The 72,089-nt window shown below is 43.2% G+C and overlaps 1 protein-coding gene across 1 annotated transcript; it reads left to right on the top strand.

The window, feature by feature from the left end:
- Positions 1 to 21,011: 21,011 nt before the first annotated feature.
- Positions 21,012 to 62,810, top strand: LOC147436140 (uncharacterized). The gene is made up of 13 exons (XM_086489051.1): positions 21,012 to 21,227; positions 22,140 to 23,046; positions 23,133 to 23,378; positions 23,461 to 23,690; positions 51,680 to 51,754; positions 52,064 to 52,135; positions 60,170 to 60,268; positions 60,341 to 60,412; positions 60,564 to 60,678; positions 60,768 to 60,836; positions 60,997 to 61,297; positions 61,530 to 61,650; positions 61,762 to 62,810. The coding sequence occupies exons 1-13, from the start codon at positions 21,099 to 21,101 to the stop codon at positions 62,266 to 62,268; spliced, it is 2,943 nt and encodes a 980-aa protein (XP_086345177.1). The 5' UTR covers positions 21,012 to 21,098; the 3' UTR covers positions 62,269 to 62,810.
- The last annotated feature ends 9,279 nt before the right edge of the window (positions 62,811 to 72,089 follow it).

The following is a 72,089-nucleotide window of genomic DNA, read 5'->3' as shown; positions in this document are numbered from 1 at the left end:
AGTAAGTCGATACATGTCAAACCCAGGCAAGAAACATTGGGAGGCAATGAAAGGAATATTGAGATACCTGAAAGCTACAAAGAGTATGCGTATATGCTATGGGAGTCAGAAGCTAAGTGTAAAGGGTTTTACAGACTCAGATTGTGCAGGTGACTTAGACAACCGAAGGTCTACGTCAGGGTATGTCTTTACATTGGCTGGTGGAGCAGTATCATGGCGTTCTAGATTACAAGATTGTGTTACTCAGTCTACTACAGAGGCTGAATATGTTGCAGCATCAGAGGCATGCAAAGAATCAATTTGGCTTAATCGACTAGTAACAGATTTGGGAATCAAAGAAGAGATGCCTGTGTTATATTGTGATAGTCAAAGTGCTATACAATTGGCTCGCAATCCAGTTTATCACTCAAAGACAAAGCATGTGGATGTGAAGTATCATTTCATCAAGGAAATGCTCGAGGATAAGCAACTTCAGCTTGTCAAAGTTCACACCACAGAAAATCCTGCTGATCTACTTACAAAAGGACCTCCCTCAGAGAGCTTTGCGCATTTTTGCAAGCAGTTAGGTGTAGGGTAGTACATCACTTCTATACATCTCTTGTATATTAGCTTGTATAGTAGCTTCTCTCATACTTAAAGTACCACATTGGACTTTAAGTGGGAGGTTTTTGGGGTATAAAGCCCAATGTGGTCGCCCAGGTAAGTGGGCGGGCCGCCAGGTATGTACACATATTTCTTTTGTAAAAACCTAATAAGAACTCACTATGCTCTACACATTACAGTAGAGCGAGTTCACCATATCGTCGTGCTCTTCTTCTCGCACTCTCTCTCGTGTCGCACTTCCGCTCGTACTCCTTCATTGGCATTGGGCTTGGCGCATAGGAAGCCCTTGGGTTCCACGTTGGGTACGATGTTGTGCCATGTGGCGGCCCAAAGTTCATATGTGTGGCCTAGGCATAGCAAACGTTGGATGTGACATGCTAATGCTAGCCGGTATAGTCCCATGGAAATAAGAACTTGGGTTTTGTGGTTGTGGAGCATAGGTTGTTGAAACAATGGGAGGAGTAGGGGCTACATGAGTACGAGGACCCATGGGTGTATATGATTGGTACACCCTTGTAGGTACTGTTGCAGGCATTGAGCTACCATGTAGTGGTGCTTTACTAAAAAATGAGGTCCATGGCGTGTTTCACGGCATGCCCATCATTGGGGTAGGCATGGTAGCCGTGTTGTCATCAAGGGAAAGATGAGTTAGACTTGGAAAAATAAAGCTATCACTTGTGGGCTCAGATTGCACCGAGACCCCTGGCAAAACAACATATGGGGGATCCATTGGACTTACCGAGGGAGTCTCCATTTGCGATAAGGTCAGTTGTTTAGCCTTTCCTATATCCAAGAATCTCATGAGACCCGTTGAAGGCATGTTGATCCCCTTGTTTTGTCTCTCTAACTCAATGACCCTATGGATGACCTCACAAACTCTTTGTTGTTGATCCTCCACACTTTAGCACCCATTGTGGATTGTAGGACATCTAACCAACCCACGTGATAGGTGTAACCTGTGTATAGGTCGGTTAGAGTTTCCGTTTGTAGTTCGTACTCCCAGTTCTCATTTAAGAACGTTCCATCTAGGATTGAGGTGCTAGGGGTGTCCTTTGAGCTAGATGCAATGTTGCTTTCTAGGGGTTGGCCCTTAGCGGTTGCTAAGTCAGGAGCACTCGATTGCTCTCTTAGCAACGATATTGACATAGGAGTTTTTGCTTTTAACTCTCTTCGTTGCTCCGCCTTGCGTAAGCTCGCGACTTCCTTTTCCCTAGCCACAATGATATATCGTTCAACCTCTTGCACTTCGGCAAGGCTTCTACCATCAGGTAATATGACCTCGGAGGGGAATAGCTCTGAAGAGTCATGAGGTGCAGTGAATGAAGTATTCACATGCACATTCTCTAAGGGCGTAGGCTCTACGTTGGTCATGAATGGAGAATTTACTTCCCCACCCCCCTCATTTACATCATTAGCTCCATGTTCGGAGCGAGTGGCTGTACTAAAGGTTTCCTTCAAGCGGCTAAGTACGCTCGGCCCGGATCGCGGGCCCATGGCATGCATGTCTTGGCTTGATCTATTGGGATTAGGCATTAGGAAACCCTCCATGACGTCGTAGACAGAGGAAGAGTTACTAGCCGCTATGTTTGGGTTTTGGTTTGTACTACCTTGGGTCCCCGCCGAGGGCCCGGAACCTAAGGTAGGTGGATATTGAGAACTCATGTAAGTTGAAATTCTCTCTAGTTGCTCCGTCTCTAGCACACGACCAGAGCGCAAATGCATGTGCCTTTGGCACCCTACAAGCGTCAGTGAATAACCTGGAAGGTTAATCACTTACTTTTTTAAGCGTTCGTTTTTACTCGTTTTCTTTTTTTCTCTTTTTTTCAATGTTTTTTAATGATTGATTTTTTTATTAAAGTGTGTGATAGCTCAAAACGAGCGTATCACTCAGAGGGTCGCGGTGTGCTTTACAGCACAACCTTCGGTCACCTAGAGCTCCGTTTGTCCTCAAAAAAGTTGATTTTTAGCTACGTGTGAAGCTAAAATACGTAATATTAAAGGGCGACTGAGGCCTGCTGAGCCTGAGCATGAGCTTGGGCTTGGGTCTGGGAGATATTCCTGATCCCGGTCCTACCTTTAAAATTTTTTTATTTTTTTATTTTTTTATTTTTTTATTTTTTGGATAAGGTCACCGCGGCCTGCGCGCGAGCACACACACACTCTACCTTCCTACTTACAACTAATACACCTACTGTTACACACTAAGACACTTCATTAGCTCTCACAGATCTACTTCCTACTTATTGTACTTTACATTACACAGAACTAACAACCTTAATACTAATACCTTAGCACAAAGAAAACACAGTAACCTTTCAAAACTTCATTAACAAAGAAATACACAGTAGCAACACAAAATCCTTCTTCTCAACACGCACCCCTTCCTTCCCTACTGAAATTGCACCACAAAAGAAGCATAGCGTGCCATTCAAGCTTAGTGTATGGCATTCCCCGGCAACGGCACCAAAAATGTGTGCGTCTGTCACACGTGTCAATGCAAGGAACTTGTCGATACACTGTGTGCAAGCCACGAATGGCTCCAAGCACACAACAAGCCTAAACTAGTAAGCTCAAAGATGGTGATGGTATGTCACTCACCGCTCTACGCTTGCTGTCGTGGAGGATTCCTCGCCGTGAAGAAGAGGGAGACGCCCGGCTACGCCACGCTTAACCGCCTCGCCGCCATCGTGCCGCCGCAATGCTCGATCGCACTCTCTCTCTCTCTCTCTCTCTCTCTCTCTCTCTCTCTCTCTCTCACACACACACACACACACACACACACACACACACACACGCATACACACTCACACAGAAGGATATGAAGAAGAAGAAGATGGAGATGGAGCAAGAGCACTCTTCAATTGCACAAATGAGAGAATGAGGTTTTTTAGGTTTAATTTGACTTTTATATGAGCTCACCCCATTCACACTTGGGCGCCCACACTTAGCCAATCTTACCCAAACATTATACGTTCTAGTTTTAGAGTGCGCCTCTCATCGACGATCACTCTTAACCATTTCTATTGGACCGATAAACCCAGTACCTGACTCTACCAAATAAATAATACGGCGTCTGTCGTAGGTGATAGGGTGTCCGGCTCATGATAGGGTGTCCGTGAACCGTGAGGGTTAACACATTGAAAGTTCTCTCACATATTTTCCTATCTCCATTTGTGCACTCTATTTCACCCTCAACAATTCTCTCTCTCTCTCTCTCTCTCTCTCTCTCTCTTCTTGAAAAATCGAAGTACACATATATTCACCCTCCACTTAGTCATTTTAAGAGTCCGCTTTCATTCATACACATTTAAGGGTATCACTAGTTGCTAGGTACCTTTGGGTGTAGTCTAGCTCATGGCTTTAACGTCTCCATGGTACATTGAGCGTGAGAATTCCCTCCTTACGCTTTTTCTTTTACAATCTAATGTATTGAATTGTTATGTTGAAGAATATGTTAATGATATATTTCTTGCATAGAGCCCTCGGAGGGGGATCTCTCACACAAGTGACACAACCAATGCCTCATTCAAAAAAATTATTGTATTGAGAAGGTCAAATTGACTTTCTAGGCCACCTAAATGATTTGTGTCAAGCTTAAATCACAATATCATGACAAATTGTGGTGAGCCCTCCTACTAGGATGATGTTCTGATACAAGATGATGAGTGAGCAAAAAAGGATTCTTTGCAAAAGATCAACTTGGGATTTATCACCTTTGCCACGAGGGAAGAATGACTTGCCATGTAAATGGGTCTACAAGTTGAAGATCATACCCAATGATGCAAAGCCTGAGTACAAGGCTACAATGGTTGCCAAATGCCTAGTATCATGTCATTCCTTGCTTTGGTTACCAAAGAAGACATGGAGTGTTGGGGTAAAGGTGTTGTGCCTTCGCCCGAGGCCGGACGTCCTCTGACTGCCCACTGACAATCATTTCCTTATTCACATATATACATACTGAATAAGTCACGTATATACATACTGAATAAGGAGCTCCCCACTACTATAAGGAGCATTGCGTTCTCCTCTTCCCTCTCCCTCACTGCACCATGCACACGTGCATTTTTGTACACACACTCTTTCATGGAGTTAGTCCAAATGGATGCTAAGAAATCGTTCTGTGTGGTGATCGTCAAGAGGACACTTACATGCACCATTCAAAGAAGGCAAACAGAAGTTGATGTGTAAGCTAAAGAGAGGCCTTCATGGTTTGAAGTATGCACTTGAAGGGAATGTGACCATTAGTTTGATGCATTCATGAAGGTCTCAAGGCTATAGGCATAGGAAATTTGAGAAAAACAAAATAACCCTTTTTTCAAGGCCCCATTGCCTACATACAAAGAAAGCTACAAATGGATGGTCCTTTATTTTAATCCTTTATGTGGATGATATGTTCAAGCAATTTCAAGGTAGATGCATTGAAGGTGAAGGTGCATGAGTAGTTTGGCATGAAGAATTCATGGTTTTCACATTATAAGAAAAAGTTGAAGAAGGTACATTTGCCTTGCATGAAAGCATTTGTATACGGAGGGGGGCACAAACACCTATTCCATTGTATCCATATTTAAAACTTAGCCAAAGAGGATTGTCCCAGATCTAATGAGAAAAGGGCTAAGATGGCTAAGATTCCTTATGCATCTACTACTGGTTCTTTGATGTATGCCTGATTGTGACTCGTGGAAACATTGCATTTGTACGGAGGGGGGCACAAACACCTATTCCATTGTATCCATATTTAAAACTTAGCCAAAGAGGATTGTCCCAGATCTAATGAGAAAAGGGCTAAGATGGCTAAGATTCCTTATTCATCTACTACTGGTTCTTTGATATATGCTTGATTGTGACTCGTGTAAACATTGCATTTGTAGTGGGAGTCGTTGGCATTTACATGACAAATCTTGGCAAGAAATGTTATGAGACAATGAAAGATGTTATGAGTTGTGTGAATGATTTGAAAAGGTAGTGTGTTTGCTTTAGAGGCAAATGTACATATGTAGTATTTGTATGGGTGTAAATTATGTAGGGAATGTATATGACATGCATTAATATAGAAGTTCTAGTTTTCTATTGTGGTAGTCAGAGTGCTATACCCAAGAAGCACATAATCCAATGTTTTATACAAAGTTCAAGCACATTGATGCGAATGCACTTCATGTATGAGGTGCTTTGTGGACAACTGCATCCTATTTGTCAACATTCATACAACCTTGCAAATTTTCTTACAATATCCTCTAAAATTTTTGCACAATGTTGAGTGCTTATGGGAATTGGGTAGAGACCTAGACTATATATATATATACCTTGTTCATAGCTTGCTTAAAGTCACAATGTCCTTTAAGTGAGAGGTTATTGTAGCTAAAGTTTGTGTGCCTTTAGCAAGATGGGACAATGTCTGAACACTTGAATCTAAACTCATATACTAACTTTAGCATTGTTTCATCATGTTGGAAGAAGGAGCTCTCTCCTACTAGCTGTTTCTCTACATAATTGTTGTGTGCCCTCCTTTATCTTGCACTCTTCATTCATCATTCTCTCTCTCTCTCTCTCTCTCTCTCTTCTCTCCTGAGGGGCCCACCTCAAATAATGTAAGTGTAGCGCATGATTTCACATGGAGAGGTCTTCGATATATCAAAGAGTTACATATTTACATGTACAAGAGGGGTTTAAAAATGGAATACTATGAAGGAAGAGTAGTCTTTTACTTCATAGTGAAGTGTGTGTGTGTGTGTAGAGGGGTCTTATAGTAGATACCTCTTGAACACATGTGCTATAGGTATTTTTCAAAGGTGCAACCCCTCTCTCTCTCTCTCTCTCTCTCTCTCTCTCTCTCTCTCTCTCTCTCTCTCTCTCTCTCTCTTAATGGATCATGGACGTCAATCCATCTATCTATTGTTAGAGGTCTTGCACGAGCTCAGCCTTTGTGCTCTGCCTTGCTTGGGGAGGAATGGATGCATAAAGGTAGCTTTAACTTGCTTAGAGTTGAGAGGGCACTAGAGAAGAGAGGGATAGTACCTTGGGATATGCGTTTGTAAAAAGGGATGATACTTCTCTTTTTCAAAAGTAAATCATGACAAAAAAGATGTTTTGAATTGCATCATATCATGACCAATATGTCATGCTATCTCCCCCCCCCCCCCCCAAAATAATAATTTTTTTAAAATGCAAGGCTATGAGGCCCCATGGAGGCACTTTCACCATTTACACTAGGTGAAAAATCATACAATCCCCTAGTTAACCCCCAAACACAAAAAGAAAAATATATTAGCCATCATTAACTTTGTCACTAGTGGTCTAGACTGGCCTACCATCCCCTGACGACTTGTCCCACTTTGTCGTCTTTGACGGTGGTCTGTAAGCAAAAACAAATATAGAGGGACAAAAATTAAGGAAACATATATGATCCTAAACATGCTGCAAAATAGTCCTAATTCTATGCACAAAACATTTAAGTAGTCATAAGTCTATAGCTCTCTTTATAACCCTTAGCGAGGCTTGCCAAAACCAATTCTTTTAACTAGAGAAAATAAGAACATAGTTAAAAATAGTATTGTCTTTAGATCCAAACTTGAAGAATATGCTAGTGTAAAATGTGCCTGATTTTCTTAAAGACAAGCTCAAAATCTAGCAATGATTTTGCAAATTAAGTGGGTTAAAATACACCAAAGCCCCATTTTATGTCAACACCAACCTTTAGAACCCAAAAGTGCATGAGAAAGAAACATAATGATATAGTTCATGACTAACTGAGGCAATAAACATGTATCTCTCTCTCTCTCTCTCTCTCCATCCAAAGATGGATAGCATTGCCCACCTTCAAAATGAAGTTGAAAAACTTTGCAAGGAGAACGATGATCTCAAACATACTCATTGCCATTGAGGCTCGGGTCATCATAGTGGAGAACTACAAGAAAGAGAGGATGGAACAGATGGAAGCCAAGTTCAATAAAACAAAGTCAAAAGTAGAGACTACCCTAACAAAGGAGATCAAGACTCAAGTGTAGGTGGTCATCTCCCGCAAGGTTGAAGACGGGGTGTGTCTATGCTATGCGAACGACAATGACAAGAGGATATCACCCTCAATGTTCACATTAGTGGGCTTCCAAGCGACTAAAACGGGGTGTGTCTATGCTATGCGAACGACAATGACAAGAGGATATGACCCTCAATGTTCACATTAGTGGGCTTCCAAGCAACTAAAACGGGGAGAAGGGCCTCAAGTTTCACAAGTCCTTTGCTCACATCCTGACAACAACCCACATTATACAATGGGATCTAGCAACAATCGCCTCTCTTACACATGAACATTGCACCAGTCATGCAATCCTCACTTTCAAGACCAAGGCAGACCAAATCAAACTCCTCAAGCAATTGAGGTTTATTAAGGACATTAAAATTTGGTTTGTAGAATATCTTACACCCATCCAACTCAAATAGAAGAAGGCAAAACTCCAAAAGATGCAAGAAGCACACACGTCAAGGAAATGGGCAATTTATCGAGGAGGTAAATTTTGGAAATAGGGTTGCACGGAAACACGCATAGCTTGGAGAAGACAAAGAAGTTCAAGGCACACAATAGAGATTAGCATTACTTAGTGTGCAATGGAAAGATAAGTTAGTCCTAGAGTGATGGGTGTATATACAATGCACGGGGGGGAAAAACCTCCTAGTGAGCGAAAAATGCTTCGACGGTCCTAAGTGTGTTCGCACACATCACTACCACATGTATATGGTAACAAATTTCCCCTGGGAGTGATGTAATAAGCAAGAGCTGGCACATAATGTATAGGAAAGTGCCATGCCTTGAGAGCATGATCAATCCACACAGGGGAGTAAGCCCAAAGCTTTGTGTAAGGCTTCAAACTTCTCACAAGGCAATGCCTTTGTGAACAGATCTGCAAGGTTGTCCTGCGTTGGCACACAAGCCAAGCTGATCTCTCTTTCTTAGAGTCTCTCTCCCTGACATAGTGGTAATGCGCTTTGTGTGAGCATGAAAAATTGGCTTCCTTGCAACTACCAATGCATTGTAGCTATGAATACCAATGTACTCAACCTCACAACTGGAAGTGGCCACAATAGGTTGCTTCTTGCTCAACCATGATATGCATGAACTTTCGAGCATGAAACAAAAACCACTTATGGAACTCACGTGTCAAAACAACCAGCCCAATTTGAGTCCAAAAAAGCATGTAAAACTGGCGGCAATGATCCCCCTTGGGATAAAACAAGCCAAGATGAAAAGTTCCACTCAAGTAGCAAAAAATCCTCTTGAAATCCTGCCAATGCTTAGACCCTGGGCTATGCATAAATCTGATGTCCTGTGAGACTGCAAACTGAATATCAAGCCCTTGTGTTGTATACATAAATAAGGCATCCAACATCAATTTTGTAAAGAGTGACATCGATGGGATCACCAGCATCATGAAGACTCAATTTCAGACTTGTTTCCATGAGAGTAGCAGTAGGTTTGCAGTCCTCAAGTCCAAACTTACATAGCAATGTCTCTACGTGACTTGTTCCACACAAGTCAAAACCACCATCACACTGCTTAACTATATGCCCAAGTAATGATCCAACAACCCCAAATCTTTCATCTTGAAAGTAGCATTCAAATCAACCTTAAATTTAGCATATGTGTCTCATTTGGTCCATTGATCATCAAATCATCAGCATAAAGAGCGACAGTGAGAAGTACATCACCCTCACGCTTTACATACAAAGTGCTTTCTGTTGGACGGTTACGAAAGCCTCATTTAACCAAATGAGTGTTAGCTTTCTCATATCAAGCACAAGGATATTGCTTCAACCCATACAAAGATTTATTAGATTTGCACACTTTATCTTCTTGTCCATTTATCACAAAACAGCGAGGTTGCGTTACATAGACTTCCTCAAATATGTCACCATTCAAGAAAGCTGTAACAATATTTGATTGATGTACATCGCATCCAGCCTTATAGTGATCAATCTCACCATTCGGCTTAGGTTTCAACTTGTAAACCCACTTTGTACCAATGGCCTTTTTGCCAGGAGGCAAACCACATAAAGTCCATGTGTCATTTTCTATAAGTGCATCATATTTTGATTGCATGGCAGCCATCCAATTTTTTGAATTATGTGGTTCATTAGAAGATAGAGGTTCCTCTACATCACATAAGCTAGAAACAACCAAAGCATAACAATCTGATGCATAAGATGCATGGCAAGAACTTGAACGAGTACAACTAGAAAAAGGTGCATTTAATTTATTGTCATGCAAAGTATGCACCAACCATTTTGGCATACCTCTAGCCTACTTATTCTCATCCCTTTCCATATCAAGTACATCATGTACATCTACATCAGTAATAGGCTAATCCGTAGCATTTTTTGAAACTCCCTTAGTCTATACATTTGCCTCATTGGAATTTACATTCAAGTCTCCACCACTAAAAAGAGGCAATGAACTATGTTAAATGTCACATGAGCTTACATTATTGTCTCTAGTACATGACAACAAGGGAAGAATCTTCCACAAACACAACATCTCGTGAAACTAAGATACGCTTTGTTTGCGGATGGTACAACCTGTAGCCTTTGCTTTCAATATTGTAACCAACAAAAATGCATGTAATAGCCTTATCATCCAATTTTATGCACTGAGTTTGTGGCATCAAAGCATAAGCTAAACAACCAAAAATGTGTATGTGATCAATATAAGGCTTTATATCATGCTATGCTTCATATGGAGTCCTAGACTGTAAAGCTTTCATAGAATGCACGTTAAGTACATAAGTAGCACACATGATGGCCTCAAGCCAAAACGAACGTGACAAAGCTTGACTGTTGACCATACAACGTGCCATCTCCATAAGCAGCCTGGTTTTTCTTTCAAAAACACCATTTTGTTGAGGTCTATATGGCACTGTACATTAGTGTTTATCTCATGACTAGCCAAAAGTGCATTTAACTCATGAGACATATACTCCCCCCCTTGATCTCAATGGAGGGTGCCCATAGTACATTTAGAGACATTTTCAACCATAGCCAAAATTTGCTTGAAGCACATAAACACTTTGGACTTAGCTTTAAGCGGATACACCGATGCATGCATGTGATCATCAATGAAATTTATGAAGTAAAGATAATTTCCCAAGGATGGAGTTTGCGTAGGTTCACAAATATCACTATGCACTAGTTGCAATCTGCATGTGGCCCTAACTGAACCATCCTTTGAAAACTTTGAACATTGCATGAGGAAGATGACATGGGCACTTTCCTTGTTGGTATCAAGGATATTAGTGAGCAACTCATTTCCATAGGTGAAGTCATTTCAAATAGTTCCCTTGTGCAGACTGTTCTTGATGCATTCCCAGATTCCTATCAGACTTTTGTTAGTACTGGGAGACTTATGACCCAAGGAAATCTTGATGTTGTCAAGTTTGACGCATTATGCACAAATAACACATCAATGCATGAGCTTGTGCAACTCTAACATCCCAACGAGCCTCCTCGGCTATAGGTAAAATAGCTCTAGCAGCAACAATCCTACCACCAAAACCTGCAACATCCTCAACATCGCATGTATCCACAGAACCAGGACATACATCAATGCCCTGCACAACATCCCAAACACCGTTTGACACAATAACATGATGCATCATGTAAGCCCACATTGAGTAATTGTCCCCATCCAATTTATCCTCACCAATAATCACATATGTGTTGTTGTCAGTCATGATGAGTGCCTGCACCTGATGTGAAAACTACCCAAAAAGAGGAGAAGAAAAGTGAGACCAACACGTGCTATGTAGCACAACCCAAAGAGGATTTTAAGAGACCTATTATGCAGAATATAGCAATGATAGAAATTTTGTACAAAAGGAAAAAACTGCCTATGGAGTACTGCATGTAGTGGAAACGAAGGCCAAAATGAGCCCGAATCAAAATTTTGAGTAGACCGTGCTATACAAGCTCTCCTAAAGTATTTCAACTTGTTGATTCTCACCAAAGCTCACCCAAATTGAGAAAGTGAGAAGGCATGCAAAAAACAAGTAGAACTTGAGAATGTCTAACCTTGTTGCCCCTCTGAGAGTAGTTGCCTTCGCTTGAATTTGGCACATAGCCATGTATGTTAAGGAAGTTTGAGTTGTCAGATGTACTATGCATGCCCTCATGGATTGGTTCTAATCGACCTCTAAGAAAAAATCAGGTAGATATGTTGACAAGTTTCTCCAAGTTCATATGCTAGCATATTCCAAACTTTGGAAGCTTATAGGCAATATGCCTTAAAGTGAATCCTTGCTTCACATAAGTTCATCAAAAAGATGCGACAGAATGGAGCCTGAGTGCCCGTAGCTAACATGGTGCTCCTGCTAACACATAGGTGTCAAAACAAAAGAGAATCGACCTTGTCAAGCTTTCATAGAGAAGTGGCCTTGCCAAAGCGCACATCTTATTGAGAATCCTTAGGTTGCCCAATATGGCGGTAGTAAATAGCTGAAGAATTGTAGCTATCAAACTTCTCCTGATAATTGCCAAACGTTGCTTGACCAAAGAAAAATTTGTGTGTCAAGTTGGCACTTTAAAAAATCATGCAAGATGGAATAAGTTCAAATTGAAACTCAATTTAAGGTACTTACCATTTTTTTGCAACCACCACCCTTGGCATTGCAACATTTTATATCATATTGAAAACTTAAAAACTCCTATATTTATTTTAATCAATGCGTGCTTGAGTTGTTTAGCTACTGCTTGCATGCATCCCTCGAATCTGGCTTGTCAACAATGCCCTTCACCAAGAATTCTATGTTCTCCTTCGTACTTGCTAGGAGAGAAGGTTTTAGGGGGGTGTGTCGTGTGGACATAATCCCTTAGAGATTTTTTGTAACACAAAAGGGGTGCCCCCCCCCCCCCCCCTTTCTTGAGGCCTCAGGTGTGAAAAACTCCAAAAAAAAAGAGCTATGGTGGATATGAACTGCGTCGAAAGGCAAGGGGTAAGCGGGCAACACTACGCTCTTCCTTCAAGGTGCTCCAAAAACAAAAGATGATCCTCTCACCGATACAAATTTGTAGATGAAAAAATTCTATGATCCATGCAGGTCGAGTGCATGTCACTTCTCCCCCCCAATTCATCGTTCCCGCATGTGTCCTCCTTGACCAAGAGGTTCACTACAGGCTACCACTTCTATCTTTGTTTCTTTTTGCCATCGAGGAAACCATGGAAACTTGAAAATGAGAGAGAGAGAGAGAGAGAGAGAGAGAGAGAATCCATCCTCCATGGCTGCCCCTTATCCCACCCCCACCGCCACCCCAAGCTTTGATACCAATCTGCTACCGTGGGGAACATAACATGTAACTCTCCACCCAACCTCGCTATATATAGACTCATAGCCTGCTAAAATTATAGCACCCCTTGACCGCATGTGAGTTCTAACCCTTGGCCCTAGCCCTTGGCTTGGCATTGCCCTTGGACTCACATACCTGCTACCAAGAGGCTATTGAGATGGAAGATAGTGTGAAGAGGGAGTAGGCAATGCAATCTAAATACAAATCGATTATGCCTAATGAAAATTGGGAACTAATAGAATTGTTAAAGGGCAAACAAGCCTTGCCTTGCAAACGTGTATACAAGAAGAAGTACATATGGCAGCGGATCCCGAGCCTAAGTACCAGGCTAGATTGGTTGCTAAGGGTTTCAAGGAAAGAAAGGCATGGATTTTGATGAGATTTTATCTCCAATGGTCAAGATGACTACATTGCATCTTGAGCTTGGATTAGTAGCCACTAAGGACATAGAACTTGTCCAAATGGACATGAAGACAACCTTCTTCATAAAAATCTAGAAGAAGATATCAAAATGAAACAACTAGAGGGTTTTGAAGTCAAAAATCTGAGAAGCTTACAAGGGCAAAACTAGTGATTGTGTAAGGCATTGTATGGCCTAAAACAAGGCTCAAGGCACTGGTACATGAAGTTTGACAAGTACAATTAGTCCCAAGGGTATGAATGGAGCCATGAAGATCATTTCTTGTATATCCAAAAGTTGAACGATTGGTCACTTATCATCTTGATACTTTATGTCGAAGATATGCTCATTGCCGAGAAGTCTAAAGACAAGATTTCCATCTTGAAGAAGTCACATAGCACACAAATTCTATGAAGGATTTGGGAGATGCAAGCCACTTTCTTGGTATGCTTATCAAGTGGGATAAAAACATGGAATACTAGAGTTGTCTTAGGAAACATATATCCATAAGGTCTTGCAACGTTTCAATATGAAGGACATTGAGTACCCTATAGGCAAAACTTAGCAAGAATGATGATCCTAAGCTTGATTGTGAGAAAGCAAAAATGGCCAAGGTGCCACATTCTTCAGTAGTTTTGGTAGTCTTATGTACGCCACGCCACAAGACCGGAAATTGCTTTTGTAGCGGGATGATTAGCAGATTTATGGAAAATCCTAGCAAAGAGCACTAGGAAACAACAAGGCACATCTTGAGATATCTAAAAGGTATGACAGACAAGTGTTTATGCTTTGAAAATACTGATGCATCCATTTTGGGTTACACGGATGCGGATTATGCAGGTTGTGTGGATATTAAAAGATCCACGTCAGGCTATGTTTTTCTATTTGCTAGAGCGGCAGTGTCATGGAGATCGTGACTCCAAAACTATATGTCATCTTCCAACACAAAAAGGAAAAGTATGTGGTAGTTTCTGCTGTTAGTAAGGAAACTGTGTGGTTGGCTCGCCTAGTGGGAGATCTTAGCATTACTCAGACTCTGGTGTTGCATTGTGATAGTAAAGTGCAATCGTATTAGCAAAGAACCCCGTGTCTCACTCTAAGTCAAAACACATAGGAGTCTATTATCATATGATACACAACATATTGGCTAGCAACAAGCGCATTGAGCTAGTCAAGGTTCATATGGATGACAATCCTACAGATGCTCTCACGAAGAGTCTACCCGCTGAGTGGTTTGCACATTGCATGGAATGATGGGTGTAGGGTGAAGCCACTTGATTTCTTTACAATTGTAAACTTGTAAATACATTGGCCAGTTGGGCCACGTTGGCCTACAAGTGGGAGGTTGTTGGGGTTTCGGCCAATTGGTCGGTGGATACCCACTACTAGCCTAACCCATAACCTTATTCTTTTATGTAACATATGAATAAGGGCTATTGAGATGGAAGATAATGTGAAGTGGGAGCAGGCAATGCAATCTAAATACAACTTGATTGTGGCTAATGAATTGGGAACTAAGAGGATTGCCAAAGGGCAAACAAGCCTTGCCTTGCAAATGTGTGTACAAGAAGAAGTACATGGCAGAGGATCCGAAGCGTAAGTACAAGGCTAAATTGGTTGATAAGGGTTTCAAAGAAAAGAAAGGCATGGATTTCGATGAGATTTTATCTCCAGTGGTCAAGATGACTACACATTGCATCTTGAGCTTGGATTAGTAGCCAATAAGGACATAGAACTTGCCCAGATGGACATGAAGACAATCTTCTTTACAAAAATCTAGACGAGTATGTCTAAATGAAACAACCAGAGGGTTTTGAAGTCAAATTTGAGAAGCTTACAAGGGCAAAACTAGTGTGTAGATTGTGTAAGGCATTGTATGGCCTAAAACAAGGTTGAAGGCACTGGTACATGAAGTTTGACAAGTACAAGTAGTCCCAAGGGTACCAAAGGAGCCATGAAGATCATTTCTTGTATACCCAAAAGTTGAACAATGGTTCACTTATCATCTTGATACTTTATGTTGAAGATATGCTGATTGTCGAGAAGTCTAAAGACAAGATTTCCATCTTGAATAAGTCACGTAGCACGTAGTTTGCTATGAAGGATTTGGGAGATGCAAGCCACTTTTTTGGTATGCTTATCAAGTGGGATACAAAACATGGAATACTAGAGTTGTCTTATGAAACGTATATCCATAAGGTCTTGCAACATTTTAATATAAAGGACGTTGAGTACCCCAATGCAGAAAAATGCAAAACTTAGCAAGGATAGTCAAAGATCCACGTCTGGCTATGTTTTCCTATTTGCTGGAGCGGCAGTGTCATGCTCCAAAACTATACGTCATCTTCCAACACAAAAAGGAAAAGTATGTGGTAGTTTCTAATGTTAGCAAGGAAACTATGTGGTTGGCTCTCCTAGTGGGAGATCTTAGCATTACTCAAACTCTGATGTTGCATTGTGATAATCAAAGTGCAATCGCATTAGCGAAGAACCCCATGTTTCACTCTAAGTCAAAACACATAGAAGTCTATTATCGTACGATACACAACATATTGGCTAGCAACAAGCGCATTGAGTTAGTCGAGGTTCATATGGATGAGAATCCTACAGATGCTCTCACGAAGAGTCTACCCGTTGAGTGGTTTGCACATTGCATGGAAATGATGGGTGTAGGGTGAAGCCACATGATTTCTTTCTTGTTGTATAGTTGTAAATACATTGGCCAGTTGGGTCACGTTGGCCTCCTAGGGGGAGGTTGTTGGGGTGGTCGGTGGCACCCACTACTAGCCTAACCCATAACCTTATTCTTTTATGTAGCATATGAATAAGGAGTGGTGAGTTATCTTGACTCATTCCATGCTCCGCTCATATGATTGTGTGCTCCTGCTTCTCCCCCTTCCTTGCACGCATACATTCATCCACACTCCACAAAGTATTGTGTTTAAGTGTGGTCACATGTTTTTTGCGCTCTTGGGATTGTTCCTATGAAGAAGAAGAATTTTTTTTTCTTCTTCTTCCTTTTCTCCTCCTCCTTCTCCTCCTTTTGCTTTTTCTATGTTATAACTTGTTCTTCTTGCCTCTCTCTCTCTCTCTCTCTCTCTCTCTCTCTCTCTCTCTCTCTCTCTCTCTCTCTCTCTCTCTCCTCTTTTGTCTTTGTCTGCAAAGGCCCCTATACCTTCCCTCTCTTTCTCAATTAAGAGAAACAAATGTAGCGATCTTGTCACATGCCATTATTGATTATTCTCTTCAGTCTACGAAAATGACAACATCCCACTTTTACTCCTATCTTTATTCTAAATTGACCATGATTGTCCAGTTCTCTTTAAGGAATGTTTGAGAAACATGTGTCTCGACTGTACAACTCTCTATAGGCTTTGAAATACAAAAAAAAAGCCCTTTGTGGGCAAAGGAAAAAGGAGACAATCCACCTACAATAAGTGCAACAATAGTAGAAAAGTTTTAAAAATGTATTCTAACTGATGAAAATTTCCTATGGTTATTTTCAAATTCTGTCTCTAGGTGTTTCTTAGTCTCTAGTGCTTGCCAAAAGTATTTTCCTAATTAAAGGAAAAAGGGCACATTACTTAAAAAGCTAAACCGGCTTTTAAGTTAAAATTTGAAGCATTTGTGGATATTTTCGTTAATACTTGAAGAATTTTACCAGTTTTCTTCAATGGAAGATCAAAATTTGGATATCAATTTATGATTTTTTCCAAGCACAAATACCCATAAGCAAACCAAATAAGGGAGTTGCTACAATTTTAGAGTTTTATCTTCTTTAGAGAGAGAGAGAGAGAGAGAGAGAGAGAGAGAGAGAGAGAGACCGAATTCTCCCAAAAAAGGGAAGACATCTTGAATGAAAAATAATAAGTGCCCATCATCACCATTGCCCTCCATCAACATGCAATCAACTTGTGTTACCTTGCCCTTTCTAACATGATTCTCTTCCTTGATTCTTTCAATCCTCTCGTTCATGATGCATCGGTATGGCCCAAGCAGGCATAGCCTAGGTCAAGTGATTGGTAGCATGAAGACCCAAGGTAGATCTCATAATGGGTGAGCTAGGCATTTCATCCTCCCCTGGCTACCACTCCTCTCTCATTGAAGGATGGAGGGGCCACACTTACTTTTTCATTAAGGCGAGGTAATAAAGCTAAGGGATTAAGAAGGAGATCTTTTCAATGTCGTAGGAACAATCCGAAGAGACCTTTAATATCTATAAGATGGGGGGTACGCGCACGCACGCACACACACACACACACAAAGAGAGAGAGAGAGAGAGAGAGAGAGAGAGAGAGAGAGAGAGAGAGAGAGAGAGAGAGAGAGAGGAGATGTAATGGAAATGATAAATATATATTTATTGCAGCTGACCGGAGCCAAAAGCATAAGTGAACTATGGACTATTCAAAGGATAACAAGTTTTTGGATATTTCATTATTAAGTGCTCTTTATGAGCCAGGGTCACTTCATGTTAGGGTAAGCATTCGAGAAATCTATAAGCAAATAGGTGCAAGAGGAAAATACTCACTCTTGCACAGGGGGAGATTGCACCCAGTGCTCTGTGTCCTCTTATCTCACCTCTCCTCTTTCACCTCTCTCTATATCCTTCTTCTCTTCTCCCACCTCTCTTCTCTCCGTGTCTGTGTAGCACTCCACTCTAGGAGGTGTAGTTGCATGTGCTCTCATGGTCTATCTTGTTGTCTATCTCTCTCAGATTAGTCTCACTATGGATCATGTGCGAATATGCGTTGCCAGGTATGTCAAAATGTGGATTTTATTTTCTGTAGCATGGTATTTTGTGTCTTTTCCAGGTGCCCCGTGCAATATCTGTCTATAGCAGTGGTATCAGAGCGAGGTGAAATGACCTTGGAACTGTAACTATGGATAAGGAAGGGCAGATACTGAGTGGAAAAGAACTATAATAAATAGACCATCTCGACTCTTTCTTTTATGATAGAGAGATGCATGCATATTCTATGTGGAAAATGATGATTGGATTGTGAGTCTTGAATTAGAAGTCCAATGAGAGAATACATACCAATTTTATTTTTTTTATTTTCAAGCTTGGTAGGATGATTATTTTTAATCCTTAATCTGGTAGAATATGCTTGCTCATAGAGTAGATAGAGTGAGTGGTAGTACGAGGGTAGAATCGAGTTCAAGATTTTTCTCATAAACCTCGATGACCTCTATCTTCGATAGGAAGGAAAAGGATGTATATAAAAAAATTTAATGCCATGTGATACCCTAAAATTAAGACTATGCCGATTAGGGGCTTGATTAAGATCATCTACAAAGAAGTATACTTAGTGAGATATTCTCAATAATATGATGACGAAGAAGGAAAAGTGGAAGAAATAGGTTTGATTGCAAAGAGACTCCCAAGAGACCTTTTAGTTGTGTCCAAATATGAGGAAGTATGTCCAAGTTGAAGCACAAAAACAAGAATAGGATAAGTTTTAACATAGTAGGATTACGTAAGGATAAGAAGAACGAGAAGAATTATAGAAGTTTCAAACCTTGGAGGATCATTTTAAAGAAGACCAAGAGGCCTCCCACATCTAGGGGCAAGCCTTGAGAGAAATGGGATGAGCAATACCCATGATTATTTGACATATCTTGAATTCAAATCTTGTTGCTCAAGAGGCACTAGGATAAGCGATCTCGCTAGTTGTGGGACACCACCCCATGAGACCATTCAATCAAAATAATGTAAGCTAAAAGTAGGTACTTTCAGGGTGCCAGATCGACAACAACATGCAACCTCAAGCTACATGCAACGTCAACGGTTGGCTTTCCTTCTCATCGTTTTAGAGCTCTTTGGAGTACACTACTCCGAGCCGTTTGGCTACTATTGTCTCGAGTAGACTACATCGAGGTGTTTGTAGCACCTGCATGCAACTTTCTTCAAGACCCCATGAGAGAACCTGCTCTTGCCCTCGGTCATTGCCAAATGCCTTGCCACCACCAGTCTCTTGATGGTAAAGACTAGGAGCAAGTTGTGGGAGTACTGTTTGTGATGGCAGAGGCTAGGAACAAAATTGACAGTGTAGTAGCATTCAGAGCAAGAGGTTGGGAGCAATCAATTGTGGAAACTTGGGGGGGGGGGGAGAGAGAGAGAGAGAGAGAGAGAGAGAGAGAGAGAGAGAGAGAGAGAGAGAGAGAGAGAGAGAGAGAGAGAGAGAGATGAAATGTTATATTAACGTCTTCAAGAGGTCAAAGTGACCTATGAGACCAAAAAGTTACAATTGGTGAATCTGATACAATAGAAAGTACAAAGAACAAAAAAAAGTGAAGTTGAAACGAAATAAGCAGGGAGGGGTGATGACTGATATAATGGGTTAGCTGATACAGAGCTAATACAAAGATGGATAAAGATAACTAGTGATACAAATGAGATACAAATCATCAGAGGTAGGGGGGTCAAGCTCATATGAGAGAGAGAGCCTGAACGTCGTTGGAGCCTAGAGAGAGACTCATGAGTAATACGTAGGTCCAATAGAAAGCGCAAGAAGCTGTTTGAATGTTGTAGGAAAAGAGAGGAGTGCATGCATTGTGGATTTTTGTTCCCAATGCAGTAGAGAGAGAGAGAGAGAGAGAGAGAGAGAGAGAGAGAGAGAGAGAGAGAGAGAGAGAGAGAGAGCAAATGAGGGTGCCAGAAGGAGGCATGAGTAAGGATATGTTGACACATGGATATAGAGTCAGCAGAGTTAGATGCGACATTAATAAGCAAGCTTAATCCAACTGTCTACAATTGATCCTAAGAGAAAAGTCCCTTATGTTGAGTTCATACTACCCGTGGGCACGTGCTTCGTGCTTACGTGGCCCACACGCCCAAATGAAAGCGCACGCCCTTCTTGTAGCCATTCAGACTGCACATTCTCTAGCAGCCCGCAATCCTGTCGCTTCATGCTCAACTGCGTTCAATAGCGTTTCAAGCTGGTTAGGCCACTGCAACATCAGTCTCACTCAACGCTTGAGAGGGACTATGGATAGATCAAGAAGTGGAGATTCGAGTGCAAACCAATAGCTGGGACATGATGTGCAATGTGTAGGTCCCGAGTGGAAAAGGGTCAAGCAGCTCTCTCCTCCTCTTGGGAAGTCTCAATGGGTGTGGGAATATTGTCCTTAGTCGAAAGAAGGTGAAGCACTTAAGTAGTAGGTAATACGATCTTTTAAAAAGAAAAGAAGACGTGAATCCAGGTTGATGCTCGCTACGAATTTTGGAAAAATAAAAAGCGGAGGCGAGAAGCGGCCAACGTCGAGCGGATTGGAGGGGTGGGATGAGGCTTGACAGCGCGGGGCGAGCTGTTGGGGCTGCGGGTGTTGAACGTGGCTGTGCAGGAGATGAGCTGTGTGAGGGATGTTTTTTTTAAAGTGTAAGGACTGCCCACAAGCACAACTCGATGAGATAGTTGGAGTGGTTGAGAGAGTCACCTCTAAACGGGAGGTGTAAAGATCGAATCGTATCAACATTTTTGAATGGTAGCAAGGATGGCCAAGGTACATTTGGAAGAGGAGAATGGTGGGATTCAGAGGCATCTTGTAAAGTAATGAATAAAACAAGAGTAGAGCCAGCAGCAGCAGCGTAAAACGGCTTACCAAAAATGAGCCTTTCAAGTTTCTTCTTTTATTCGTTCCTTGACAATGGATTCTCTTTTGGTAAAATACCGCTTTTTTCCTCCATGATGGATTAAGATAGCTTTCACACACGGTAGATTCACACCTCTCTCTCTCTCTCTCTCTCTCTCTCTCTGCTCGCGCATTCGCCATGTCGTCTCCCGATCTCTTCGATGTCTACTTCCAGCGTGCAGACACCGATCGCGATGGCCGCATCAGTGGCCAGGAGGCTGTCTCCTTCTTCCAAGGAACCAATCTTAATCGCGATGTTCTTGCGAGAGTAAGCTCTTCTCCTGCATTTTACGTTTTCTGTTGTGTGCGTGGAAACATGCAGACCGTCGTTTTGATCTGCCAAAAGGCATGGAGGTGTATGCGGTTATGGCACCCCTTTTTATACGAAGTGCGAGCTCTGCACAGCTCACAACTCGATTTGAACTTCCAGAGCAAAACGATGATCGAATGGCCCTTTGACTGATCCGCATCAATGCCTTGAGTTTCCAAAGCTACGCATTTTTCTCTTAGAATTTTCGTTCATTTGTCTTGAAGAGTACCTCTTGGTATCTGGCTGAGCAGTTCTGTGGGGGTGTGGTTGGATCACGGTGTTAATGAGCCAACAATAGAACATGCAGCCTCTTATCATACATCATGTTGCTGCGCTTTGAAAGTGGATTAGGCTTCTTGCGTTCCCATTATATTGAGCAGATGCAACCTTTTCTGTCATTTTTAAGTAAAGTGAACGATAGTTAGACGTACACGACCTTGTCTGTTTCATGGAACCTCTATACTTGAAGAACGTACTATCGATAGCTATGTATTCTCTGTGTGACATCATGTCCATGTTAGGGGTAGAGTGGACAAGGTGAATGAAAGTAGAAAGAACTATGAATGCCCCCAATAAAAGTATGGTATTAATGAAATAACACAAAGATGTAATAAAGCAAGTTGCGGTTGTCACAATATACTCCCTAGTGCGGTAGCTTCATTAAGTGTGGTCAACTTTCTCCTCCCCTTGGCACAAGGAGGTCTAAGACAAGGGTTGGTTCAGCTATCACTGAGATTTGTGAAAAGAAATAAAGCCTCTTACGTAACAAGGTTTATGCTTAAATCTGGCAGAAACGCTGGAATTGTGATGAGTAATGAATATTTGTTTGATATCTACTTCTTCTGAGCCTCAGCTTTGGATGGTTGGCAGATCTGGCAATATGCTGATCAAGGTCAGACGGGTTATTTATCTAGAGCACAATTTTACAATGCACTTAAGCTTGTTACAGTGGCCCAAACGGGCAGGGAGCTCACACCAGCCATTGTCAGCAGAGCTTTGAATGGACCAGCAGCATCTCAGATTCCTGCACCTCAGATCCAATTTACTCAAGGGCCCGTCCCTTTTGCACCACTTGTGCAAGCCCCAGGGGGAGGAAGACCTGTTCAGCCTATGGGATCTCCTACACAAGCGTATCAGCAGTATCCGGCTGCTAATTCTTCTGCTGGTTCTGGACCAGTGTTACCAACAGTGCTTAATAAGCAAGGAAACCCAGCAGCAGCACCAAGGCCTGCAGGTACTCCAGCAGATTGGCCAACTAACAAGTCATCATCTTGGCCTGGCCCATCTTCAAATACTAGTCTCAATGGAGCACCAGCTCCTCCTTCCATTACGCAGGGAGGGTCACTGTCCGGGTCCTCTTCTGCTATCAAGTCTGATTTTGATTTCTTTGGAGGGGATGTCTTTACAGCTGTTCCTGGGAAGGCTTCAGTGGTTGGTTCACAATCTCTCCTAAGTTCAGCAGCACCACAGACATCTCAGCCAACGGGAACAGCAAGTCAGATGTCACAACCAAGAGGAATGCAAGAGATGAATCATGCATCAACTCCCTCTTCCACACCAGCGAGAGTGCTTCAACCTGTATCCACATCAGTTGGTCAACCAGGTCGAGGAATAGGACCATCACCTGGAATTGATGCCTCAAAGACTTGGCCGAAAATGACTGACGCAATTGTGCGTCGCTACACAAAGATTTTCTTTGATGTGGACTCAGACAAAGATGGCAAAATCAGTGGTACTCAAGCACGTGACCTATTCCTTAGCTGGCAGCTTCCTCGAGGTATTATTAGCTGCTTTTACTAATTTCTAAAAATGTTATCCCAGCACACTTACGAATGCTAAAGATTAATTGTATCTTTCTTGCAGAGGTTCTGAAGCAGATATGGGATTTATCAGATCAAGACCATGACAGCATGCTTTCTTTGCGTGAATTTTGTGTTGCACTCTATCTCATGGAACGGCATCGGGAGAGGCGAGTCTTGCCTGCTGCTATCAATGCGGCCGTTTACTTTGATGAATCAGGTATTCAAGCGCTGCGTATATCAGAAGCTCAAGTTGCAGTTGTTCAGAATTCTGCGGGCTACAATGTGCCAGCTTGGCGACAGAATCCAGGTTCGTGCCTGCTTCCAGTATGTTCCTGTGAATGTACCTTATATCTGCACCATGATTTTCTCTCACTTGCTTGCTTTTACAGGCACGCTTCAAGCTCCAGGGCCTGGTTTACCACCACGGCCAGTCTCTCTTGGTCAATCACCTGTTCGAACTCCCATACCAGCATCTAGTCGAGGTGGTTTTGTTCCTGTACAAATGCCACAGGCAAACTGGACAGGGCCAGGAGTGGATATGAAACAGGGTCCTCAATTGGTTTCTAATGATTCAACGGTTCGGAGCAAGCATCAGGAAGCTGCAGGTGGTGAGAGAAAGGTACATTGCCCTATGCCATTACTAGCTACTATCTATGCAAGATGGACATTCATGGTTGTGTAAGATGCAATGTATACATATACACTCATTATATATGTACGCATGCATGTGTATACACCCGTATATTGCAAAACGTAAGGCAAGGTGACAATGGAACGCAAAGGGAGGGGGGGGGGGGGGGGGGGGGGGGGGGGGGGGGGGGGGGGGGGGGGGGGGGGGGGGGGGGGGGGGGGGGGGGGGGGGGGGGGGGGGGGGGGAGTAGAGAGAGAAAAACGCTAGATAGAAGATGAGTGAGAATGTGTGTAGTGTGCTCAAGCACTGTAGGGGCAAACTATCACGAGAGAGACTACAAGGTACAGAAACAAAGCCTAGGGATCAACATTGTCACGTGAGTCAGTTTTAGTTAGGGATCTAGTCTGACACCCTTGTGAGTCTCTCAGAGGACGTGCGTGCCCAGACAGGTCACTAGGTGCATACCCTCACTTGCACATTACAATCATAAAGCCATCTCAGCATGCGAACAATCTCTAAGTCACTTGGTCCATTTATCACAATAAGAACCCATTAATAAGTGGATTCATCGGGTGCATCAAACTGCTCGACCTACCTGTCTTTCCATATATAAGTAAGCTTGGGGGCTCTCCCTTGGCATCAGAAGATCAGATCCAGTACAAGCACCCGAGCATTTTTCCTTCTTGCATTTTGCATCAGATAAGCATCAACGTTTTTGCAGATCATCAAGCTTAGCGTTTAGCAACGTTGTATCATAATTGTGCAAGTAGTCTAAAGCAAGTACTTGCTCTTGCACTTGAGGGTGGTTGGGACCCGACATGCGGTGTCTCCCCCCCCCCCCCCCCCCCCCCCCCCCCCCTCTCTCTGCCTCTCTCTTGCATTTTGTTCAGTTCTCTCAAGTGAAGTAAAGTAACCTTGTGTTTGTGCAAAGTAGTAGATCCGAACTAAATCCTTAAACCCTTTCGTTGCACGTGACATTGGCCAGAGCTTTGGACGTGCTTTGGCTTTGTGAACCCAAGAAGAATCAAGAACCCAAGGAACCTCTCGGATTCTCTCTCTCTCTCTCTCTCTCTCTATTAAAGGAATTTCTCGTGTCCCTGCCTCGAACTAATACTTGTTGCCTATAGATATTAACCACTCCCACCCCTAGTCCATCGCGCATTGGGCGTGCTCCCATCTTCATCGCTATGTCTTGGATACCCTGAAGGCATAACCTCATCATCATGAACGAAGATTGACATCGGATATGGAAGGAGTTGGAGAAAATATCCCTAACACTCATTTGAATTCGCATTCGCATGTAGCGTGCATCCACTTCGGTCGACATGGAACCATTGGAAATACCTCTGACCACCCTTACATTTCATCTTCACCCACAATTTTTTCATGATAGCACTATTCGGGTGGTAGTACTTGCTCGCAAGGTAGAGTCAGCATCAACATTGATATTCTACGATGATAGGAAGGCTACCTAGTAACTCGGCTAGCCCGTGTTTGTATTGTAGCAATATTTATATCCATAGTACCGACCCGTTTGGAGTTTTCATTGGTTGGCCGAGAGGACAAGGGGTAGAAGATTTTGAAACCTAAAGATGTGGCCGATGGGGCCTAATCAAAGGCATAAACTAGCAGGGTTTGCTCACTGCTTTTTTGAACGCTCTTGGTGAACCCCTTGGTTTTGAACCCTTTAAATGTTAGCATTTTGAGATGTTGCAGAAATCGGAGAGCACTTTAGGGAAGCCTCCAACAAGCAACTTGAAACGACCTACATTTTGGCCTTTTTGGGAGGTGTTTTTGTTAGCCTTTTGAGATGTTGTTGGAATTGGAGATCATTTTGGGACACGTGTGCTAATTTTTCCGATTTAATGCTTCTTTTAGTGCTAGGCTTCATTATGGCTGAGTCGGCCCTTGATCTCCGGAGTCGTATGCTGACCTCTGGTTTTTGGAGAGCAATTTAGGGAAGTCTCCAACAAGCAAATTGAAACGCCCTACATTTTGGCCTTTTTTGGGAGGTATTTTTGTTAGCCTCTTGAGATGTTGGAATTGGAGATCATTTTGGGACACAAGTTTGTGCTAATTTTTCCGATTTAATGCTTCTTTTAGTGCTAGGCTTCACTATGGCTGAGTGTGCCCTTGATCTCCGGAGTCATGACACAAACTCAGTATGCTTACCTTTGTGTTGATGTATGCTCATGTGTGTGCGCATCACAAATTGATGACGTGGCAGTTCTCCCCGGACACACATGTAGGCAAATTGTACGGACGCTGACGTGGCAGGCTGTACGGACGCCCCTTATTTTGCGTTGGCAGTGCTGACGTGGCAATCTGTACGGATTTTCGAGATTTGTGTTGACAATGCTGACATGGCAGCCTGTACGGATTTTCGTAAATTGCATTGGATGCTTTTACTGGCAGATTTGGGAACATTTGCTTTTGGGACCAATTGCTTTTGAGTTTCATGCTTTTGGGGCTCTGCTTTTAGCATCCCTTGTAATGTTTATAAGTGACCCAAGGGGGCTCACTTCTGACAGCGTCCAGACGCAGAGTCTGAGAGCGAGCACCCGCGGGAGTTGTACTTTGCTCAAAGATTAATATAAAAAGAAATACCAAGGGGGACGCCAGTCTTTGGGGCCAATACCTCTGGACACGGAACTCCCCCTGCCCATGTTGACTCTCTCTCTCTCTCTCTCTCTATTCAAGTTCAGTGATTATGAAGTTTCTGTTCGTGTGTTGCTATTGATTTCTCGCTTGGAGTGTCCAAGCCAATTACAGTGGTACCAGAGCACAAAAAGATTCTTCTACTACGGAGGATCCGATCCTTTTTGCAGCACACACAAACTTTTGTGAAACAATCTTCGTGTGTCACGTGACACATCCAACCCTATGTGTCCGTGGACAAGCTACAGCATGATCAGGGTTCAATCAGTCCAGTCAGTCTAGAATAGGAAGTGATCTGGCACTTTTGTGAGTCTATTCGTAGACCGTGCATGCCCAGTCACTTAGTGTAGATGCATATCCTCTGGTTGCACACAACATGATGATCAGTATTTCCATCAGAATCCATTAGAATCAGTTAGGGGAACTTTCCAGTGCATTTAGCCTATTTTCCTTATTTTTGGTATTTTTCACTTATTATTTTTAAGTGACTTCCCAACAAAAGTAGGTAGGGCAATTTTGCTAAGTTTGTATTTAAGCAAACCCAAGTTAGCACTAAATCGCAGAAGAGGCAGCAGGAGCACATGCTCAACAGGCATTCTTCTCAGCAAGAACCCTCAAGCGCCAAGCTTCCCATAGCCTAGCGTTTTTGGACACCCTCAACACCTCCCTAGATCTGGCGTTTTCCAGCTTTGCAGACATCGCCAGCCTTCCAGTTTGCCTACCGTTTTTGGTAGTACTACCAGATCTGCTAGCGTTCCCAATTTCAGCCCATTAGCGTTTTTGGATTTCATCAGCAGTTCCAGACAGCCTAGCGTTTTTGCTAACGATACAAGGCAGCCCAACATTTTTGGTTTTCAGCCATAAATGCATTAGATGGTCTGCGTTTTCAGCCCTATTGGACAGTAGCAGATTCAGCCCTAGTTGGTTGCAGAAGACTCCCATTTTCAGCCCTCAAAAACGCAGCCAAAACAGTCATTTTCAGCCACCAAAACAGCCCAAAGATTAGCAGATTTTCAGCAGATAGAAGACCACAGATTTCAGCTTAAAATCATCGTCGTCGTCATCGGCATAGTTCCAAGTTGCATCAGTCCATTGCATCCGCACTGTACCACTTTGTGCAATCATAAGTAGACCACTCTCGTCGACGAGAGTGGGGCCTTCGGAGGAGGGTTTTACAATGTCTATGGTGTCGTATCTCTCTTCTCTCTCTATCTCTCAGTCTCATACACTTGCACGCACAGTGTCCATTCACTTTGTTTGTGATCATAGCACTTTCCATTAAGAACAGAAGGCTCTACCTTCCATAAGAACAAAAGGAACCTTGAGCACAGTTCGGAGCACTCATCTTGAGCAAAGCGCAAACAATCATTCCGCCGCACCTAACATTGGTATAAGAGCTTTGGCAGTGTTTTGTATTACTCAAGGAAAGAACCACAAGAACCGCAATAATTTTTTTTGCTTGTTGCGATCGCACGAACCCAAGTTCGCTTGGGCATGTCGATTCCTAATCGTGTTTTGTCGAAGAGTGTCAGGAATCCCAAGAAAGAAGGGCTTGTCCAGCCTCCCCTTGTGTCTCTTTTCACTCATTGAGAGCGGACCGTGCACTTAGTGGCCGGCCAATTGACTTGAGGTGGGAAAAAGCAACCTTGGTGTGAGCGCAAGGCCGCCAAGGGGTGCGCCCGTGGAAAAGAGTAGAACTTGGGTGAAGAGAAGATCTGTAACAGACTTGGACACTCCAAGTCAAGAATCAACCGGGACAGCACCAAATAACCACTTCAAAACAATTCACAGATCACAATAGATTTGCACTGGCCCGACGGAGTTCCGTGCCTAGAGATATTGGCCCCAAAGACTGGCGCCCCTTTCGGTATTTCTTTTTATATTAATCAGATCAAAGTACAAGAGAGTGGCTAGGGTTTCACTCTCAGACTCTGCGTCCAGATGCTCTGAGAAGTGAAGCCCTCACCACTTATTTAAAGGTTACAAGGGATGCCCAAAAGCAGAGCCCCAAAAGCTTCAAAATCAAAAGCCCTGAAAGCCAAAAGCATATGCTCTTTCTCTCTCTCTTTGAGAGTCCCAAAAAAAAGCAAAAGACTCTCTCTCTCTCTCTCTCTCTCTCTCTCTCTCTCTCTCTCTCTCTCTCTCTCTCTTTCTCTTGCTATTTGTGTAGAAAAAGCAAGAAAAGTTGCCAACGCAAATTCCGCCGCAAATCACGGAATTCCGTACTGTTGCTGCCACGTGGCACCCCCGGCAGAATTAGGGTTTCAGCCTGAAATTAGGGTTTCCTGTAAATTAGGGTTTTTGGCAGATTTTAGGGTTTGCAGGAATTTTAGGGTTACAGCCAGAAATTAGGGTTTCTGTTGTCCGCCACGTCATCACTTTGTGACATACCCCCTCTTGAAAGCATTGTAATCGACCGCGATTACGCCTGCAAAACCGACAAAAGCCATAAACCGTCTTAGCAGACACTGACTGTTAGTACCTACGTACTAGGAACACACATCTAGCACATGTACCAAATGGATAGTCACATCACACGCGATCACAGGACATCACATGACATTCAACATTCATTCGGATCTTAGACCATGATTTATCGGCAATGTAGCTAGCAATCACATCTAGGTCTAATCGGGACCTCATCGATGTCCGATTGACTAACTGCTATTGCAAGGATGTCTATTCGAGATCAAGTAGACCAAAATGCTGCAGTCATTTCGTCTATCAGTTCCTGCACTCAAAAGAAGTGAAGAAACAAATCAGTATCATTATCAGGAATTCCATTTCATAAAGTCATACAACAGAATACTGTCGGCTCTCAGTATCCCTGAAGCTCAAAGAGACATCAGTGACTCTAGTATTTAAATCAAGATATCTGTTGACAAAGGAGTGGAGTGACTCCCCTCTTGTGCATCCCACTGCACCAGATCTTCGGCCAAGCTGAATTCTGGGTTCCATTTGGAGTAGACTATGCTAAACCAAAAACATCGAGGTGAAGTTTGACAATCTGAGGAGTATCTGCTAGGTCCTCCTCCTCCATCTACTTCGCATCTAGTGTAGGATAATTCTTGAACTTAACCAAGAACCGCCTTCGGACTTTACCCTTATTCTTCGTATCCTTATGTGCCAAAATCTGTTTAGGAACAAGGATCTCCTCGTTTTCTTCCACTTCGGGTTGCTCATCGGGCTCCCCATCATCAGGCACATCACCTTTAAAAGGTTTCAAGAGACTCACATGAAATGCATTGTGAATGAATCCTCCAAGTATTTGGAAGTTTCAATCGGAAGGAGACATCATTAATCTTTTCAGTAATCTGGAAAGGGCCGTAGTATCGCATACTAAGCTTTGGGAAAAGCCTCTCCTTTCCCATTTTCTTTCGTAGGTGCACCCAATCATCCTCCTTCAATTTCATGTCGCGACGATGGCGATCCGCTGCCTTTTTCTGTCGTTCTTGACACTTATGCAAAGTCTCGCGAACCTTGGCAAAAGCCGTATGCAGATCTCGCGTATATTCATCCGCTTCAAAGATCTTATCTTTCGTGCTCAGGAAGGGTGGAACCTTCGTAGCACCTTCAACAATCTCAAATGGCGCCTTCCCCGTCGAGAGTGAATCGTGTTATTGTAGGCAAATTTCACCAAAGGTAAATATCTTTCCCATTGAGTCTTCTGATCTGAGATATAAGACTTCAATAAATCTAGAACCACTGAATTGGCAATCTCGGATTGCCCGTCAGTCTGCGGGTGGAACGATGACGAGAACTGCAACCACATGCCAATGTTCTCCCAAATTGCCTTCCAAAACAAACTCGTAAATCTGGGGTCTCTGTCGGAGACAATCGTCTCAGGCATGCCATGTAATCTGAAAATCTAGGCCACAAACAGTCTTGCTAAGTGATCCGGCTTGACTGTTTTCTTCATTGGAATGAAATGAGCCTGTTTGCTAAATCTATCAATAACAGTCCAGATACCGTCGTGGCCACTCTGTGTTCTCGGGAGATCAAAAATGAAATCTATCGCTATACTTTCCCAGGGGCGGGTGGGTATGGGTAAAGGCTGTAACAATCCCTGTGCCTTATGCCTGTCAAACTTGACCTTCTGGCATACCAAGCAACTGCGCACAAACTCTTCCACATCCTTCTTGAGTCTCGGCCAAAAGAAGTATCTCTCTACCCCTTTCTTGGTGGTAGCATTGCCGCAGTGACCCGTAAAAGGTGGACAGTGGCATTCAGTCATAACCTTTTCCCTCAACGGTTGTGTAACGCACAACATAGTCTTTTTCATCAAGTAGCCTTCCCGAAGGGAATATCCCACTACTGTCTCCCCATCCCGTATCCGTGTGAAAATATCTGCAAAATCTGTATCTGTGGCATACTGATCGACCATATCCTCGAAGCTCCTATGATGTATCGCGGAAATAGCCAGAACCAACGGTTTTCGAGACAAAGCATCTGCCACCACATTCTTTTGTCCCTGCACGTGGATAATCTGGAAGTGGAACTGTGACAAGATGTTCGCCCACCGCATCTGCTTTTCCGAAAGCTGCTTCTGTGACAAGAAGTAGCGCAAACTCTGATGGTCTGCAAAGACAGTATAATCCGCTCCGAGTAGGTAATGCCGCCACTGAGTAAGAGCATGGATAACCGCCAAAAGCTCTTTCTCATAGATTTGTGTTGTCATCTCCGGCCTAGAAAACAAATGGCTCTCGTAAGCTATGACATGGCCTTCTTGCATTAAGACCGCACCCAGACTACGACCACAAGCATCACAATATACTTCAAATGACTTCTGCAAGTCCGGCAAAGTCAAAATTGGTCCCGTAGTCAATTTCTCTTTCAATGTCTGAAAGGCAGTCACCTCTGTGGGTCCCCACGAGAAAGGTACTCCTTTCTGTGTCAAGATATGCAAAGGGGAAGCAACCTCTGCAAACTTTCGTATGAACCGCCTGTAGTACGAACACAGTCCCAAGAAGCTTCTAACTTCATGGACATTTCTCAAGTCGGGCCAATCACGGATAGTCTCTATCTTGGCCGGATAGAGACTATCTCCATTTGCACTCTTGCTGCTGACACAATGTGTCCAAAAAAGTGTATCTTTGGTAGGAAAAACTCACTTTTCTTTGCATTAATCACCAACTTGTGATCTCGTAATGCCTGAAAGACCTGAAGCAGATGATCTCTATGTTCTGCCTCATTCTTGGAGAAAACAATGATGTCGTCAAAGAAAGTGCCAACAAATAGCATGTACTCTCGAAAAAATCCTGTCCATCATCCGGTTAAATGTCGCAGGAGCATTGGTTAAGCCAAAAGGCATCACCAAAAACTCAAATAACCCAAAAGTCGTCCGAAAAGCTGTCTTGTAGACGTCTCCCAGCGCTATCCTGATCCGAAGATATCCACTCTTCAAGTCAATCCTGCTAAAGCACGAGGCTCCTTGTAACCTGTCGAGTATATCATCGATCCTAGGGATCGGAAATCTGTTCTTGATGGTGATTTTGTTGAGAGCTCTATAATCGATGCACATTCTCCAAGATCCGTCTTTCTTCAAAACCAACAACACTGGAGAGCAATGCGGTGAAGTACTAGGCTGGACAAGGCCCTTTTCCAAGAGGTCTTTCACTTGGTTCATAATCTCTTCATTCTGTGCTCGGCTCACACGGTAGGGTGGTTGGTTCGGTTCTAGGTATCATATCAATGGTATGATCTTCAGGACGAGCAGGTGGTAACTCACCTTGCAGGCCTTCTTAGAAGCAATCGGCGTGAGAGTGTAGAAAATCTTGGCGTTCTTTATCAAGTTTAGACAGATTTGTCCTATCATCATCACGCAACTCTTTCATAAAGACCGAGTAAACAATCAGACTAGATTTCATTAATTTTGAAATGGCCGAAGCTGATACAATAGGGACAAACTCGCCTTTCAGTTTAATATCAAGTACAATTGTTCTACCCTTTTCTGTAGTCAAAGTCGCTTTTCTCGCCCGATAATCGACCATGGCGTTGTTCTTGTGGTACCAGAGAATCCCTAAGAGAACATCACAACCCTCCAAAGGCATTATGAAGAAGTCCTCATGGCCCAAATACCCTTGACAATGCAACCGAAGTTTGCCAATGACAGGTGTAATGGCTACGTCCCTGTCGAGTGCCGCTAGAACTGCCTGTGCAAGTGGTCCCATCCGATCGGGAGTAATCTCGAGCCGCGCCGCCAATTCCGGTGAAATGAAGTTGGCCTTGGCTCCTCCATCAAAGAAAATCAGGGCCTCTTGATCTTTCACTTTGCCCCAAGCTCGGCAAAGTTCTGTACTCTCATCCATGGTGTCGGGATCAGTACCCACACAATCTGGAACCAATCCTGTCTTCATCTTGCCTTTTCGTACACGGTCCTCAGCTGCTCTCGAACTCTTAGGCCTTTCGTTGTCTTTGTCATTTCGTTCTTTCTGTGCCTTTTTAGGGCACTTCGCGGAGATATGTCCAAGTTCCCCGCATCCAAAGCACTTCCCCTCCCTGATGAAGCGAGCTCTCTCCTGAGGAGTAAGCTTGGGTCGTGCATCCTTTCTCTCTGGGTTGCTCTCTCTTTCTACTTTCATTCCCAGAAGTCTGTCCGGGTCGTTGTGTCGTGACCTCATCTGTGGGGTAGGTCAGACTGCTAGAGTGAATTGCAAAGCCCCGCTTCGCATGACTCATCAACTCCTGAATAGAAGCTGACTTCTGTTCCAAGTAGTGATCTCTGATCTCTGTAGGTAGACCCAAGGTAAACTGCTCAATCTGTTCTCTGAAGGAGATCTTCTTGAATGAAGAGGCGGGTAGAAAAGAGCTCCAGAATCTTTCACAGTAAGAATTCATTGTATCGCTCTTGGTCATCCGGAGATGGTTTCAAGCAGCTCGTATATCTCGTTCAAACTCTTGAGCCAACCAAGAAGAAATAAAAGCCTCTTGAATTTCAGCCATGTAACTGGCATAATCTTGCTTAATAGAAGCATGGACCACCAAGTGCGAGCATTCCCCTTAAAATAAGAGGCAGCTCTCCGAATCTTGGAGTGCTCTGAATAGCGTCCTCCCGCGAAAGCGATGTCAAACTGCTGTACAAAAGACAAAGCCTTCGAAGCTTCGGAGTATCCCGAAAAAGTATCAAACTTGAGTGCTTGGCCACCTTCCTTAAACTCTCGGACTTTCTTGCTTTTATCTTTGAGAAAGTCATACTGGTTGGCTTTGTGAAAATTCTTCTTGTTCGCATAAAAGTTTCCGTTGTCAGAGTCTGAACTGTCCGTAGACGAGTCCTTTGTAGAAGTGTCACTCACTGGGCGAGACTTAGACTTCTTTGCCTTTTTCTTGCCCTTTCCGAAGCGTTGTTTCTTGCTTCGCTTTTTGCTTTTTCTGTCTTCTTCACTCGAGTCTGAAGAGCTAGAAGAACTGTCAGAAGAAGAAGAAGAAGAACTGGGTAAGCCTTCAAACTTGACATGCTTCTTCAGTTTCTTTGCCTTGTCGAATGGCGACCGACGACCCAAATATCCCGGGAAGTCAGTGTCTTACTTTTGCTTTTTGCCGTGCTTTTTGTCTTTCTTTTGCACGTCGAAAAGCTGAGCAATCCGTGCATCAACCACGTTCTCCAGTTCCTTCTTCGTATATTTCTTGGAGGGAGAAGGTTTCTTTAGAGCGGGTTTTGGGAGTGGTGTTGTGGTTCTCTGCCACTCCGTCTGTACCTCTTCCAAAGAGGTCTGGTTCATATATTTTTCCATCTTCGGGTCCTTGGCAAAATTTAGCCTCACCTTTGTTGCATCGCCAATTAATTGACGACGCTCCATCTCTCGCTGCTCCGCCTGAGTAGGCCTAGGTGGGCCATACTCCGCGCCGGAATCTTCGTTGTGATCCCTGTCCGCATCTCTAGATGCAAAGGGAGTCGATCGATCATTGCCTGAAGCCATAGGTGCCGCAAGAAAAAGTTGGGGATCGGATTTCCCATAGAAGAGAAATTGACCGTGCTCTGATACCATTGTAACAGACTTGGACACTCCAAGTCAAGAATCAACCGCGACAGCACCAAATAACCACTTCAAAACAATTCACAGATCACAATAGATTTGCACTGGCGCGGTGGAGTTCCGTGCCTAGAGATATTGGCCCCAAAGACTGACCCCCCTTTCGGTATTTCTTTTTATATTAATCAGATCAAAGTACAAGAGAGTTGCTAGGGTTTCACTCTCAGACTCTGCGTCCAGATGCTCTGAGAAGTGAAGCCCTCACCACTTATTTAAAGGTTACAAGGGATGCCCAAAAGCAGAGCCCCAAAAGCTTCAAAATCAAAAGCCCTGAAAGCCAAAAGCATCTGCTCTTTCTCTCTCTCTCTTTGAGAGTCCCAAAAGAAAGCAAAAGACTCTCTCTCTCTCTCTCTCTCTCTCTCTCTCTCTCTCTCTCTCTCTCTCTCGCTATTTGCGTAGAAAAAGCAAGAAAAGCTGCCAGCGCAAATTCCGCCGTAAATCACAGAATTCCGTACTATTGTTGCCACGTGGCACCCCTGGCAGAATTAGGGTTTCAGCCTGAAATTAGGGTTTCCTGCAAATTAGGGTTTTTGACAGATTTTAGGGTTTGCAGGAATTTTAGGGTTACAGCCAGAAATTAGGGTTTCTGTTGTCCGCCACGTCATCACTTTGTGACAAGATCCTTCTCAAACGCGATTTGCAAGCGAAAGAAAACCTCAAGATCCTTAAGAACCCAAGAACCCAAGAACCCAAGTTCCTCGTGAACTTAAGGACCAAAGATCATAGTGTATGGTTGTCACCCGAAGGAGAATGGATACTTCGCATACAGGTGATGAGCATGAGAGAGGTGGCGATGATTTTTCCCCACCAAGAGGTTTTTCCGACCCTCCCCCTTTCCCATCTACGACAACGATTGCACTAACTCCAATGGAGGAGTTGGAGCTGTTGTTTATGGAACAGAATTTACAACACGAAGCAAGAAATGCCGCAAGAATAGCAGCCATAGAGCGTACATACCAAGAAAGAATGGCAGCCATAGCGCGTGAGAGCGAGCAAGCACGCTTGGAAGCCCAAGAACGACAAGCCAAATTTGATCGTGAATACAAAGAAAGAAAAGCAGAAATGAAACGCAGACACGCAGAAGACGAAGCAGAAAGACAAACAACGAACAAAGCAAGACAAGCAGAATTTGATCGCGAGATCAAAGCAAGAAGGGAAGAGTTCTTGCGACTTTTTTCTCAAGCTCAGGCACCGATGCAAGAGATTCGGGAAAAGGAGACTCTCACAGTCTCTTCTTCTCCAAAGCATGATACACTGGATTTGCATGATTGTGTGAAGCATGATGATGATTTGATTGACAATGACAAGCATGATGATTTGATTGACAATGCTAAGCATGATGATTTGGATGATAATGATGAGCATGATGATTTGCATGATGAAGATGTGATTTCTCACAAGCATGATGAGTTGCATGAAGAAGATGTGATTGTTCACAAGGATGATGTGTTAGTGGATGCTTTTTCTAGCGAAGCTAACCTCGTAGATTCGATCAATCACGCAGAACCGATCTTGGCTTTCGAGTCAAGGTCTGAAGAACCCCCACAAGTCGATTCGATCATTCAGGAAGAACCGATCTTGGCTCTTGACCCTAGGTCCAAAGAACCATCACAGGAAGTATTATGTGTTTGCATGATTGATATCCACGCATTGTTCTAGTGTTTCATTCGTGATCGTTTCATGTATTTTAGTCAGCGTCTTTATGCGATCCCTTTTCCTAGGCATGACATATTGTACGTTGAGCACGTTTCACTATGGATGAGCACGAATGTATGCGGAAAAGCTGAAAAGTATGTATGTAAGGAAGTCACATTCCATGTCTCTTCCTTGGCATGACACAGATCTGAACCAGCACATGAAAGTATGAGCACCAAGCATGTGTGTAAGGTGCAGCGGAATGAATGTTGTTTTTCTCAAGATTAGTGATCTTTATTGCTCAAGGTTCCTTTTAGTTCTTTAGGGAAAGAGAGAGCTTTCCGTCTTGTAGAGTGCTGTGGTCACGAACAAAGTGAGTGGATATCGTGCGTGCAAGTGAATAAGACTGAGAGAAGGAGAGAGAAGAGATACGACACCCGAGAGGTTGTAAAACCCTCCTCCGAAGGCCCCACTCTCGTCGGCAAGAGTGGTCTACTTTGATTGCACAAAGGTGTACAATGCGTATGCAATAGACTGATGCAACTTGTACTATGCCGATGACGACGACAGTGACGACGACGACGAAGGCTGAAATCTGTGATCTTCTAGGGCTGAATTCGGGGTTGTCTTCGTGGCTGAAAATGACTGTTTTGGCTGCGTTTTTATGGCTGAAAATGGGGGGAACATCTGCAACCGTCTAGGGGCTGATCTGCTACTGTGTCATAGGCTGAAAACTGCGAGAATCCAACTGCTGAATTCTGCGTTTTTGCTACTGCTGAGCTGGCATTTTTGACAAGGCTGAAAAAACGCTGAATTTGCAAGTGATGTTGGCGTTTTTGTCAAGGCTGAAAAACGCTGGTTGGGATGTATCTGTTGAGATTGGAAAACGCGAGGCAAGAGGACTTGTAGGCGATGGCTTGATGGGAGGAAACGCCAAAGGGAAGGAGTGGATGGCGAGGGTCTATTGCTGAGGGGGGTACTACTGAGAAGTTACCTGTTGAGCGGGAAGCTCATGCTGCCTCTTCTGCCAGAAAGTGCTAACTTGTGTTTGCTTATATATTAACTTAGCAAAATTGCCCTACCTACTTTTGTTGGAAAGTCACTTAAAAATAATAAGTGAAAATAACCAAAAATAGGAAAATAGGCTAAATGCATTGAAAAATTCCCCTGATTGAATCTGATGATCCTGAAGGGAATACTGATGATCATGCTGTGTGCAACCGGAGGATATGCATCTATGCTAAGTGACTGGGCATGCACGGTCTACGAATAGACTCACAAAAGTGCCAGATCACTGCTAATCTATACTGATTGAACCCTGTTGTGGTGTAGCTTGTCCACGGACACATAGGGTTAGGATGTGTCACGTGACATCCCCTCCTTTTCAAAGTGAGGTACTGTTACCGAACTGTATGGCGTCGAGGGAGATCGCCAACAGCATCCGGAATCCTCGAAGGGACTCTTTGCCGGCCCACTCTAATGTGTGGGTCGTGTGGTACTTGAACTTCATAAAGGTCTGCAACGCTTGCTTCTTGGGGCCGCGTCGAAAGCGACTCAAAGTCTTCTGTGGCTCCTTCGATGCTTCAACTTCGTTGAGAGTCCTGCTTCCTTTATCTTCAAGAATCTCCATGGCTGAAAATTCCTGAAACCACTTCCAACAGAAAACCATGAACATACCCATTCCATGTGAAGTGATGGAAAAAAATCTCGTCTTCTCTAAAGACTGTGTATGCAATGTAGATGAACTTAGGGACGGAGTGACAACCCGTTCATCAAACACATGCAAACAATGAGGTCGAATCTTTTCTGTTTGATCGAAATCAATTAACTGTGGCAAATCACAATGGAAATGCCCATGCTTGGTGCTCATACTATCATGTGCTCTTTCAGAAACTGTGTCATGCCAAGGAAGAGACATGGAATGTGACTTCCTTACATACAAACTTTTCAGCTTGTCATGAACAATCCGCATACATTCGTGCTCATTCATGAGAGAAATGTGCTCAACATACAATATGTCATGCCTAGTAAAAGGGATCACATAACGATGCTGACTAAAATACAGGAAACCGTCACGAATGAAACACTCGAACAATGCGTGCGTATCAATCATGCGAACATATAATATTTCCTGTGATGGTTCTTTGGACCAAGGCTCGAGAGCCAATATCACTTCTTCTTGAATGATCGAATCGTCTTGTGGGGGTTCTTTGGACCTCGACTCGAAAGCCAAGATCGGTTCTTCGTGATTGATCGAATCTACAACGAGGTTAGCTTCGCTAGCAAAAGCATCCACTAACTCATCATGCTTGTAAACAATCACATCTTCAACATGCAAATCATCATGCTTGTAATTGTCATCCAAATCATTATGCAAATCATTGGCATCCAAATCATCATGCTTACCATTGTCATTCAAATCATCATGCTCATCATTGTCATTCAAATCATCATGCTTATCATGGTCAATCAAATCATCATCATGCTTCACACAATCATGCAAATCATGTGTGTCTTGCTTTGGAGAAGAAGAGACTGAGAGAGTCTCCGTCTCCTGAATCTCTTGCATCTGTGTCGGCATGGGATACAAGAGTTGCGCATGTGTCGGTCGCGCCGTTCTTGTCTTGCCTTTCTTTCGGCTTCTCTTTCTGCTTTTTCTTCTGCGTGTCTGCGTTTCATTTCTGCCATTCTTTCCATAAACATCTGCTTTAACTCCTCCGTAGGAGTTAGTGCAATCTTTGTCGTAGATGGGGAAGGGTCGAAAAAACCTCCTGGTGGGGAAAATTCTTCTTCGCCTCTCTCATGCTCATCACCTCCAAGCGAAGTATCCATTCCGCTTCGGGTGACGACCCTGCACTATGATCTTGGGGTCTTAAGCTCGGCAGGAACTTGGGTTCTTGAGGGTCTTGAGGTTCTTGAGGTCCTTGATTCATGAGAATCTTGAGTTCCTGAGGTTCTTGAGTCTTGAGGGTTTTGGGTTCTTGGGGTTCTTGAGGTTTTCTTTCGCTTGCAAATCGCGTTGGAGAAGGATCTTCTCTTCACCCGAGTTCTACTCCTTTCTGCGGGCGCACCCCTTGGCGGCCTTGCACTCACACCAAGGTTGCTTTTTCCCACCTCACGTCGATTGGCCGGCCGTTAAGTGCACGGTCCACTCTCAATGAGTGAAAAGAGACACAAGGGGAGGCTGGACAAGCCCTTCTTTCTTGGGATTCCTGTCACTCTTCAACAAAACACGATTAGGAATCGCCACGCCCAAGTAAACTTGGGGTCGTGTGATTGCAACAAGCAAAAAAATTCTTGTGGTTCTTCCCTTGAGTAATGCAGAACACTTCCAAAGCTCTGATACCAATATAAGGTGCAGCGGAATGAATGTTGTTTTTCTCAAGATTAGTGATCTTTATTGCTCAAGGTTCCTTTTAGTTCTTTAGGGAAAGAGAGAGCTTTCCGTCTTGTAGAGTGCTGTGGTCACGAACAAAGTGAGTGGATATTGTGCGTGCAAGTGAATGAGACTGAGAGAAGAGGAGAGAAGAGATACGACACCCGAGAGGTTGTAAAACCCTCCTCCGAAGGCCCCACTCTCGTCAGCGAGAGTGGTCTACGTTGATTGCACAAAGGTGTACAATGCGTATGCAATGGACGGATGCAACTTGTACTATGCCGATGACGACGACGAAGGCTGAAATCTGTGATCTTCTAGGGCTGAATTCGGGGTTGTCTTCGTGGCTGAAAATGACTGTTTTGGCTGCGTTTTTATGGCTGAAAATGGGGGGAACGTCTGTAACCGTCTAGGGGCTGATCTGCTACTGTGTCATAGGCTGAAAACTGCGAGAATCCAACTGTTGAATTCTGCGTTTTTGCTACTGCCGAGCTGGCGTTTTTGACAAGGCTGAAAAAACGCTGAATTTGCAAGTGATGTTGGCGTTTTTGTCAAGGCTGAAAAACGCTGGCCGGGATATATCTGCTGAGGTTGGAAAATGCCAGGCAAGAGTACTTGTAGGCGATGGCTTGATGGGAGGAAACGCCAAAGGGAAGGAGTGGATGGCGAGGGTCTACTGTTGAGGGGGGGTACTGCCGAGAAGTTGCCTGTTGAGCGGGAAGCTCCTGCTGCCTCTTCTACCAGAAAGTGCTAACTTGGGTTTGCTTATATATTAACTTAGCAAAATTGCCCTACCTACTTTTGTTGGAAAGTCACTTAAAAATAATAAGTGAAAATAACCAAAAATAGGAAAATAGGCTAAATGCATTGAAAAATTCCCCTGACTGAATCGGATGATCCTGAAGGGAATACTGATGATCATGTTGTGTGCAAGTGGAGGATATGCATCTATGCTAAGTGACTGGGCATGCACGGTCTACGAATAGACTCACAAAAGTGCCAGATCATTGCTAATCTAGACTGATTGAACCCTGTTGTGGTGTAGCTTGTCCACGGACACATAGGGTTGGGATGTGTCACTTGACAATGTGCATTTCCGTTATGAATTGCCACAGTTGATTGATTTAGATCAAAAGAATGATAAAATTCGATCTCATTGTTTGCGTGTGTGTGATGAACGGTTTAGCACTCCGTCTATTGGTTCATCTACATGGCATGCACAGTCTTTGAGGAACACAAGATTTTTTCTCTTCACTTTGCATGGAATGGGTATGTTCATGGTTTTGTGTTGGAAATGGTTTCAGGAATTTTCAGCCATGGAGATTCTTGAAGAAGAAAGAAGCATGACTCTTGACGAAGTTGAAGCATCGAAGGAGCCACAGAAGACCTTGTGTCGCTTTCGGCGCGGCCTAAAGAAGCAAGCATTGCAGACTTTTATGAAGTTCAAGTACCGCACGATCCACACATCTGAGTGGGCCGGCGAAGAGTCCCTTCCAGGATTCCGGATGCTATTGGCGATCTCCCTCGACGCCATACAGTTCGGTACGAGTACCTCACTTTGAAAAGGAGGGGATGTCACGTGACACATCCAACCCTATGTGTCCGTGGACAAGCTACAACATGATCAAGGTTCAGTCAGTCCAGTCAATCTAGAATAGGAAGTGATCTGGAGTCTATTCGTAGACCGTGCATGCCCAATCACTTAGTGTAGATGCATATCCTCTGGTTGCACACAGCATGATCATCAGTATTCCCATCAGAATCCATTAGAATCAGTTAGGAAAATTTTCCAGTGCATTTAGCCTATTTTCCCTATTTTTGGTATTTTTCACTTATTATTTTTAAGTGACTTCCCAACAAAAGTAGGTAGGGCAATTTTGCTAAGTTTGTATATAAGCAAACCCAAGTTAGCACTAAATGGCAGAAGAGGCAGCAAGAGCACATGCTCAACAGACATTCTTCTCAGCAAGAACCCTCAAGCGCCAAGTTTCCCATAGCCTAGCGTTTTTGGACACCCTCAACACCTCCCTAGATCTGGCGTTTTTCAGCTTTGCAGACATCGCCAGCCTTCCAGTTTGCCTACCGTTTTTGGTAGTACTACCAGATCTGCTAGCGTTCCCAATTTCAGCCCATTAGCGTTTTTGGATTTCATCAGCAGTTTCAGACAGCCTAGCGTTTTTGCTAACGATACAAGGCAGCCCAGCATTTTTGGTTTTCAGCCATAAATGCATCAGATGGTTAGCGTTTTCAGCCCTATTGGACAGTAGCAGATTCAGCCCTAGTTGGTTGCAGAAGACTCCCATTTTCAGCCCTCGAAAATGCAGCCAAAACAGTCATTTTCAGCCACCAAGACAGCCCAAAGATTAGCAGATTTTCAGTAGATAGAAGACCACAGATTTCAGCCCTAAAGTCGTCGTCGTCATCGGCATAGTCCCAAGTTGTATCAATCCATTGCATCCGCATTGTACCACTTTGTGCAATTATAAGTAGACCACTCTCGCCGACGAGAGTGGGGCCTTCGGAGGAGGGTTTTACAACGTCTTTGGTGTCGTATCTCTCTTCTCTCTCTATCTCTCAGTCTCATACACTTGCACGCACAGTGTCCATTCACTTTGTTTGTGATCATAGCACTTTCCATTAAGAATGGAAGGCTCTACCTTCCATAAGAACAAAAGGAACCTTGAGCACAGTTCGGAGCACTCATCTTGAGCAAAGCGCAAACAATCATTCCGCTGCACCTAACATCGTGCCCCGACCTCAGACTTATTAGCCACTCCCACCCTTCATACATCACGCATCGGGTGCGCTCCCGTCTTCATTGCTTTGTCTTACAGGGCATAAAGCCATAAAGAATCCCAGATTACACATGGGTTCTCGTGGGGAATCTGACAAAGATAACATCTCTCAGTGGGCAGACAAAGAAAAGTTGAAATCCGGCGGGGGAAGTGAAGAAAAGAATGAAGATTTGGATAGATTCTTTGTGGAAAATTTTGCTAGAACGGAGTACAAACGTCAACTGTAGGTTGATACATCTGTGAAAAGATTGATCAAGTACTCCATAGACCCGAGACTTGTGAAACACCTGAAGAATTACCCGATTGATAAGATTTACTCAAGATGGCGTGTGACCATTGCTTCTCCTCTCAGGCCGGGAGGAAAGCCGAAAGGACAAACAATTGCAGAAAAGCGGAACTTGTACTTGCAGAATGGACAAGAACTCTTGAAAAGAAGATGAACCAAAGGACCACCAGGAGATAATTTTGAGAGTTACAGAGTAGCAGCCGAGTGCGGAAGAAAAGGAAAGATGAAAGCAGAACTGGTACCACATTGCATGGGGCCCGATCCGAATGAGATGAACGAAAGTACAAAACTTTGCCGCACATGGGGCAAAGTGAAAGATCAAGAAGCCCTCATTCTCTTTGATGGAGGAGCTGAGCCCAACTTCTTCTCACTTGAATTGGCGGCTCGACTTGGAATTCCGCCCGATAGGTTGAGGCCACAGGCGGAGGCAGTTCTAGCGGCACCCGAACGGGATGTTGCCATAACATCGATCATTGGCAAACTTGATTTGCAATGTCAGGGGTGTTTAGGGTACGAGGACTTTTATATCATGCCTTTGGAAGGGTGTGATGTCCTGCGAGGAATCCCTTGGTACCACACGAACAACGCCATGGTTGACTATCGGGCTAAGAAAGCGACTTTGATAAATGAAGGGCAAAGAGATTGTACTTGATGAAATTCAGTTTCTTTACTCGATTTTCTTGAGAAAATTGAATGATGATCGAAGGTCGAATATGTTGGACCTTGAAAAAGAACGAGAAGATTTTCCGCAATAGGGGCTGACTGTTTCTCTGAAGGCATACAAAGCAAGTTGCGTCCTTTGCGTCGTGAAGATCACATGATTGATTCGTGGTAGTACACCATCGAACCGGCCACCTTACAGAGTTAGCCGAGGCCAAAACAAAGAAACAATGAACCAAAACAGTTTACCACATTACGAGGATCGATGATATACTCGACAGACTTCATAATTCTACTCGTCGAATTAATGTGAAGAGTGATTATCATCAAATGTGTATTGCTCCTGGGGACGTCTACAAGTCAGCTTTCAGGACGATTTTTTGGATTCTCAGAGAGTATCGATCATTTTTGGGTTTTCCAGACACTAAGGAAGCATAAATTGCTCATAAATGTGAAAAAGAGCGAGTTTTTCTTGCCTGAGATACATTTCTCGGGACACATCGTCTCAGCAGAAGGATACAGATGGATCCAGCCAAAAGTGACACTATCCGCAATTGCCCTGACTTGAAGAATGTTCATGAAGTTAGAAGCTCTTTGGGCTTGTGTTCTTACTACCGGCGGTTCGTTCGGAAATTTGCGGAGATAGCTTCACCTTTGCACTTATTGACTTAGAAAGGAGTCCCTTTCTCGTGAGGACTACAAAGGTGACTGCCTTTCAGGTACTTGAGGAAAAAAATTGACTACTGGACCAGTGTTGGCTTTGCAAGACGTGCAAAAGCCATTCGAAGTATATTGTGATGCTTATGGTCGTGGATTGGGAGCGGTCTTGATGCAAGAAGGCCATGTGATTGCTTATGAAAGCAGAATGTTTTCAAGGCCAGAATTGGTAGCACAGATTATGAGAAAGAGCTATTGGCAGTAATCCATACTCTTACTGAGTGGCAACATTATCTACTCGGAGCCGATTTCACGGTCTTTACAGATCATTAGAGTCTACGCTACTTCTTGTCACAGAAGCAGCTTTTGGAAAAGCAGACTGGTGAGCTAATATCTCGTCACAGTTTCACTTCCAGATTGTCCATGTTCAGGGACAGAAAATGTCACGTGACACATCCAACTCTATGTGTCCGTAGACAAGCTACAGCATGATTAGGGTTCAGTCAGTCCAGTCTAGTTTAGAAGTGATCTGGCACTTTTGTGAGTCTATTCGTAGACCCTGCATGCCTAGTCACTTAGTGTAGATGCATATTCTCTGGTTGCACACAACATGATCATAAGCATTCCCATCAGAATCCTTCAGGGGAATTTTCCAGTGCATTTAGCCTATTTTACCTATTTTTGACATTTTTCACTTATTATTTTTAAGTGACTTTTGTTGGAAAGTAGGTAGGGCAAATTGAGTAAGTTTGTATATAAGCAAACCTAGACTAGCACTAATTGGCAGAAGAGGCAGCAAGAGCACAAATGCTCAACAGGCAACTTCTCAGCAAGACCTTGGTGGCGATATCTCCTCCAAGCAAAAGACATCTTCCCTAGCGTTTTTGCATCAAATGGTCATCGCCCTCATCAGCATCAGCATAGTGTTTTCCAGATTGTAGCCCTGGCGTTTTTCATAAGGCTAGCGTTTTCAGCAGATGGAACCTCAGCATGCAGCGTTTTTCAGCCATAAAGAACTTGCAAATTCAGCCCTAAACGAGTAGCAGATTCAGTCGGAAAGGACTTTCAGTAAGTAGACCACTCTCGCCGACGAGAGTGGGGCCTTCGGAGGAGGGTTTTACAACGTCTTTGGTGTCGTATTTCTCTTCTCTCTCTATATCTCAGTCTCATATACTTGCACGCATAGTATCCATTCACTTTGTTTGTGACCACAGCATTCTCTCATTTAAGAACGGAAGGCTTTACCTTCCATAAGAACAAAAGGAACCTTGAGCACAGTTCGGAGCACTCATCTTGAGCAAAGCGCAAACATTCATTCCGTTGCACCTAACAGAAAAACTTAGTGGAAGATGCTTTGTCTCGGAAGCCCATTGTGTTGGCTATTTTTGCAATCAACCATAGAAGCTTCGAGGATATGGTCGACCAGTACGCCACCAATCTAAATTTTCCCAATGTGTTTACTCATAAGCTTCGAGGATACGGTCGACCAATACGCCACCAATTCGAATTTTTCCAATGTGTTTCCTCGTATACAGAACGAGGAGATAGTGCGAGGATATTCCATACGGGATGGCTACTTGATGAAGAAAACAATGTTGTGTGTTACACAACTAAGTTTTGACTGAGTGCCATTGCCCACCTTTTATGGGTCACCGTGGCATTGATACCACCTTGAAAAGTGTGGAGCGTTATTTTCCTAGATCGAGATTCAAGAAGGATGTGGACGACTTTGTTTGCAGTTGTTTCGCATGCTAGGTAGTCAAGTTTGACTGGCATAAGGCACAAGGATTACTACAGTCTTTACCCATTACACCCGCCCTTGGGAAAGTATTGCAATGGATTTCATCTTTGATCTCTCGAAGACACAGAATGGGCATGATGGCCTTTGGACGGTCATCAACAGATTCAATAAGCAGGCTCACTGCTTTGCAGTAAAGAAGACAGTTAAGCCCGATCCTTTGACGAAAGTGTTTGAATATATGGCATGTCTGAGTCTATTGTTTAGGACAAAGATCCCCGGTCTACTAGTTGTTTTGGACGGCAATCTGGGAGAACATTGACACGTGGTTGCAATTCGCGTCCTCGTTCCACCCGCAAACAGATTGGCAATTGAAATAGTCAATTCAATGGTTTTGAATTTGTTGAAGTCTTCTTCTTCATATCAGAATATTAAATGGGAAAAGTATTTGCCCTTGGTGGAGTTTGCCTACAATGACACACGGGGAAGGTGCCATTTGAAGTGTGCGAGGGTGCTAAGAAGCTTCTTTAATCTCTAAGCACCTAAGGCAAGATTCTTTTGAAGAAGATTTTTGAAACAAAGTCTAGAAGGCATGGAAGGCCACCTAGCCGTTTAAAGGAGGAGAGCTCGTCCTTTTTTGACAATGACTAGATCAACAAGAAAACCAAGGAGTTGAAGGAAGGGAGTCGGGCCACGACACCCATCGAGCCCTTGAGTTTGTACAACAGACGTCGCCTTCTCTGAAGAGCCGTTCTCAGAACATTCCAGGGAGCAAAAAGCGGCATCTTACTTTGTTGTTACGCAGAGAAACACATGCGACGTGGTTAAAATTCTTTTTTTTTTTCACGTCAACTTGGATATTAGATGAATATGCAAGAGATGTCATCATGCCTTGGCATCACTTGAAAATGACTGAGAAAGATACATTGGATGACTACTGCCAAAGGTTTTGGGATACTTGTGGAAGATTCTGTTGAAAGACCAGATTGATCGGTTTTGCTATGATTGGCTAAAGAGATTCAAGTATATGCTTTGAACGAGAAGTCTGACTTCATTCAAAGACTTATGGGACATGACTAAGCAACGCTTTGGAATGCATGCCGGCTCATTGACTTATGCGATGGGCAAGATAGTATCTACCTCAAAAAGGCAAGAGTCTGCTAGTGAAGAGAATGCATGAAGGGAACCAGATGACAGCTCATCACAGGATTCTTGGGAATCAAAGGGTTCCGACAAACTAAGAGAACTAGATGCAAGTTCATCAAAGGATTCCAGAGAATGTCACGTGACACATCCAACCCTATGTGTCCGTGGACAAGCTACAACACGATAAGGGTTCCATCAGTCCAGTCAGTCTAGAATAGGAAGTGATCTGGCACTTTTGTGAGTCTGTTCGCAGACCGTGCATGTCCAGACACTTAGATTAGATGCATATCCTCTGGTTACACACAACATGACCATCAGATTCCAGTCAAATCCCATCAGTAGCATTTTTTCAGTGCATAGGCCTATTTTCCCTATTTTTGACATTTTTCACTTATTATTTTTAAGTGACTTTTGTTGGAAAGTAGGTAGGGCAATTTTGCTAAGTTTGTATATAAGCAAACCTAGCGCTAGTACTTTCTGGCAGAAGAGGCAGCAGGAGCATCTTGCTCAACAGGCAACTTCTCAGCAAGACCAACCCCCGCGACAACTCTAGCGTTTCCTCTTACCAGAAGGCATAGCGTTTTTGCACCAGATCAGCCAGCGTTTTTACACTTGCAGATTCCCGGCAACAGTAGACAGCAGATCAGCCCTAGCGTTAGCAGATTTTCCCCGAAACAACAGATCAGCCCTAGCGTTAGTAGAATTCAGCCGTAGCGTTTTTGGAGCAGCAGGCGACCTAGCATTTTGCAATTCCTTTGCGACGGAATCCACAGTAGCACCAGCATTTTCAGTTTTCAGTAGTCAGACATCGCAGATCAAGCCCCAAACCTCGCAGGTCTCACCTTCCCGCACCAGATCCTCGCCGCATGGTCAGATCCAGCGAAGTTTACAATTTCAGCCCAGAAAATGCAGATTTCAGCATCTGTGTTTTCAGTGCGTCGTCGTCGTACCGTCGTCATTGACATCGTCACCGACATAGAGTTAGAATTCAGCAGATAAAGATTTGCAGATTTCAGCCATTAGCATTTTCAGCCCGTCTCGTCATCGTCCTCATCATCGTCGACATCGTCGGCAAGTCCAAGCATTATAGAGATTTGTGCAATCATAAGTAGACCATTCTCGCCATAGAGAGTGGGGCCTTCGGAGGAGGGTTTTACAACATCTCTGGTGTCGTATTCTCTTCTCTATCTCTCAGTCTCATGCACTTCCATTCACAGTGTCCATTCACTTTGTTTGTGTCCATTGCACTCTCTCACTAAAGGAACGAAAGGCTCTCCCTTCCGTAAGTAAAAGGAACCCTTGAGCACAGTTTGGAGCACTCATCTTGAGCAAAGTTCAAACATTCATTTCCGCTGCACCTTACATTGGTATCAGAGCTTTCGCAGTGTTCTGTATCACTCAAGGAAAGAACCACATAATTTTTTTGCTTGTTGCGGTCGCACGAACCCAAGTTCACTTGGGCGTGTCGATTCCTAATCGTGTGTTTGAAGAGTGACAGGAATCCCAGGAAAGAAGGGCTTGTCCAGCCTTCCCTTGTGCCTCTTTTCACTCATTGAGAGCGGACCGTGCACTTAGCGGCCGGCCAATCGACGTGAGGGTGGGAAAAAGCAACCTTGGTGTGAGCGCAAGGCCGCCAAGGGGTGCGCCCGCGGAAAAGAGCAGAACTCGGGTGAAGAGAAGATTCTTCTCTTACTCAGATTGCAAGCAAAAGAAGAACCTCAAGACCCGCAAGAACCTCAAGAACTCAAGAACCCCAAGAACCAAGACCCCCAAGAACCCAAGTTCCTTGTGAACTTAAGAACCCAAGACCACTATGATTGCCTTCTTCTAATCCTTTTGTTCTTCCATAGGAAACAACTAATCGTACACGTTGGGGTGTAGAAGCGAGTTTCCTTTGTGCCACAAGTCATACCGAAAGTAAAAGGCATACCTTCTCCGTACACGTCATTAATCCCACCTAGGTGGAATGCGTAAGGGTATCCCTACATGCTAGGTATCGTGCCGTAAGTCCCTTTATATATCTTGACATCTTTGCTCCATTCTATGCCATAACATCCAAAAGTACCTGCATCACAAGGACGAAATCCCCTTGGAGGCATACCAAACTGACTTTGGGCATGCCCATATGTGAGAACGTTGGATTTCTGCATGGAAATTAGGTAGGGTGGCGTTTGCTTCATTGGCTGCATTTGATTGACCACTGGATTGGATCCCTTTTTGTTGCTTGGTTACTTCTATCTTTGCTTTTGCTGATCATCCCTTTCACTGTCTAATCACTATGTTCATTGGCTTGATCTTTATATACTTTGCATAAAGTGCATCTATGGAGTAGGCAAGAGATGCTCCATAAGAAAGCTGACTTAGTTTTCTCTAGCTTTGTCCCCATAAATTGGATTAGGATGTACCCTAAATTGGCTTGCTTGGCTGTCATTATCACCAGCCGCAAACAACAAAATTGAACTTGAAACTACACTGTAGACAAGAGACATTGAGCGGTGAAGTTCCACTCTCAAAAGCGCTAGGTCAACTAGGCGCCCCTAGTTGTATTTCTTGATGAAATGTCGAGGTTACAACTGTTTGGAGTGTACACACACTCGATGTTTGAATACAATTTGATACAATTAGAGACGCAATTTGGAACTAACGGAATCCTGGCCCCTCTTTAATAGGCACTTGGCCCCAAAAGCCCAAAAGCAACTTCAAAAAGCAGTGGTTATTTTCACATGTTCTTAAAAGCATATAAATTATTGATATCATTAACCGATGGCCAAAGCATAAACAGTCATTTGTTTTCAATAAGTGGCATCCAAAAGCTGTCTCCCAGGGCAAACTCAACCACAACATCCTTTCCGTAGATCATGCCACATCAACATGCGATTTGCAGGTGGCAGCTCTGAGATATGCGTGTCGAGTTCTGATCTGGTTCGGCGGCAGCTCTGAGATCTGCGTGTCGAGTTCTGGTCTGGTTCGGCTTCTACTTTGTCCATCCGGTCTCGTCACCACTCCGCTACCTGTATACAAAGTTGTAGCCATAGAGCTCTTATATACCTCCCAAATGATTCAATGAAATTGCATAACCCAGCGAAACATTTTGGTAGATAAAATCATTGTTTAATAAAGGGGCCTTCACGCGAGATGATCTTTTTGTCCCTGACGTTCCTTCTTTTCAAGATTTTATGTACTTGAATTCGAGTTCTGTAGGCGGAGGAATTTATCCCAAGGAGTTTTGTGAGCTTAACTGTACCACAAATAGTGATTGTTGTGCCTTTTTAGACCTTAAGATTTTTCAGACTCCCTTGGGATTAGAAGTAGATATCTATGATAAGCGCGTTGAACCAGAATATGCCAATCTAAAAATCATCCGTATGCCTCACATTTCTTCGAACATTTCTCTTTTAGCTAAGTACGGTGTCATTTGCTCTCAACTATTTAGAATTTCTCGTCTTTGTTCTAGCAAATCTACTTTTGTTGTTCAATCTTGCCATCTTATTTCTTTACTAGTTGAAAAAAGATACTCATGCAAAAGAATCATGAGAAAAGTTCGTTCATTTTTGCATCGTAGTAAGTTTATTTTTAGTGTTTCTTCCTTTGGAATGTTCAAGATAATCAGTAGTAAATTCAATAGAAGTGGGGAGCTAAAAAGCCCACTTATTGTTTGACTTAATAACACCTTATGTTGTTGTTTTGATCTTTAGCGCTTCTAGTATTTTCACTATAGGTTGACAATTGCTAGCCTTTATCATGGCTGGGTATGCCCATCACCTCCGGAGGGTGATAGAAACTCAGCTCGTTGGTTTTGTAGAGTACGTTCAAAGCATGAATGACCTCTATATAAACCTGCACCTACTCTTGGGCACTGACGACGTGAGTAGGGATGTCATAGCTGTTGTCCAAGCTATGCCTGATAAGGGTGATAATCTTATTCTTCCTGTTTGGACAAGCAGTGAAGTTGAGATCACATATTGTCAAGTTTGGTTCTTTGCTCTTCGTAGGTTTGTAGTAGTATTCATTTTTCGATTTCATATTTAGCTTACCTGAGGACTTAAGAATGTGTTCTGTTAGAAGTTGTTGTGTGAAGTTTGATTTCTAGGATTAAGTTTTTAAGATGTCTTATCCTTTTTTTTTTTTTGGCTTAAAGTTGAGTACTTGTTTTAAGCCAAGTAAGTTGCGTCAACTTATTTTACATATGCCTTTTCTAAAAACATTTTTAAGTTAATAATGCTTTGTTTTATCTAGTTTTGTTTCGTAGCAAACAAAGTGATTTAGTTTGTTTGTTTGTTTGTTTTTGTTTTTCTTTTCTTTTCTTGTGTCCCTTGCTTTTATAGTTTTAGGAGTGCTTTATTCCCTCTTATAATTCGTGAGTTCAGACTATTCTGAACTTATGAAGGTATATATCTTACCCCTCTTCTTTTCTTTTTCTATGTTTGAACTTTGAGTCCAATGCCAAGTGGTAAAACACCTTATAATTCCCTTACGTGGCCTAGAGCCTTGTGCTCTGTGTGACCCCAGGTATGCCTTGTACAATCATTCATGCAAAGAGAATTATGCCTGAACTAAAACTAATCTAATGGACTACTACAGACATGCAGGTAAAGCAAATCAACATAACTCATAGCTAGGCATGATTTATCCTTTTCGACTCGTGCTATTTTACTCAGCCCTTAACTTTGTAGTTTACAAGCATGTTTTATGTATGTTTGGCTTCTCATGAGCATCACATTTCGTCGAGCAAAAGCTCTTGTGATGTCCCATATCAACATTCGAAAATGTGTCATGGCATGTGCAAAAGGTGCAAAGGGGGCGATGATGAGGGGGCTCAGGTGATGGTGAGGATGGGGGAGTTGAATTCTAATAGGTTGGCAAGGAGCGGGTCTCTGCAGTGAGGTGATGGTATGATGGAAAATGTTTTGCAGCTGAGAGAACAACATTTAGGTTTTAAAGCTCACACCGAGCTTCAACACCCTTGTTGATATGTAGTTTGCATCTTTTTTGGCAGGTGCAGGAATTCGAAAAGCAGTTTATGGACTCCAAGGAAAAGATGGAATTTTATCGAACAAAACTACAAGATGTTGTATGTTCTGGTCAACTTGTCTGTGGGTGTGTGAGTGTGTGCACGTGTGTGTGTGCGCAGGCGCATGCACGGGTGTTTGTGTGTGTGTGTAGAAATATCTGTCAACTTTCTAAGCGATGGAATGATCTTATTATCTGTTCATGACTGATAGCCATAGATTTAGGGGCAAGTTGTATCATTTTGCCTTTCACTAGAACAGGAAAATTACATGTACATTTGACAGTTGAAGTGGAAAAGCCTGCTTCTTGGAAGCAATCATAAACTTGTGTAACAATTTCCACGGTTAAAGAATTTCCCTTCTGGGTGTAGGTGCTTTTCAAAACCAGATGCGATAATCGTCTTGCAGAGATCACTGATAAAGCAGCTGCTGATAAGCGTGAGGTCTATTTTTCTTTGCATTTTCATTTTTTTTGTTGCTTATTGCTTGTATCTTTTTTGTCTTGGAAACTTGAACTGAGGATAATGCTGAAAAAAGTGAGCCATCCCCCCCCCCCCCCCCCCCCCCCCCCCCCCCCACAAAAGAAAATTAAAAACTAACTATATCCACGTCTTTTAGAAGCTGAAGAGAATTGGTCTTATGGGGTGAAGAGGATACAGCTGTCTGTATCCTCCAGGTGTCACAGAGGACAAGCCAAATGAGTCAAGGGTAAGCAAGTGATATGTCATCGATACTGTAAGATGTCCGGGGACTGAGGAGAGAATGTACCTCTTTATGATGGCATGAGTAGAACTTGGTCAGTGAAATTCTAATCAATTCCATCCTGTGGTAATGGGTGGGTGTAGAATATCGTACATTTGGGAGCATGCTGTGAAGATTCATATACTGGTCTCAACATAGCGGGCCACTTCCATCTCAAAGTTATCCTTCATCCCTGTCTTGTGAAGGGTCCTTCTTGTTTCATCTCTCTACTCACAATTCATGGAGGGTGTATTTTGCAAAATGGTTTTATTTTCAGCTCCTAGGCTACTAATAGTATGGCTGTTGGATGTACCCGTGTCGCAATACATATGGCAGTTGGATGTACCCGTCTCGCAAGTGCATAGGCAGAATGCAGGTGACTAGGAGAAATGGAGGGCTAGGAGAGGCTGGCACAAAAGATGATGACTCCCCTGAAGGTGGCAACCTGCCTGAACTTGGGGATGATGGCAGCTCTATACGACGATGATGTGGTGGTCTGTATGGTTATGGTGTGGAAGTGCACACAGTCGATGCTGATGTGGCAGCTTGCGTCGGCAGCAAAAATGGTAGATGCTTTTACTGGCTCTATGTGGGCCTTTTGGGCAATTGAGATTTTTTTTTGTAGGTGCTTTTAGCAGTTCAAGAGCTACAAAGTAAGAGCCAGCGTGCATGTTGTATCCAGATTCAATGAGTGGGCTCACAAGGAGTTTTAAACGGTTCTGCCCAATTACCGTAAACAGAATTGCCACAAGGGGCGCCTTTTAGGTTCTTGTGCAGGTGTTGGTTTTCTGTTGGTTGAGTTTTTCTGTGGATTTCGTCTTTTCTGTTCACTGCTTTTGTTTCCAGTAGCAATCAGTTCATAGGTACCAGAGCTCAATTAATTGCTCTTCTGTGGCCAATCTGATCCAGTTATCCATGGCTTCAGTTCCCCTTTTTGGGAGGTCATCTCCTGTGTCTCCCATCTAGATCTAGTGAGAGGGCTTTTTTGTGGCTGTGCCCGGCCTTGTCAGGTTCTACTAGCTCCTAGGCATGAGGGGGAATTTTTCTGGCTTGGTCACTTGTGGGCTTTTTCTGTGGAAGCCCTTATTTTTTTTCTGCATGTGACTCTTTGTTTTCCAATATTTATGGGTCATGGGTATGTGGAGGAGAGCCGGACAGATATGGAGCACCTTTGTATAGAGTGCTTGTACTTCCGTTCAAAATACTTTGCCTGGCAGGGCTTGAGCCGCCTGCCCCCCCCCCCCCCCCCCCCCCCCCCCCCTCTTCCGTGGCACCATGCCTTCTACTGCACTTTGACAGAAGAGTATGAAGAGGTTGAGCTTACTGTTGAAGAGGAAGAGAGAGAAGATGGTGAGCAACAAACTGGAGGCGAGCATTATCCGGAATTATGGCTCTATCAACCCAAACAGTGGACTACTTTCAGGAAAGATTATAGATATGCAAAGAACATTAAGAATCAAGTCTTGAAGACATGATTAAGGAAGGAAATGAGCAGAGGGTGCCAAATGATTTTCAGATCAAGGCATTTAATTCCATGGATGTCAATTCCTTTTTGCGAGAACACATGCGGTAGTAGCGTTTTCAAGAGCAGATGGCTGGGGGATTACCAACCACCCCTCGACACATTGGAGAGTGCATGGCTGGTCAGCCAAATCCTTGGAGTAGCAGGAAGCTATCAGGCTTTAGGGTCTCTATGCCAAGATATATGCCCACAATGTGGGGTAAACAAGGTATGACGCTTAGTTTGTAGGGATATCTTTTGGGCCGCTATCTTAAGGCATGTATGGTATTGGGATGCACACTTTTTAAAACAACTTTTGTTGGCAACGGTAATATTTTACTTAGGACCACACCTTATGATTAGTTGACTCCGTCAGAGAAGTAGAAGGACTACAAGGAAGGAGGACAACGTGTGAAGTTTGAGACCTTCCATGCACAGGTTGTGGGTTGCCTCTTTAGTTGAAGAGGCAGTGCCTTAAGGAGAAGGCATTTAGCATACAAGGATGATGACACACGGTCAGGATGGATATGCTTTACTCACTGGAAGGCTGATATCCGAGAAAGAGAAGGCTACATCTAAGGAGAAGCCTCAAACAAAGGATCAACAAAAGTCAAAAGGATCAGAAGCAAGAATCTAAGAAGAAATTTTTTTCTGAAGAGGAAGTTTGGGCAGCCAACAAAGTTTGCCGAGTAGAAGTAAACAAGAAAAGTGTTTTAAATGTGGAGAGCTGGGACACAAATTGTAGAGTCTCCAACCAAGGAGGAAGACAAAGGAGAAACTTCTAAAGCTACAAGAGAGAGAGAGAGAAAGAAACCAAAGACCAATGCTGGGCTTGTTTCAAATATTTTTGGGGTTCATTAGGAATGCGAGTCTTTAGAGCGTTGTAGAGCTTGGGAAAAGCTAGAGACTAGGAGACTCTTTGTCTATCAAGAATGGAGCCAAGGCTCAACTTCATTTCACAAGAGGTTGCAACACATCTTGGAGTGAGGCTTGAAGAGACTGGACCATAGATGGATGCGGCTTTGGCAAGGCAAAGCCATGAGGTGGCAGCGAACCCTTTGATAGGAAAACTTTGTTTGTATGTACAAGGGTATGGTGGACAAGAGGGCTCACATAATCATGTCACATATTAGTGACGTTGCACACAAGGGATAATGGGGGTTAGGGTGTCAAGTGCACATGGCTCTGTGTGCCACTTGGACATGCTTCATCGGCTTTCAGAGCCAGTTTTCCCCTTCTTCCTAGATATGGGATGTATAGAATCCTAGGAGGATTAGTACTGCAATTTTGTGAGCCTGTTCGCAAGACCTACATGTCCTGACAAGTCCATTAGATTAGGTTTTCCAGTTTTGGAACCCTCTTGGGTAAATGGTTTGTATACGCGTTTTGACAAATGTTATCACACTACGGTGGGCATCTTGCATGACAAGTATATAGTTTTAGGTTAGAGGAATCCAACGAGCCATTCTCCTCGTCGATTGGATTCCTAGGTGAGCGGATGTGGGACAGTTGCACCCAAATCTAGACCCCTGGACTTATTTTAAAAATAAATCATTTTATGATTTATTTGTTGGGAAATTTGGTGGACACCTGCCCTACACAGGCCTAAGTAAATTCTTAAGGCCTCATTATTCACCTATAAAGGGAGGCATGCAGCCCAGCGTTTGCAACAGAAGGGAAAAGGAGAAGTGCTACAGAGCAACTTCGGCCAGCATTTTCAGCAGGACCAGCCAGCGTTTGCTCCATTGTTGTCCATCGTCGGCCTCGTCGAGATCTGCGTTTTCAGCCCTTCATCCCTCTCACATCAGGAGTGCAAATCAGCCCATGGTGGTCATCCGTCATTCCCACATCGAAGAAGATACAAGGCGCATCAAATCAGCCCCGGAGGTGCCTCTTTCGGAGGAGTTACCGCGACGACAGTCATCCCTTGAGTTAGTAGAGTCTGCATTGAGGTATTGCATTGTGTATACATTCCATTTACACAATCTAAAGCAAATACCACATCGGTAACGGTGTGGGGGGCCCTTGAGAGGGTTGGTTGGGACCCCATCGGGTGTCGCTCTTCTGTTCTCTCTCTTTCTTTCTCCCTCTACACATCTCTATTGCATTCTCTCAGCCCCTCTCTTCAGCGGAAAGTAAAAAGAACCATCTTAATTGCATTCTTTCGGCCCCTCTCTTTAGGGAAAGTAAAAAGAACCGTCATTCAAGCACAAAGCATTCGCTAACGCAAGGCACCTTTGTGAGTCTGTTCGCAGACCGTGCATGTCCAGACACTTAGATTAGATGCATATCCTTTGGTTGCACACATCATGATCATCAGATTACAGTCAGAACCCATCCGGAGCATTTTTACAGTGCATAGACCTATTTTCCCTATTTTTGACCAACCAGCGTTTTGCAGATCCTTTGCAACAAAGCATCAAGAAGGACCAGCATTTTCAGTTTTCAGCAGTCAAACTCCGCAGTAGAAGTCCCAAACCTCGCAGATCTCACCTTCCCGCAACAGATCCTCGCCAGACGGTCAGATCTAGCGCAATTTGCAGATTCAGCCCGGAAAACGCAGATTTCAGCATCTGCGTTTTCAGCGCGTCGTCGTCATACCGTCGTCATCGACATCGTCACCGACATAGAGTCAGAATTCAACAGATAAAGATTTTCAGATTTCAGCCCTTAGCATTTTCAAATTTCAGCCCGTCTCGTCGTCGTCCTCATCGTTGTCGACATCGTCGGCAAGTCCAAGCATTGTAGAGATTTGAGCAATCAATAGTAGACCGCTCCTGCCATAGAGGGTTGGGCCTTCGAAGGAGGGTTTGACGACATTCTGGTGTCGTATTCTTCTCTCTCTATCTCTCAGTCTCAGCACCTTCATTCACAGTGTTTATCCACTTTGTTTGTGTCCACTGCACTCTCTCTCTAAGGAACGGAAGGCTCTCCCTTCCGTAAGTAAAAGGAACCTTGAGCATAGTTCGGAGCACTCATCTTGAGCAAAGTTCAACATTCACTTCCGTTGCACCTTACATTGGTATCAGAGCTTTGACAGTGTTCTATATCACTCAAGGAAAGAACCACAAGAACCACATAATTTTTTTTTGCTTGTTGTGGTCGCACGTAACCCAAGTCCTCTCGGGCATGTCGATTCCTAATCGTGTTTTTGAAGAGTGACAGGAAACCCAGGAAAGAAGGGCTTGTCCAGCCTCCCCTTGTGCCTCTTTTCACTCGTTGAGAGCGGACCGTGTACTTAGCGGCCGGCCAATCAACGTGAGGTGGCAAAAAGCAACCTTGGTGTGAACGTAAGGCCGCAGAGGGGTGCGCCTGCGGAAAAGAGCAGAACTCGGGTGAAGAGAAGATCCTTCTCTAACACAGATTGCAAGCAAAAGAAGAACCTCAAGACCCCCAAGAACCCAAGAACCCAAGATCCACAAGAACCCAAATCCCTCGTGAACTTAAGAACCCAAGACTTCAGTGTATGGTCATTACCCGAAGCGGAATAGATACTTCGCATGAAGGTGATGAGCATGATAGTGGCGAAGAAGAATTTTCCCCACCAGGAGGTTTTTCTGACCCTCCCCCTTCCCCATCTACGCCAAGTATTGCACCTGATCCTATGTAGGCTTGGTGCAAGACGATGATGGACATGATGACAACGTGGCACGAAGCAAGAATGGCAGCCATGGAGCGTGAGCGCAAGTAATTACGTTTGGAGGCCAAAAAATTTGATCGCAAGTACGCAGAAAGAAAAACAAAATTGGATTGCAAGAACGTTGTTCATTCTTTCTCTCTCATTTCTACTGTGCAAGCGAAGATTGAAGAGATTCGGGCAAAGGAGACTCTCAGTCTCTTCTTCTACAAAGCATGACACACATGAAGAATTGCATGATGATTTGAATGATAATGAATAAGCATAATGATTTGCATGATGATTTGAATGACAAGCATGATGATTTGCATGATGATCAAGATGTGATTACTCACAAGCATGATGATTTGCAGGAAAAAGATGTGATTGTTCGCAAGGATGATGGTTTAGTTGATGCTTTTTCTAGCGTAGCTAACCTCGTTGCAGATTTGATAAATCACGAAGAACCGATCTTGGCTTTCAAGTCGAGGTCCACAAAACCCCCACAAGAAGATCGGATCGATCACGAAGAACCGATCTTGACTCTCGAGTCAAGGTCCAAAGGACCCCCACAGGAAGTGTTATGTGTACGAATGATTAGTCAGCACGCATTGTTCGAGTGTTTCATTCGTGATTCTTTCCTATATTTTAGTCACCGTCCTTATGTGATCCCTTTTCATAGGCATTACATATTGTACGTTGAACACGATTCACTCATGAATGAGCACGGATGTACGCGGATGATTCATGAAAAGACGACATGGTTGCATTCAAGGAATTCACATTCCATGTCTCTTCCTTGGCATGACACAGTATCCGAATGAGCACAAGAAGAATTGAGCATCAAGCATGGGCATGTCCATTGTGATTTACCACAGTTGATTGATTTAGATCAGAAACACAAGATTTAATCTCATTGTTTGCGTTTGTGTGGTAAACGGGTTGGCACTCCGTCTATTTGTTCATCTACATTGCATGCAGAGTCTTTAGAGAAGCCAAGATTTTTTCCAGTCACTTTACATGGAATGAGTATGTTCATGTTTTTGTGTTGGAAGTGATTTCAGGAATTTTCAGCCTCGGAGATTCTTGCAGAAGGTAGACACGCATGACTATAGACGAAATGGAAGCATTGAAGAAGACTTTGTCGCTTACGACGCGGCCCAAAGAAGCAAGCGTTGCAGACCTTCATGAAGTTCCAAGTATCGCATGACCCACGTATTAGAGTGGGCCGGCAAAGATTTCTTTTCAGGATTCCATACGCTGTTGGCGATCTCCCTCGACGCCACACAGTTCGGTACGAGTATCTCCCTTTGAAAAGGAGGGGATGTCACGTGACACATCCAACCCTATGTGTCCGTGGACAAGCTACTTCATGACATGGGTTCAGTTCAGTTCAGTCAGTCTAGAATAGAAAGTGATCTGGCACCTTTGTGAGTCTGTTCGGAGACCGTGCATCTCCAGACACTTAGATTAGATGCATATCCTCTGGTTGCACACCATCGTGATCATCAGATCACAGTCAGAACCCATCAAGAGTATTTTTACAGTGCATAGACCTATTTTTCCTATTTTTGACATTTTTCACTTATTATTTTTAAGTGACTTTGTGGGAACTAGGTAGGGCAATTTTGCTAAGTTTGTATATATAAAAACGTAGTTCTACCACTTTCTAGCAGAAGAGGCAGCAAGAACTCATTTCAATAGGCACCTTCTCAGCAGGACCCCCAACAGGCCTAGCGTTTTTCTGCATCAGCAAGAGATCCTAGCGTTTTTGCATCCACAGACCAGCCTTGGCGTTTTTGCATTTGCAGATTCCCGGCGACATTAGAACAGCAGATGAGCCTAGCGTTTTGCATTGCAAGACAACCGGCAGCAGCAGAAGACAAAATTCAGCCTAGCGTTTTTGGATCAACAAGACCAACCAGCATTTTACAGATTCTTCGCGACAAGGCATCAAGGAGAACCAGCGTTTTCATTTTTCAGGAGTCAAACTCCACAGTAGAAGTCCCAAACCTCGCAGATCTCACCTTCCTGCAGCAGATCCTCGCCGCATGGTCAGAACCAACATAGTTTGCAGGTTCAGCCCGGAAAACACAGATTTCAGCATCTGCGTTTTCAGCGCGTCGTCGTACCATCGTCATCGACATAGAGTCAGAATTCAGCAGATAAAGATTTGCAGATTTCAGCCCTTAGCATTTTCAGATTTCAGCCCGTCTCGTCGTTGTCCTCATCGTCGGCAAGTCCAAGCATTGTAGAGATTTGTGCAATCAATAGTAGACCACTCTCGCCATAGAGAGTGGGGCCTTCGGAGGAGGGTTTGACAACATTCTGGTGTCGTATTCTTCTCTCTCTATCTCTCAGTCTCAGCACCTTCATTCACAGTGTTTATCCACTTGGGGGGAGAGCTCATTTTTTAGGGGATTTTTGGAGGTTCATAAGACATCTTTGCATTTCAGGCGAAGTTCCTCACTCCAGAAATAGGTCCAGGTAGAGGTTATTGTGTGGAAATAATTGTATATGTAGTAAGGGATCCATGCGTGCGGTGCAGATATTTTAGCACTAAAGTGGGAGGTTGTAAGAATTTCTCAACCGTTTTCTCTTTTCGGGAATTTTTTTCAGGTGGAGTCTTTGGCAAAACGGTATGATGAGAAGTATAAGCAGGCTGGAGAAAGTCAATCACGTTTGCATGCTGATGAAGCAGCATTTCGAGACATTCAGGTTTGTTTGTTAACATTTGTGGGACAAAAAGGAACCGAATTTTTGAGGTTATTAATTCTCTTCTTTTGTCAGGAGCGTAGGCTCGAACTTCACAATGCCTTAGTAAGAATGGAACAAGGTGGTGATCTCAATGCTTTCTTACAGGTAATGGCTGCCAGCCAATCTAAGATAGTTTCTTTATATTTCATTAATCACATAAATCTTCTTTAGATGAAATTATTCTTTCGTTCAATTTTGGGTTCCTAAAGCAAGCACTGTTTACCAATTTTGATCTTTTTTTGAGCCCTATTTGCAGGTTCGTGCAGACAGGTTACAGAATGACCTTGATGAGCTAAAGAAAGCACTCAACACAAAATGCAAGCAATTCGGGTTGCGAATGAAGCCCATTTCTGTTCTTGAGATACCTTTTGGTAGGGCATGGATCTGGTCAATATCTGTATTGTCTGGGTGCTTAGTCGAGAGTATATCATTAGTTTTGATAGAACAATGTGCCTTACAGGATGGCAACCAGGGATTCAAGAGAGTGCTGCCCAGTGGGATGAAGAATGGGACAAGTTTGAAGAGGAAGGTATGCTCGAGTAGAAGAATCAGCTGTCTTATGCATGGTTGCTATAGAAATTGCATGCATTATTGATTTTTTGCAAGACGTAGTAAATGGGATTGTGCAAAGAAATTGATCACTAACATTTTACTTCAAAACGATAAATTAACTCAGCAAGTACTTGCAGGTTTTGAATGTGTGCAGGAGTTTATGGAGGAGGGAACTGCTGGAAGTGATGCATCTAAACCCAAGACTGTCGCCAGTTGGGATGAGAGTGGGCAACAAGAGGATGATTATGAACCGTCATCTCCAAAGTCGGATGTCCATGAGGAAGGGGCCTCTATACCTGATAAAAATCACACCGTCTCTGCGGAAGACCAGCAGGATAAGAAAGCAGAAAATGGGGACCAGAAGGATGTCTCTTTATCAGATCCTAAACAATCTTTATCAGGCATCTCTAGCATAAAGAATACATGGGATCCTCATAAGTATGTATCTTTTCAATTCTTACCTTGTGGTCGCATTATCATCAATTTTTAACCGCAGGGGATGCATTGATGTAAAAGATTAAGCTTTAATCAAATGATGTTTCTCTAAGTAGTCTTATTGCAGGGTCATTGTCGATACTTTATGTTGTCTTAATCTCAGTTTAATTTCTGTATTTTAACTGCATCATGTTTCAACTTTGTGCTGAGCATGCGTTTTTTTTTCCGTTTGTAGATTCAACCACATGCCTCCATCTCCGAAGTCAAAGTTTGATGATTCTTTCTCTAATGGTGGAGAATGGGATTCTGTCTTCAACCACACGAAGGATGGCACACAGTCCAGTGCATCTCGGGGAGTAAGTGATGTGCTGTGCACCCAAATAAGTTTTTAAAAGCCTTCTTAATGTTTTTCATATATATGGTAATGACATAGAGCCCTCACAAGCGAACCCATTGTTGCTATTCAGGCATCCCACAATTCTGATGTTCAAGCAGGAAAACCTAGTTCTGGTTCCATATTTGGATCAGATGACCCTTTTGACAAACTTTCAATCTCGAGTCATGAGAAAGATGACCTCCCATCTTTTGGACCCATCCGAACAAAAGAGCGACCTTCTGTCTTTTTTGATGCCTCTGTTCCCAGCACCCCGCTTCATAGCAGTTATTCACCTGGTCCAATATCAGGTGGAAGCTTTTTTGATGATTCAGTTCCAAGCACTCCTGCATACAGCAACAATGCATCGGGATTTGGGTCTTCTCGTGAATCACTTACTCGATTTGATTCATTCAGTAGTATGAGTAGTGATTTTCCTCATCCATCTGACAGTTTTGCGAGATTTGATTCCTTCAACTATGCTAGCAGTGGGCCGACACGAGGTTTTACTTCATTCGATGAGCCAGATACTCTGGGGAACGGCGCTTTTGGAGGTCAGCATGCAAAACATAGTACGGATACATGGAGTGCATTTGGCTAAGGCGTGGTTTAAGACATCTGTTTTATTCCTTTGAAAGTTGTATAGAAGAGTGGTTGAGGCAATGGGCGGTGGCAGGGAATGCTCAATGTTGATCACAATAGTGATACAGGTATGGTGGTGGTGTTGTAATATAAATACAGGCAAAGCCAGCGCTACTCGGGACTCAGATCGAATGTTTTTTGGCAACAAAAAGTGAGAGGTGCCTGGGATTTTTAGGACTTAGGACTCTGGCTTATTGCGGCTTGTTGATTGCGAGTTTTGACACTGACTCATTCATATTCTTTTGTGGCATAGCACTGTATTGCTTCCATAACATCCTTGACATGGCTATTAGCATTTGCACTTCACCACTATACTAAATTTTATTGTATAAAGTGTACAACCAAAGAAGATGTAACCAAGGGAGCAAAGTCGCCATTCTAATGCTTCTTGTACTACAAAGGCCTGCATTTGTGGACTTATGTTGATAGAGAAGTCGTCTTCTAAGATTGTACTCTTTGTCCAGCTAAACTTATATAAGGGGCTAGAAATTGAAGTTTCTAGAGCATGTCTTGTATGGCGACTACTGTTAATTTTGGATACAACTGTGAAGATACTGATGTGCATGATGATGTATGGTAATGTCGCTCCCTCATTGTAGTTGCAATAGTTTTGGCATTGCCTTATCTACTGCCCATGTGTCCAAGACCCAAGGTTGGAAGCAAAAGCATCATTCTTGGAGACCTTTCTTGTAGAGTTTTAACCCATAGGGGCACTGACAAGTGTGCTATTGCCCTTTCAACAACTTACCATAAAATAGTGTTATATTACAATGGAAGAGACACAATGGCATCCTACTGTGTACTAAAAGCCATGATAAAAAGCATTGCCGAGACAGAAAGATGCTCTTGGTAATGTGACCCAGAGAAGGGTGAGTTAGTGAGGTGCTTCCAAGGAGAGACTCGGTAATGAAAGGATGTCATGCAAGTTTGGAAGTGTTCTTAGCAAAGCCCATTGGAGTTGAACTCACAACAAAGTCATGATCACAGCCTCATCTTTTGGTGAATTCAACAAGGGGTAAATCAGTAAGCTTGCCTCAAAACAATTCAGAATAATGTATACTTATATTGGGCTGAAATGGCGCTCTCAATAGTTTCAAAATTTTTGCTATGAAGCTACTAGGTAGAGCTCATACGGATGTGAGAAATTCTATTTTTGTGTAGCTATCCAGAAACCTTGTAGGATGTCACTTTGGTTGCCCCTTTGACATAAAAACACAAAAGGTGCTATACAATAGCTGATTTGTTTTGTTTAGAACTATGCTTGGGAAGCATGCCATGTCTTCATGAGTAGCATTAGTATGCACATGGACATCTCCATCAATTTCATTTATCTCATCATTCACACACATTGAAAAAAACATTACCTTTGGCATGTGTAGCAACACCAAATCGCTTAAACAAGGATGACACAAGGTAAGCTCTTTTCGTGACCTCTTTGTCCATAATGCATGATTTGTGCACCTCTTTAAAAGAAAAAACATCAGTAACATTTCTCATTGTGGGCATACTTGAAATCCACTTAACATCGTCGAGGAACCTTTGGCTTTACAATCTACAGCAATCCAAGCTCTTTGTCTCTCTAGCTTCTGGTCTTTATGCTTTTCAACCTTTATTACATCATCAAAAGTCTTCTTTTAAGTTAAACCTTCAAATTCAAATTAACCCTCAAACTTTGCATACATCGTTGTCCAAAGGAACACACCACCTATTCCACGAATCATTAAACTACTTCACAAAGGCATATACTCTATGATTATCACCTTGCATAAGTCCTTAATGAAGTGTTATATATCATCATCCTGGAGTCTCTACCTTCTTAAATCTCTCCAGGAAATCTTGACCCTAGATTGAGTGGCGCTAGCTTGTTCAGTAGTTCAATGTTATGTAGGTTATAAAGTGCTTGCCAAATGTGACCCCATTGTAAAATTTATGGCCTTTCAAGAAACTAGCCATCCGAGTGGGTAAAGCCTCACTCGGTGTTTGTGCCACATCCCAATTTTCACCTTGCATAATAGTGGCCACATTAGACAATCGGTTTTCAAGGCCAAAAAGGATCCCATGTGCTTCTACTCCTTTAGGGCACTACACGGTACATCTTGAGTTGTTTTCTTCCTAGCTGCCACCTATTCCTCTATTTCTCCCAAGAAATTATGAACTTGGTCCTTTGACTACGTAGCTCCTGTGTTCTTGTGAGGCGGGGATAGGAAACATATCATTTTTCTTTGTTGGTGCAATGACTTCTGTTCCTTTGATGGTTGTGGCATGCTCTACAGGGACGTATTGTGCAACACCTCGTGTCCAATTTTGGCATCGACTAGTTGCTGCTTTTTTTTATATATGCTGATCATCTTTCTGCAGGGCTATGATACGAACCACAAAGGACCCCATATGCTTCCATTGCTTTAGGGCGCTAATCGATACATCCCGAGTTGATATCTTCCTAGTTGCCACTTGTTCCTCTATTTCTCCCAAGAAACCCTGGATTTCATCCTTTGACCATGTAGCTCCTATGTTCTTGTGAGGTAGGGACAAAAAACGTACCATATTTTCTTTGTTGGGGATGACTCATATTCCTTTGATGCTTGTGGCATGCCTCGTAGGGATGCAATCGTGCAACGCCTCTTGTACGATTTTTGCATCGATTAGTTGTTGTAGTGCCTCATAGAACTTATGAATTCTAGCAATTTGAAACTCCTCCTCCACTTCTGTAATAAGCGATGTTATGGAAACCGGGCAAGGTGTGACCTTTCTAAGGATGGTGGAGATTTAGTGGTTTCTTTCTTAGCTGCCATAATGTTACGTAGAGAGAAGAGTGCTTATGGTGTGCACGATGTTTAAGTGAGGTCACGGAAGGTGTGTGAAAGGCCTAAAGAATGGTAACACAAATAGGTAAATTATAGAGACTAGGGTAATGTTACTATTGCAATGTCATAAAATCTAATATCTAACCAACTCAAATGATTTTCTCATATTAAATTGATCATTTAATGTGGGAGAATAAACGAGAACATGGGTTAGAATATAGACATGTGCTTACAAATCTATCTCAATACAGGGCCAATGGTAAAGGGGTCCAAATGAGAGATGGTCTGTCAAAGAACAAGGCTAACTAATGGAGCTTAAAAGACCTTATTGTTAGCTTCATTAAAAGACCTCCAATAGTTAGTGTTAAAAGTCCTTAGACCTTAGGTAAGCTAGGGTTGTGCTTGAGGTGGGAACCTAGCCCAAGCTTGAGCTGATGATTGAGATGCTTGAGATGCTTGAAGTGCTTGATAATTGAGATGCTTGAGGTGCTTGATGATTGAGATGCTTGAGGTGCTTTTCATGCTTGAGATGCTAGGGTTGTACTTGAGGTGGGAACCAAGTCCAAGCTTGAGGGGCTTAAGGACTGTGCTTATGGTGAGAATTGGGCCAAAGGTTGAGGGGCTTGAGGTGGCACAAAAGTCAAAGAAAATCCCTACAAGGAGGGGGTGAGCCATGCAAGAGGGGGGGGTGGTTGCTTGACCACTCTCTCTCCCAAAGGGCACCCCTTGCCCAAGAGGCAAATAGGACACATGTCAAGCCCCTAGCTAGGTTACCCTCATGGTGTGCCTAAAGCCTATTGGTTGGCCTTCCAAGGGGTCCAATGATAATTTAGTGGATTTAATAAATTGTTTTAGAATTTATGAAGTCCTCTCTCTCAAAGGGGAAAGGGGGACACTTGTCCCAAGGCTACCCTTGTTGCTTGGTATGACTCTTGCTTGTGATTAGCTAGGCATGGAGGGGTCCAATGAGCTTCAAGCATGAGCTGCAAGGGGGGGTCGACCAAAGCAAGTAGGGGGCCTGCTTGAGGGTATACTCTCCCACACACACTCTCATGGTGTGAAGTGCAAAGTGCAAGAGCTTCCTCTCCTTCTCCAAGCAAGTAGAGAGGTTGAGAGCCTACATCAACACTCTTGGCTATGGAATGCAAATCCAACTAAGAGCCATGCTTCAATGCTTAAGCTTGCCATCTTCATTACTATGCTATTATGCTTAAGCTTGTCATCTTCATTACTATGCTATTATGCATGCTAGCAAAAAAGAGTGATGATAAGTGAGGAACTAGTTCTTTCTCCTATGAAATGTTTCTTCTTCCTCTTCTCTACCCTCATTCCCTGCTAGCTCTCTCCATGTTCGAAGGTGTTTGAGGTTTTGGGACTGAGGCTTGGGATAGTTAATGCTTTCCACAAAGTTTATGTTATGCTCATGATGCATGAAGCTTTCCATCTTCATTGCATCACCTAGGTCACAAGGAACACAAAGATTGTATTGTAACAAGTCTCTCTTGATGGGAGATACTATGCTTAAGCTTGTCATCTTCATTACTATGCTATTATGCATGCTAGCAAAAAAGAGTGATGATAAGTGAGGAACTAGTTCTTTCTCCTATGAAATGTTTCTTCTTCCTCTTCTCTACCCTCATTCCCTGCTAGCTCTCTCCACGTTCGAAGGTGTTTGAGGTTTTGGGACTGAGGCTTGGGATAGTTAATGCTTTCCACAAAGTTTATGTTATGCTCATGATGCATGAAGCTTTCCATCTTCATTGCATCACCTAGGTCACAAGGAACACAAAGATTGTATTGTAACAAGTCTCTCTTGATGGGAGATACTATGCTTAAGCTTGTCATCTTCATTACTATGCTATTATGCATGCTAGCAAAAAAGAGTGATGATAAGTGAGGAACTAGTTCTTTCTCCTATGAAATGTTTCTTCTTCCTCTTCCCTACCCTCATTCCCTGCTAGCTCTCTCCACGTTTGAAGGTGTTTGAGGTTTTGGGACTGAGGCTTGGGATAGTTAATGCTTTCCACAAAGTTTATGTTATGCTCATGATGCATGAAGCTTTCCATCTTCATTGCATCACCTAGGTCACAAGGAACACAAAGATTGTATTGTAACAAGTCTCTCTTGATGAGAGATACTATAATACAAATGCCTATTGGAGGGGAGGACTGGCTCCACATAAATCCGGTCCTCAAGTGTTGTCATGTTCCCTAAATTCTCTCTCTTGCAAAAGTATTGTTCATGCCAAGTTAACTAAATGCTATGCTTATATTGATACCATCAATTATGTTCACCTGCTATGCTAACAAAGTAATTTTACAAAAGTACTCTCTAATTTCGGCTACTCTCAAGTTAATAGGCTAATTCCATTACATTGGTATTAGAGCATTTGGTTTCTCTTTTCTTGCTTAATAAGAGAGGTCCTTAAGTAGCCTATAAATGATTAATTTTGTTAATTATATTAGGGTAAGTGGGACTGGGATCTATTATTGGTCTTGTTGAGTCCACTATGTGGGATACGATGCACACTTCAGGAGCTTTGGACTTAATAATGGGGTCTTTTTAAGCTTGCCTGCGGCTTTACCATTATTGAGCCATAAGAAGTCCGAAAGGAGCTAGCCCTCGGCAATTCTGCAATATTAGACCCACTCTACTACTCTCTATAATTAACCACTTCGAGTCTGGGTATAGATACTTAAGAGCCAATTTTCAAAGGCTAACAGGAGTGGCAACTAAGGTTTTGAATTGCCAAAGCATACACTAAGTATGTACACAAATTTTGTTAACATGGATGACAATAACCAAGAGAGTAGAATGAACATTGATAGCTTTGATTTTGCACATGAAGGTGCTAATGATGATGCCCCCATGTTTGTCAATTATCTCGATACTAGGTTGCAGCAAGCTATGGGCAACTCTGTTTTGCAAGCAGTTACTCAACAACTTTGTGGTTATGGGATTTCCCTTCCTCTCCAAGAGGAGAGAGAGCTTAGGAGGCCTCTTGAAGAGACCCCCAAAAGAAAACTCTCCCATACAAGAGGAGGAATCCAAAGAGCAAGAAAGCAATGAAACTTTAAGTTCCTCTGAAGATGTGGATACACGAAGATAGCGGTCTAGACGATCGTCAACTCCTCCCAAGAGGAAAATATCAACACACAGTCCTTCTCCTCGTCACTCTGAAAGGGAAGAGAGGAAACAAAGGAAGATAAGGGAAAAAAGAGCAAGAAAGCAATGAAACTTTAAGTTCCTCTGAAGATGTGGCTCCACGAAGATAGCGGCCTAGACGATCGTCAACTCCTCCCAAGAGGAAAATATCAACACACAGTCCTTCTCCTCGTCACTCCAAAAGGGAAGAGAGGAAACAAAGGTCACCCTCTTCTCCTTCTTCTTCACCTTACTCCTCTTCCGACGAAAGTTATGGCTATTCTCCTAGAGAATACAAGAGGGGAGGACATCGCAAATCATACCCTGCATGGCGAAGGTCACAAAAGCTAAAGAAGTTCAAAGAGGAGGAAAGAGTATCTCTTTCCTCACCTATGATGGAACCTTTGGTGCTATCTACAAAGTGTTGGCCTTCATCCAGTAATTTGATACAGCCTTTGGAGATGAGGGCTTCATAGAGTCCTCCAAGCTACACCATGTAGCTATGCACTTCCAAAAATCGGCTCATCAATGGTGGGCTAGACTTCGTGGCAATGGTGAAGCCCCAAAGACATGGAAAACTCTACGAGTTTCCATCATGAAATAATTCCTTGCAAGCGATGCAAAGGACAAAGTGCTTACCGAATGGCACATCTTGAAGCTTCTTTCTCATGAGTCTATCCACAAGTATGTAGACAAGTTTTGGGATTTACATCTCAAGGCTATTGTCTTTCAAAAGATAGACTTTGTCGAGCAAAAGCAAGAGTCTTCTGCGGGATTACGTGAAGATAGGGCTACTGTCTTTCAAAAGATAGACTTTGCCGAGCAAAAGAAACGGTCTTGTGTGGGAGGTGCTTCATTTTGAATCATTACCACGGCAACATTCCCCATTTGAGTCAATAGAGTCTACATTGAGGTATTGCATGTGTGTACATTCCTTTTACGCAATCAATGGAGGTTCCCACTTGAGGATCTTTCTGAAGAGATGGTCGAATATGTCAACTCTCAACAGCCTGGTTCTATCACCAAAGTAATCCGCCACATCATGGTTGCTTCGTGCATCAACTTCCAACAAGGGGCTAGACGGAATGTCAAGCCCATGGAAAATAAAGACAAAGGTGATGCCAAGGGGAAAACCAATGCGCAAAATTCTTCCCAAGGCACTTCCAACAACAACAAGAACAACAACAACAATCAGTCCAAGGAGAAGGGAGTTTACAAAGGCAAAAAAAAACTCTCTTTGAACAGCTTGAAGCTTTTCGCAAGGACCATAAGTGTTTTAAATGTGGGGAGCAAGGACATGGTTATCGTTCTTGCCCTAAGAAGAATGTTCGCAATGAGACTCCTAGAGCTTCCACCATCGAAGCTCCAAAAGAGGATGCTCATTGCAAAGGTGCACCTCTCTCCTATGCTTGGGGAAAGGTATGAGAGCATGATGCCTTCATCTTGTTTGGACCTGGCTCTACTCACAACTTTATATCAACCGAGTTGGCCACCAAGTTAGGCATTCAAGCTCTCGAGATGGGAGATGTTGTAACGGCCGACACTGCTTTTAAGAGACAGCGAGCCTCTGTTACTCCCTTGATTGGGAAGTTGAGGCTCCATGTCCAAATCTATGTTGACAAAGAAGACTTTTTTATCTCTCCTCTCCAACATGAGGTTGCTATCCTAGGGGCGCTATGGTTTGATCGCATGGCTGCCAATTTGAAGTTCCCTGAAAGGAGAATCTACTTCACCTACAGGGGAAAGAACGTGTATATAGATGCTAGTGAGTGTGGTTGTACTATACCACTTGTAAATCCTCCTCCTCTTGATAAATCAATGAAGAGCTCTGTTTCTGCGTACATGATTTTTATCAAAGAGTCTCTAAAAGATCCTAATGTTTCAACAAATGTAAATGGTAGGAATCAATAAGAGTTAGACTTGACTAATTTTCTAAAAGGATCCCAAGATGTGCTCATCGATAATGTCCCTATGAACTTACCTCCAAAACGAGGGGATGCTGACCATCGCATTGAGCTCCTTTTAGGAAGCTCACCGCCTAACAAGCCTCCTTATCAAGTTTCTCAAGCTCAACAAGAGAAGATCATGAGGCAAGTACAAGAATTGGTTGACAAAGGGATGGTGAGACCTAGATCCTCTCCCTTTTGTTCTCCAGTCCTTTTAGTGTAAAATAATTATGGTACATACCGTATGGGTGTGGACTATCGAGCACTAAATCATATCACTATCAAAAACAGATTTCCCATACCTCGAGTAGAAGATATGTTTGATAACCTAGGTCATATTATCTCTCAAGATGGTATCCGTATGGATCCATCAAAATTCTCTCAAATAGCAGGACCATTACATGACTTAACTAAGAAGAACTTAAGTATGTATAGACTACTAAGGAGCAAAATGCTTTTGATAAGCTCAAAGAAAAGCTTACTTCCCAACCAATCCTCATGATTTCGGATCTCTCAAAGCCATTTGAGGTCCAATGTGATACTTGTGGTGATTGCCTTGGAGCAGTTTTGCTTCAAGAAGGGCATGCCATAGCATATGAGAGCTGAAGGCTCAATACGGATGAACAAGTCTTGAGCATTTATGAGAAAGAGCTTTTAGTTGTTGTTACCATATACATATGGTAGTGATGTGTGTGAACACACAAGGACCGCCATGGCATTTTTTCCCTCTTTAGGCACCCTCCGTTCCGATCGAGGGGGGAGTATACGTCTCATGAATTCAATGCATTTCTGGCTAGTCGTGGGATAAAACACCAATGTATAGTGCCTGATACACCTCAACAAAATGGTGTTGCTGAGAGGAAAAACAGGTCACTTACGAAATATGGCACGATGTGTGCCACTTATGTACTAAACAGGTGTCCTATGAAAGCTTTGCAGTCTATTACTCCATATGAAGCATGGCATGATAGAAAGCCTTCTATCGAGCACATGCGTGTTTTTGGCTGTTTGGCATATGCTTTGGTGCCACAAACACAACGCAGAAAATTGGACGATAAGGCTGTCAAATGTATTTTTGTTGGTTATAGTGCTGAAAGCAAAGGTTACAGGTTGTATCATCCACAAACAAAACATATTCTGGTTTCACGGGACATTTATGACACTTTGTTGCCTCCTTTAAGTGGTGGAAGTTCAAATGTAAATTTCAATGAGGCAAATGTACAGCCTATGGGGGTTTTTGAAAATGTTACAGATCATCCTATTACAGGTGCAAATGTACATGATGTACTTGATGAGGAAAGGGCTGAAAATGAGCAGGCTAGAGGTATGCCAAAATGGCTGGTGCACACTTTGCGTGACAGTAAATTGGATGTACCTTTGTCTAGTCGTACTCGTTCAGGCTCTCACCATGCATCTTATGCATCAGATTGTTATGCTTTGGCTGTGTCTAGCTTACATGATATTGAGGAGCCTCTGTCTTTTGATGAAGCACAGAATTCAAAAAATTGGATGGCTATCATGCAATCAGAATATGATGCACTTATGACGCAAGCTTTGCGTGACAGTAAATTGGATGTACCTTTGTCTAGTCGTACTCGTTCAGGCTCTCACCATGCATCTTATGCATCAGATTGTTATGCTTTGGCTGTGTCTAGCTTACATGATATTGAGGAGCCTCTGTCTTTTGATGAAGCACAAAATTCAAAAAATTGGATGGCTGTCATGCAATCAGAATATGATGCACTTATGACGCAAGCCGGATGGTGAGATCGATCGCCATAAGGCTTGACTTGTTGCAAAGGGTTATGCACAGCAAAAAGGCATAGATTATGAAGAGACTTTTGCTCCCACTTGTCGTATGACTACTCTGCATTTTCTATGTGCAT

Source organism: Adiantum capillus-veneris, chromosome 18, assembly GCF_014529385.1.
Source record: "Adiantum capillus-veneris isolate H3 chromosome 18, ASM1452938v2, whole genome shotgun sequence".
Lineage (NCBI taxonomy): Eukaryota > Viridiplantae > Streptophyta > Polypodiopsida > Polypodiales > Pteridaceae > Adiantum > Adiantum capillus-veneris.
This window is presented reverse-complemented; position numbering and strand designations above follow the sequence as displayed.

Bases quoted from the DNA above. Each gene is read 5' to 3' on its own strand.
- LOC147436140 (XM_086489051.1), top strand. From the start codon at position 21,099: ATGTCGTCTCCCGATCTCTTCGATGTCTACTTCCAGCGTGCAGACACC. The intron at 23,047-23,132 runs GTATTATTAGCT...TCTTTCTTGCAG, and splicing joins TAGCTGGCAGCTTCCTCGAG to AGGTTCTGAAGCAGATATGG. The intron at 60,837-60,996 runs GTATGCTCGAGT...AAGTACTTGCAG, and splicing joins GGACAAGTTTGAAGAGGAAG to GTTTTGAATGTGTGCAGGAG.